Source organism: Crocodylus siamensis, chromosome 1, assembly GCF_052110815.1.
Source record: "Crocodylus siamensis isolate JL-2025a chromosome 1, ASM5211081v1, whole genome shotgun sequence".
In the NCBI taxonomy this organism is placed as follows: domain Eukaryota; kingdom Metazoa; phylum Chordata; order Crocodylia; family Crocodylidae; genus Crocodylus; species Crocodylus siamensis.
In genome coordinates, this window is record NC_143395.1 from 73,637,126 (window position 1) to 73,709,214 (window position 72,089).

A 72,089-nucleotide genomic window follows, 5' to 3' on the forward strand; every position below is an offset into this window, starting at 1 on the left:
GACTCCTTTTGAGCTCAGAGAATCATCTCCTTGAGGAACAACCATCCGTCTTGGATTCCCATCTCATTGAAGCTCCAAGACCACAATGCCTTGCCTACTAATTTTCTTAGTTCATTGAAGTTGGCCCTTCTGAAATCAAGGACTTTTGTTTTACTGTTTGCTTTCACCACTCTGTGCTGGATGGTAAATTCCAGCAGGTGATGATCACTGTCACTCAGGTGGTCAAGTACCCGCAGACCCCTCACTACGTTGTTGCCTGTGGCAAGGACCAAGTCCAGCAAGGCATTTCCCCTGGTGGGACTATGCACCTCCTGGATTAGGTGGAGGTCCTGTATGCTGGCTAGGAACCTATGTGAGCAGTCAGACCTGGCTGACTGCTCCTTCCAGCAGATGTCTGGGTAGTTTAGGTCACCCAAGACAACCACATGCCTTAACTTTACAGCCTCTGTGAGCTGATCTGAGAAATCCAGGTCCAGCTCATCCCCATGGTGAGGCAGTCTGTAGTAGATGCCCACTATCAAGTCCCTTTTCCCATGACCCCTTTGCATTCTTACCCAGAGCACCTCAGTTTGCCTCTCCTCTGATCCTGCTCACTGAGGATGTGTATTGCTCTTTGAAGTATACACCCCTCCCTTTTCCCCCTGCTCTCTCATCTGTACTGTCTGTAGCCCTTGAGGTCCACTGCCCAGTCATGGGGAGAATCCCACCAGGTTTCCATGAGCCCCATTAGGTCTGTTTTTTTGCTAGCTAGCAGGAGGGTAAGTTCTTCCTGCTTTTTCCCCATTCTTCAAGCATTTCTGTAGAGGCATTTGAGTCCTCCTGTAGGTGCATGCACCACTCCCTTGTTCCTAAGTCTGCCCTGGCCCCTGTCACTTACCTGGGTACTACCTGCACATGTCCCCTGGTTTGACAGTGAAGTGTTCTCATGTTCCTTTGCATCCCCATTTCCCAGTTAACCTAGTTTAAAGCTCATCATATGAGATCAACCAGCCTGGATGAAAAAACATGCTTACCTTTCAGGGAGAGATGAAGCCCATCCCGCCCAAGCATGTCCTCTGTATAGTAATGTGAGTCATGGTCCAAGAACCCAAGGCCTACCTGATAATACCAGCTCTGAAGCCACTGGTTGACCTCACTGATGCATGCCTCATGGTGCCATCCACATCTGCTTACTGGAAAAATAGAAGAGAAAACAAACCGTGCCCCCATCTCCTTCAGCTTGGCCCTTAGAGCCTTATAGTCTCTCATGATGTGGTCCGGGCTGCCCCTGGCCACATCATTCATTCCCACATGGATGAGGCATTGATCAGAGGGTTGGATGAGGTCTGGGTTCCCCAGTGTGGTATGGCATAGGGTAGCCCTAACTCTGGGGTGTAATAGCCACGTATAACCATGCATGGGAATGGCAGACATATGCCCAGCTCTGAGGTGTAACAGCTGCATATAACAATGTGTGGGGAGGGCTGAGATATACCCCAGAGCTGGGTGCAATGGCCACATATAACTGTTTAGCGCAGCCCACACCATACACTGCCAGTGCCCTTCACTCCTGATCTGCAGCCACCTAACCTCCCAGGAGCAGCATTCAGTGGAACCCAGAGGTATCAAAGCCCTGAGCTGCAGGCAGCAGCTCAGGTTCTTTTCATTCCCCTTTGGTATGTAGCTGGGCAACATAGTGTGCAGACAGCATATGGAGGATCTTGGTGGTACTAGGGCATGGAGTTGCAGCCAAGAGTCCAGATGTTGATAGATCAGTAGTACAGCTTTTTGCCTGCCATGTTAGAGACCTGGGTTTGATTCCTGACCAGGGCACTAGGGGGTTGAGATGCTGGCAAAAGGGAGTCCCCATTGGGGAGTGGGTTCCCTCCACTTCCCAGGGTCCCTTTGCCTCCCACATACAAGTTATATTCCACCCTGTTCTTTCCCTTTTAAACCCATGTATGGTTAAGTTCCAATTGGTCTCAGCTCTACTCTGTAGGGGATAGGAGGAGAGCTGCTCCCCCATAAGTGGATACCCCTCCCATAGTGCACTAACACCTGCTAAATCCCTTCAAATGGAGAGGGGGTATCTCATCTGAGTACCACCTGAGTTACATTTACCACCCAGGTTACCCCTACCCTCCCAGCCCTGCCAGTCCTCCTCACTCCTGTCCTGACCTGTCCCCCAAGCCCTGCCAAACCAAAAACCCAAACCCCAAGCCAACAAAAAGTAATTTTAATGAGCCTTAGTCTTGAATTGCCTGACCTGTAACAATTCGATCTGTGCCACAAAGTACATGTGAACACAGGGATTATTTTTCATTAATCTAAACCTCAAATTAAATCACCAGTAAATTTTTTCAAAATTATCCCCTGGAGTCCTGTTGAAGTATTACAGTAGACATTCAATGGATTTTCATGGATTACTGAGTGAACCAAGCGGCACCTGGTGGTGTAATAGTTGCAAAACAGGGAAAATAACATTTTTGGGCATAAGTCAGATCCTCATTGAAAAGTTAAACTGATAAAATATCCCTTATGGAAGAAATTCAGGAGCTAAAAATAAAACATGTCAGAGGTGTTTTAAATTACCATGATAAAAAAAATCTAGAATGATAAAATCAGCTGACAACATGGATATATAGACACTATTTAGCTAGCTTAGTGGTAATTTTTGTCATGTGGACACAGGAAAAATGTTATGTGGTAACAAGAGAGGTGTAATGTGGACAAGTGCCCTATTAGGTCAGCATAGAAGTAGGCACAGGCTAAAACAGCTCAAGTACAAGGTTGAACAACCACTTGATTTGTGCCAGTGGATAATAGGCCGTTAACACTTTTCAGCTATACAAAATGATAACAAGATCTGAACTTTCTCTTTCCTCAGCTGCATTCCTAGGCCACCCAAAATAACACCCTTCCTGCCCATCCCCTACTGTACAACTTCGTGGTTCTCCTATGTTACAAGGATCCCCAGCTGCTGCCTTAAAGCAAGTTCTGCTGAAGTGGTACAATGGGTACTTTGAGTAGCTGAGGATCTAGCACTCAATGACAACTGAAATGCTTTTTAACCTCAAAGAAATGTGGAAATCTAGTAGTTGAGGATGATCAACATCTTGCAGAAGACACTCCACCTTGGTGCCTTATTCTTTAAAGGTTTATGGCAATACTCTGTTCTTAGAATTCTGCACAAAACTTCCATTAACTTAAATTTTTGGCATATTTATTTACTTGAATGCCTATTTGGGTCTTAAAACCTTAACATTTTTTTTCCATTACCTACTTCAAAATATGTTTCTCTTTATCCTCACTGTAGGTTCACCTTTTTATTATAATGTAGCACATTATAATAAAATTTGTCACCTTTGCTCTCTGAATACTGTAAATTTTACTATGTGGATTTCTTGCTTTTAGAATTAGAATGTATGTGTCTCATTCAAGAAAGTCAGCTTTACCACACATATTTTAAACACTTCAATCCAGATGTAAAAAAGCAATGTCATTTTAGTAATTTAGTCATTTTTGTTCTGAGACACACACTAAGATCCCTTTTCTATTATTTATGTTATAGAAAAAATATTCTTATGAGCAGGAATGGGAATTATGAACGTTTTAATATATCAACAATTTAGAATAGAAAAGATAATTGATATTCTAGTCAAAGCAAGAGCTATCATACAAAGTCACCTTTCTTCTACTCCTTAATGTCAGAATTTTCATGAAATTAAGCATTTGAAAAAGTTATTGACAAACTAAAAACTCCAAATGGTATTTACATGAACTGCTATTTGTAAGAAAAACAACATGCTGACATTAACAATATTTATTTCCAAATACACATCTCATATGCAGTCTTTTTATACTCTAACAAAATTAAGCTGAAGTTGCATGCATTAGATTGTTCTAAATCAAGGTGGATTTTAACTGAAGATATAAATCAAGGAATGTTTTTACTGTTGATTTTAAAGTTCTTCTTTAACATCTTTAATATAAAGTGCACTGTGGAACAACTGGTAATGTGTATGTATATCATTTATATCTATATATCTACATCTATATCTTAGAGGCTGAATCCAACCCAAAACACTAAATGCTATTGAACTCAAAACTCTAAATCACGGATCAGACCCACAGGAACTGTGTTTTCTTCCATGACCATTATTTCAACTTTTTGACCTTTACATACATACTTGCATAGCCACATCACTGTAATTTTTGGCACATAAGCACAATTTGGATTCCATTTTAACCTATAGTAGACTATAACTACCCACAGAGGCATATAATTATCAGAAGCAAAACAGAGGAGTTGGGATCTTCCATTTTTAGTCAACTATCCTAGCAATTGGACACTTGTTTATAGAGTAGAAGACCCAAGTTCTAGACCACTCTTTATCCAAAGAGACTTTGAATCTGTATCTTTTACTTCCTAGAAAAGTGCTGTAAGCCAGAGGCAGCAACCTATGGCCTGTAGGCCATATCTAACAGGCTCAGAACTAATGGTGTTCAGTGGTTGGGGAGCTCTGCTCACACTGTGCTGCAGCTGGGTAGTAGGATTACTATTACCTTTTAAAAACCCACTGGATTACTATATAAACCAAATTCAACATTTAATATATATTTTAATGAATGCTCTATCATTTATCTCTTGGGTGACTCTCAGCAGTCTCCTGGAGATTTATATCTAACTAGCCAATTGCCCATCAAATATGATGGGGGTGGGTAGCTGGGGATGGCCTGCATCTGGCCCTGCTCCCCCGCCCTTTGGGGCTGGGCCTGCTCCCTATCTCTCCCCCTGCTGCTTTGGGGCTCAGGCCAGGCTGCCTCCCTCTCCGTCTCACCCCACCATCCACTCCATTGCCACTGACTGCAGGGCTGTGGGGGCATGGCCAGCAGCACTGGCCTTGCCCCCTGTCCTCTCCATTTTTGTGGCTTGCAGGGGGCAAAGGGGTCAGAGCCATCACTACTGGCCCTGTCTCTTCTCCGTCTGCTCCATTGACGCTGCTTATACGTTCAGGGGGGCAGAACCACTGGCCTGTCCTCTCTGTCACCTGCCAGGGTGGGGGGTTTGGACAGAGGCCCAGGCCCAGGTTCGGTCCCCCCACCCTCATCCCCACTGCTTTGGAGCCAGGGCCTCTCCCCCACACCTACCCAGAGGGCCGGTGGGGACAGAGCCCAGCATCCGGCCCTGTGCTCCTGCTTCCATTGTCTGGCCCTGCCTGCCTCCAATTCGGGCTTTACCTGATCCCCACTCCCTATCACTTTGGGCCTGACCCCATTCCCCCCAACAGATTGGGTCTGGGGCTTCTCTCCCCTTGCTGCAGTGGCCCTGAACCTATTCCCCCCTCTTATGCTGCTGCCACCTCTTCCACAAAGCAGGGTGGGGTGCTCCCCCTTTTTTCCCACTGTGCCGTGGGGCCAGACCTGTTCCCCCTCCCCACTGCCATTGCCCCCCCATACCCTCTGTTTTGGGACCAGGCCAGGCCCAGTGTGCCCCCCTGCCCTCCCTGCTGCCACTGCTACCCCCCCATTCCATCTGCTTTGTTGCCACCACCTCCAGGGAGCAGGGCAGGGGCGATGAGGCCAGCTGTGCCCTGTGCCCCTGTCAGGCAGTCACCATGTACAGATATGTAACCCTATGTTCTGCTGACATTCACTGGCTCCTCGGGGTGACTGTGCCCCTAAGGTTGAGCTGAGTGAGATCTTGTGCCGTTTCTTTTCCTGCCTGCCACAACTTTGATGATATAGGAGATTCATAAAAGGGAGGTGGTGACTACCTGTCTCATGTCCAGATCAATTGCAGGGGCTGCCACAACACCCGGGGTCCAACCAGAATAGAAGAAAGGACAAGCTCAGAGCCAAGATTTCTACTTTCTTTCTTTCTTTCATTTCATTCATTTATTTATTTATTTTGAAGTCCTGTGATCTTTGTCCTTTTCTTCTTCTGGGCATCTTCAAGGTCTGGTTCCTGTTGCCGGGGGACGTTACCCCAGTAGTCTTCAGCGGTCTACCTACCCTGCCCTGGTCTCCTTCCAGACACTTTGAATCCAGACCTCAGTGGGGTTAGTTGCTGGCACATGCTGCTTAATGAGAAGGGGGTTCCCTCTGGAACAATCAGCTGGGAAGGGGCACGATCCTCGCTGCTCAGGGTTTTCTGCCCACCTTGTCTCAGTCATGGAGCCCCTCTGGAGACCTGCTCCTCCTTGCCTCTCAGGCGGATGCCTGGCCCCGATCTGGGCTCTCCAACTGGTGGGGAGACATCAAAGGAAAAAAAAAAGAAGAACAAAAAATGCCATGGTAAGTGATTCCGGCAGATCCACCACCTTCGCTGCTCCCAGGGTCTTTCCCCAATCCACCTTCCGGCACCTGGCCTCTTCCACTCTCCTCTTCACTCCCGCAGCAAGTGTGCCACTGCCTCTTCGGCAGGGCTTACCCGAACTCCTCTTTCTTCACTCCACATCTCCAGCTCCCAGGCTTCTCTCCTCTCCTTCTTCACCCCCATTCTATGGCCCTGGCCTCCAGATATTGCCCACGTTGTGGATTGGCCCCAATCCACTTCACCTGTCAGGGAGGTAAAGCCGGGCGGTGCGGATTGGGAGCTCTTGCCATAGGGTGGACATCATAGCATGAGGTGGTCCATGTCCTTGTCGGGGACACGCCCTCGGTGAGTGCCCTCCAGGCTGTCACAGTCCCTACCATCATGGTGGCACTCTGCCTCGCTGCTACCTCCTGTTTGAATGCTGTTTTCATGCTCTGATTGTTTTTTTCCCATCAGCCAATCAGAGCATGAATAAAACGTTATGGACAGACAGACAGACTATGGCTTGATAATATTAGAATTCCTGAAGACTGCAGTGCAATCATGGAGGGTTGGCAACCCTAGCCTGCACTAGGCCACAGGTAGGTAGTGGATCTCTGGCAGAAGCAAGGGCTTTGTCTGTACTGTGCTGTAGCTAGGTGGCAAGGAGAAGCAGCAGAAGGGGCCAGATCCTAGTGCTGGCCCACCTCAGACCTAAGTAGGATCATTCCAGGCTGCTGCTGGAAAACATTGCCAACCTCTGCTCTAAGCATTAGGCCACTGGCTTGGCATTGACTAAAAGAATCTTCAGCTCTCGTACTGATACTGACAAGACTGAGCATCTTGGAAGGAAATATACACTGGGCCAGAAAGTAAAGACTGAACCAAAAGAAGGGTGGCTTACTAACATGGATGTGGGTCCCCAGTGGGACAGAAATTATTCCCCCACCATGTGTCTTTTTTAGCCAACAAACATATTAGCTAATGATGCAGAAAAGCCATTGGGGTTAAGAGGTGGGAGGCCCCTCTTTCTCCTCCAGCATTACACACTCACTAGTTGAGGTTTTCTGGAAAGAAAATGTTTATGCTTACCTGGCATTACTCACAAGCTAGATGATCCTATTTCATCTGGGTACCTACCTGCCCAGAGTGTAAGTCTTTTGGGCATGCACAGAAGTTAAGTGCAGACTGAGCATAGGTCTTTTGTCTAATTCAAAATCTTATTGCTAGTGAAGGCACTTACCATTTACAGACTGAAGCTATATTAGTTACAACAAAGCTTCAGCGAATGATCAGTTGGGTTTATTGTGTGGTCCTTTTCAGCTAGGCCAAAGAGCAGGAACAAAACCTGAATTCCTGGCTGTTCTGAGCCTTGTTATTATCTTTATAAATAATCAGTATATCAGGAACACTACAGGAATCTGATCATTTTCCCAGAGAACAATCAAGGGATTAGTGGATTTTAGACAGAGATTGAATCTGCATGGAAAATTGTCCATGCTGAGTTCTATTAGGAGGTGCTGCTGCGCACAATTTTTACTAATCATAAGGCAAAATTACAACAGGCTGAAGAAAAAAGGAACCTGTAAACAAAATAATAAAAGTCATTTTAATTATTAAACTTCAGTATTATAAATTATATGCCATTCATCACTGCCATGATGAAGTATAAAAAGTGCAGAAAAATCCATATGCTCTATCCACTCTAATTTAATTTTGCATAATAAACTGCTATCATGTAAAATTAAAAAAAATGAATAATCACCATATTACTACCCATTTTCACCAGAAGAAGCTAAATTTTAATACAGGCAGCTGTTACAGTTAACCTATGGTTTATATTGACTGAAACGCAATAAAAATTCACATGATATTAGAGACACAATCCTTGTTATCAGCGACTAATGATACTAAATGATGAATTGCTACCTGTTTAACAGAACAATCAGAGACTGGTGTTTGCATTATAATTTTCAGAACATTTTGTATGCTTGCTATTGTTCTTCTGATTAGTCGATAATAATGTGGCACTATTTGACAGATACGGGAAATGGTAAGTCAGATGCTACAGGTAATGCTATCTAAATGTTTCCTATATATAAGTTATGATTGCTTTTCATTCTTTCCCAAAGTCTATAAAGTGACAATGTCATGTTACCAAAAAAAGTGTTTATACTTAATAAGTGTATTCTATAGAAATGAGAAAGAGAGAAAAAAGAAAGGCAGACCCACTATTTGTTTCTAAAGCTTTTAGAGGTGTGTGTGTGTATGCGTGCGTATGCACCTGTGGGTGTATGAAGACATTACATTCAGACTGACCTCAGTAGGGTTAGGTCAATCTATGCTTTATTGTGCTGAACTGTACATAAATTTGGTGAGTTTATATTGGCCAAAAAATGTCCTGCTCAGTCCTAGTCTATTTGAGGAGGTTCATTATGTAGGTCAGGCTAACTTGTGCCTTATCTTGTGAATATGTACACAAGTGGGGTCCCAATCTATCATGAACCGTGAGCCTTAAAGTAAGCCATGTGTTCATAGATCAGGTTCTGGGAATATTTGCCTATGCCCTATATAACAATTCTGTAATTTAGACTAATATTCAGTTTTATATTTGTCTAAAGTAGAAAAGCTTATTGCATTAAACTCTAATAATTATTCCTGAATGGCTGATCCTTCATGAAGCAACACTGGAGAAACTACTGATCCATCTTAAAGGTTCAGACACCATCTAATTTACACATACAAAGAGTCAAGTTAGTAGACCAAAAAACATTCACTATTGTAAAATGGGAATGATAAACATTTAAAATTGCAAAACTGTTAGCGCATATCATAGTCTGATATCCTTATTCATGTTGAATAGTTCTTTACCAATGGGAGAAATACTTAGTTCAGATCTATTCTTTTTCAGGTTGCTGTGTGCAGGAATTACGTGCTGTGTGTTTTTTGTTTGAGCATAGTGCATTCTGCCTCTGCCTGACTACAGATTAACATAGCTAACTACCCTCATTCTAACCAAAAATACCTCTATTCCTTAAATTTGATGTATAGGCACCTTCCTGGCCCACGAGTTTAAATCATCATAGCATTGTCCTTTGGCCTAAGTTAACAAATATTCAGCCTTGTGCAAGGTTATATCTGTTAGGAATAAAATTGAGCATAAGAGTCTGGTATTTCTTTGGTGAAATTCTGCTTATTTACAAAGAATGTACACAAAGTTTGACATCCCTGACTACAGTAGGAATCAAAGAGTAGTTCCCTTGTTCTCAGTTTACACCTTGGCTGTCCAGTTAGTCCCATGCCCCGGGGAATCTCTGTCCTTACTCGTCTCTATACACCATAGTTTTTCTAGCTTTATGGTTCCTTTTTTGCATCTAATACTCATACATATACCCAATCAGCACCCCAGACTTTGTAGTTGCGATTAGTCTGAAAGACATTCTTCCTACTCTTCCTGAGTTATTTCTCACTCACACTTTCCTAAGTAGCCCAGATCCCTGAATGGTGACTTCTACTGTTGCAGCTATCTGACTCCATAAAGGAGCTTGGTTGTTCTGTTTAGTCTGATGAAGAGTAGCTTATAGGTCCATCAACTTTAATAAGTTCCATAACTGCCCAAGTTGAAAATGACACACTTTTGGGTGGCCATTAATGCTTTTAAGTTGAACAATATTTAACTTTCAAAATCCCCTGGAAGCCACACTTATGCTCTAGCTTTGTGTTTGCTTTCTGTTATTATTACCTCCTATTTCTGGAAAATTCAGGTATACTATCATTTTGTAAGGAAAAAAGATCATTTAATTCACACAAAAAAATGTCCAGTAGAACCTGATCAGTAAGTGACCTCTATTCATTTAACCCTTCTGGCGGGAAGAGCATGACCTAGAATGATGCAGATCCTGCTATTGTAGTCGACTTCTAAAGGGGGTTGTGACGATGGGGTACACTGAAACAGACTTCAGGACAGGGAGAATGGGGCCTTGGTTTCCCATGTTTCCTAGAGTTCTGTGGTATTTCCAGGCATCTCTCCCTGCTTTGTCATTTCTTAGATTCCACTTCTTTAAATGGAATATACTGAGGAAAAACTTTGAGATGAAATATTAAGTTTCTTATATTACTTTTAAATTCCTATAAGATTTCCCCATGGGAATCAAACTCATAGCCCTTACTTGTGCTATTCATTTGAAATAACTTGAACTAGATTTATATGTACCTTAAAATGTACTCTGCTTGCTCGCAACACTGATGTGTAGATATAATATAGCAATATGCTGCAGGGAGGCACGGTTTAGATTGTGAGTAAAACAAATTATATTATCCTAGAGGCACAGCAAAGAGTGTTTCTTTAATTACTACAGAAGAGAATTATCTAAGAATGATTTAGAGTATGACAGAGCTTTGCTAATGGTGAAGCCGAGAACACAAGGTGGTGCTATTTACGTTAGACATAATGAACACAGGAGCTGACTGTTGTCTTTTTGCTGGACTTCTGATGATCTCATCATCTCCCTTGGCAGCTTTACAAGGATGCTGAATAAACTGGTGAGAGGTGCTGAGCCTTATGGTATTCTGACAGAAAAGGTTCAGGATACCATCAGATGGCAAGTGACATAGTAGAAGGCTGTTGCTTCATTTCTTCGTTATCTTGCTTAGTAAAGGCAGGTTGAATGGTGGGCAATGCCACAAGAATGGGGTTGCCATGTTTCATAGTTTCTAGGGTTGGAAGGGACCTGAGTAGATCATCTAGTCCAACCCCCTGCCATGGCAGGAAATAATACTGGGGTCAAATGAGCAAGATGTTCATCCAACCTCCTCTTAAAAACCCCCACAGTAGGAGCCAGCACTACTTCTCTTGGAAGTTGGTTTCAGATCCTAGCTGCCCTGACCATGAAGTAGCACCTCCTGATATCTAGCCTAAACCTGCCCTCTGCCAGTGCAAAGGGGAATAGTAATTCCCCCAGTACCTGCTGATCCCCCCCTCAGCCTTCTCATTTGGATGCTGAACCTCTTCTCATAGGGCCTGCCCTGCTGTCCCCTGATCATGTGAGTAAGACTTTGCTTCTTGTCAGCTCACTCACCCCAAGTCACCTCAACCAGGACTTGAACGCAGCTCTCCCACATAGTAGGCAGGAACACTACCACACAGCCACCATGTTCCTTTGCTTGATTACACCATTGTGTGCTTCAGAGTAGGTGGAAGAATTACTTTTCCAGTAAGACCACAGAAATGTAAGAAAAGAAAGGGGGTCCTGAGTCATAGAGTTGAGTCCCCTGCATTCACAGAAAAACTTACTTACTGAGAGGCTCCTGAAAATCATCCACTTTGGCCCCTCATATAAACCACAGGCACAAAGCACAGTATGAAAAAAAACCCCAAAAGCTCTCTACTTCATGGCACAGGTAGATGCAGGGGTGAAAAGAGCACTACCAATGACCTGCCATTGCAATTGCAGTAGCAAAGAATTGTTTTAGTTAACTTATAGTGATGTGTGAAGCTTCAGTCCCTCATTCAATTCGGCAGAGATTAAGCCCAATTCGGTGGCTGAATCTCTGAAACCGAACTGAATCAGGAGACCCTTTAATTTCTCTGAATTGAATAGGAACCCTCTGAATTGATTTGGAGAGATTCAGGAAGATTTGACAATTCAGCTGTAGACACAGCTTTAAAAGTTTTTTCTACATACGTCAAGGTACCAGGCAGCTCATGAATGCTGTGATGCTGGGGCGCATGGAACATTCCACAGGAGCACAAAGGGGCTCCCCAGCATGCTCAGCAGCAGACCTGGAAGTGAACCAGAAGCACTTCTGAGTCTGCCCCCCCTCACATCCATCGCAGCTCAGTGACTGATGCCTCTTGGGTCTGGAGGGGCACCCGGGGTCCAGTTGCTGGGTGGGGGGGGGGGGGTACAGCCCCCCCCCCACATGTTCAGCAGTAGACCTGGAAGTGGACTGGAAGTATTTCCGGTTCACTTCCAGGTTCACTGCTGAGCACACAGGGTCCTCCTGCACTCCTGTAGGATGCTCTATCTGTCCCAGCATTACAGCATTCACGAGCCATGCCTGGTATTTGACGGTATGTAGAAAAAAACATTTAAAGCTTTGTCTATTGCTGAATCACTGATAATCCAAATCAGCATCAAATCTTCAGAAGTGAATTCAGCCAAATTGAATCGAGGACAGTGAACCATATCAACGAACTGAATCACGTCCCTGAATTGGGTTGAACCTGAATCCAAATCGAATAGTTCCTCAATCCCATGCAGATTCTGTTACTATCCAAATCACTGCTGGGAGGTGCCTAAATTCTTCACAACTTCTAAATTCCTTGGGCAAGGTCAAATCCTGAAAGCACACATGCAGCGCACTACACAACACAGCCAGAAAAGTGGTCTTCATCTTTTCCCCGCAACAGCCTAACCATAAAATAGTTACTCAGGAAGTCAATGCTAGATTCTAGGGGTACCTAACCTGGCCAAGATTCAAAATCTATCCTTCACTTCCCTGAAGAGTATCCTAACCACCAGGTTTTGGGCTAGTCAAGGGAAGTGGGTGTCTCCCCTTTCTGTTGAAGCTGACCCACTGAACACCCCCAAAAAAACTTTCATGGGCCCAGAAGAGCAGATAAATGGAGACATGATTCTGTATGACATTTCCCAGGGATGGGAGCCTCTTAGGTCCTGGCCCCTTATGCCGGAATTACTGTTTGAGTCTTTTAAAATTCATGTCCGTCTAAATGTAAAATGCATGAATAGTTCTGGAGGTTGAAGATATTCAGGTTAAAACATATATAGTAAAATGCTAATTTGAATATTATATTTGAACCAAGACAAGGTGAGTTTTGTATGGCTTTAATGAGACATCATACTCAACATTGTACTTGAGAAAAAGGAAATCAAGTCATAATCTTCCCTTTGCCTCTAGTTAATAGTTCAAACTATTCAGTTTTATATCAATGTCAAGAATGCTTTTGAGAAGAGAATAAAAAAGACAAATTATAAATCCATTCTTTGTCCATTAAGAGAGGATAGAAAGGAAGCTGAAGAAGTTTCCAGGTTCTCTTGACTTTCAGCAATCTAACTTTGAAAGCTTTGTTCTTTCAAACTTCAGCTAGCTGGTCCCTCTCTTTTAAGCCCTGAAGTTTAGCAGTAGTGTGTGCTTTCTGCTTCTCTTCATTAGCCTCAATTTATGCAGTCAGCTTTTCTTTTACCATTTTGCTGAAATAGTTGTTTTCTTAAATTGCATTGTCAAGCAGTCTTTATGTGCTCCTCTTTCTCAGCTACTTGCTTCAAGGCCTCACCTTCACAAGATAATTGTGCTGTGGCTTCCATTTCTTGTATTTTTTTAACATTAAATAATATTTCCTCTAAAAAGGAGACTTATTTTAAATGAGGACCATTAGTTCAAATGTTTCCTGCAAACTGAAATTTCTTGAGGTTTGATTCTGGATATCAGAAGGAGTCTTAAGTCTCTTCTACAAAATCTTATATATAAAAAAGAAAACCTTCCTAGTACAACACATATAAGCAAACTCTCTCTTTCTTTAGTGAACTTTCAAGGAGTAAATACTATGCTTAAAAAAGATGCATATTTCCCTTTTTCCTGGGAAAAGAGAAAAAATATTTTGCTGAAAAAAAATGGGTCTCCAAATGTCATCATATTCATTTGATATCTGGGCATAATAATCAAAGGGCTGATTATGTATTTGTGAAAGTCCATCGGGCAATTTTCCATTCCACTGTCTATTGCTATCTAACCATGATCAAAAAGTAAATTCCGGGAAAATATATTCCTTTTGTACATCAAGGGATTCAGTTAAACCCTATTAGAGCTGGTGTACTTCTGAACTAACGTTGCAATTTGGCTACTGTTTCTCACTTGTGAGAGGCAAGGATTTTTGTTGGAGATACCTTTTATTGGACTAGGTGCATTCTTGGGATAGATTTAGACAAGCTTTTGAATGAATTTTTCTTCAGGTCTCACTTCCCCTTTTACTTGCCAGGAGACAACTGATTAATATAGCTTATTATTAAGAGATAATTCAGATATTTAATTAAACTCTGAATAACAAACAATTCTGACTAAGCTATCATTGAGAAACTGCATGTTAAAATATTTCCAGGAGGACGTAGTTCATATTTGTTCCAAGTTATATTATGTTGCAATATTACATTATACAGTTAGTGAATTATTATTCTGCAGACAAATGGTAGTGCAGATATCTTTACTTCTCGGTGGGAGAATCCAATGCCATTGATTAGTTTATACCTATTTTAGGCCTCTTCTCCCTAATCTAATTTAAGTGATAAATAAAAAAGAATCTGAACCTTTAATCATTATATTCTTGCTTTCAAGTGAATGCTTATGCTAGTTTGCACCTTTGGGTGTTTCCTTAAACCAGAAGTCACCAACGCTCCCAGTTCACAAGCTCTGATGCTATTCTAGCCAATGTGCATGCTGGGCCCTTCCCCCTCCTGGTTGGAATCTGAACTACAACTGTGTGTCTTGGTCTCTATATTCACGGTTAGCTTCTAAGGTGCTTTCCTGCCCTGCCTATTACGTCAGTGGTGCTCAACCTTTTGGTGTTATAGGGCCGATGAGCAGTACAGGCTGGATCAGGCACTGTGCCATGTCCATTTGGCCCTGTGCTTTCAAATGAAAGCTGAGATATTTCCTATATCGTCTGGTGCCAGGAACTGGGGCTTTAAGAAAAGCACTAAATATCACAAGACTTACAATGAAATCACCAGAGTTGTCACTGCTGTTTAGTCTCTATCTAACCTGAAAGACTAACCCTGGGAAAGTTCACAGGCATAGTCTGTATGTGGGAACTCCCCCATCACTGCCTGTGAATTTTAAGGGGACCATTGCTCATAGTCCTTTCTCTTGTAGCCACAGAGAATAGTTTACCTCCATCATCTTTATATCCTTCAGGTATTGGAAGGCCACTATCAAATCCCTCCTCAATCTTCTGTTCTCCAGACTAAACAGTCCTAGTTCTTTCAGCTTTTCCTAGTAAGTTGTATTTCTCAGATTTCTAATAATTTTGGTTGCTCTCTGCTGGAATCTTTCTAGTTTGTCCACATCTTTCTTGAAGTGCAGGGCCCAAAACTTGACGCAGGACTCCAGGTAAGGCCTCACCTGTGATGAATGGAGTAGGAGAATCACTTCCTTTGCTTTGCAAGTGACATTCCTGTTCGTACAACCCAGTATGCTCTTGGCTTTTTTGCAACAAGATCACATTGTTGGCTCATATTCAGATTATGAACTACTGTGACCTTCAGACCCTTTTTTCTTACAGCACTGCAGCCAAGCCTGTTGTTCCCTAGTCTGTATTTGTGCTTGCACTTGTTCCACCCTAAGTGCAGAACTTTGCCCTTGTCCTTATTGAGTATTAGTTAGTTGATTTTGGACTTTTTCTCCAGTTTGTCCAGGTCATTCTGAAGTCAAGCCCTACCCTCCAGTGTCTGGAATTCAACCCAACTTGATGTCATTTGCAAATTTCCTAAATATACGCTCAAGCTAATCCTCAAAACCATTAATGGCAATATATTAATCAATACAGGGACAGGCCCCAGGGAAATCCCACTTGATACCTCTTCCCAACTGGACCTTGAGCCATTGATAACTACTAGTTCAGCATGATGATCCAACCAGTTATGTATTTACCTTACAGTACTTCTATCTATATTTCCTCAGTTTACTAAAGATAAATCAATGCTGGCTGTTCCTGATCACCTTGTTGTCCTTCAGGTGCTTAGAAATAGAGGTTCTGAGGACCTTCTATATGATCTTTCCTGTTATCAAGGTCGAACTGACTGGTCAGTAATTCCCCAGGTCCTCCTTCTTCCCTTTCTTAAAGATGAGCACTATACTTGCCCTGTCCCTATCATCTGTGGCCTCACATAACAACCATGAGTTTCCATGAGTATGTAAGCTATGGCTATGGCCAGGCAGTGCCCCGATGCACTGAAAATCTTCTACATTTCTTTTATCTCACTGTGCTATCAGGTTCATTAAACAAGACCCATCTATTCATCAGTGCAGCATGTCTCATCAGACAGGGCCTTTGTGTTCCCTGGCTGAAGCCTGCAAAATTGTTTCCATCTTTCTTCCCCTCAGAATTCCAGTTACCATCCTATGTTGACAGCTGCTTGTCACTGGTCCTGACCCTTATTAGTACATGGATGAAGGTGATCGCATAAGTTCTCAGTAATTCTGTCATCATCTGACAGGCTTTGAGAACACCATCTATGACTTTGCTTATTTCTATACCCATTCCTGCCCTCTCACAATAGGTTTCTCTTAAAGTAGACAATGCCAGATTTGTTTTGAAGTACTTAGGTGTTTAACAGTGCAGAGATGTGAGTAGTGGGGTTCTTTAAGAGTGTGCCAAATTCACACTGTAAGGTACCCAGGTTATAGCTGTATTGGTCCAGAGGAGAAAAACAATCAGGACTTGTGGTAGAGGTGATATCTTTTATTAGACCAACTACATTTTTGCAACCCCCCCCCAAAAAAAACACCCCCAAAACAAAACACTTCAAATTTTTTATTTCCAAGCTTTCAGGCACAAACAGCCTTCTTCAGGCATGGGAGAAAAGATTGTAAAAGTTCTTCTAGGTAAAAATGAAAGTTCATATTTCATAGGACAGTTGAAGTTGTGGTAAAATATTCTGTTTGGAAGAGATCATTTTAGATGCAGATTAGGCTCAGAGAAAAGTTGGAATAGTCTATGTCTAAATTGTTTGGTGGTAAGCAGGATGTAGTCATATTTCCTTCTGATTATGGTGCTTCATATTTCACAGAGTAGTAAAAAGATGTAGTGCTCTTCTGGGCAGGCATTTCTGATGTGGTAAGGTGTCTCTGAGCTCTGTGGTGAGGTGCTGTGATGATGCAAATTCCCTCAAACAAAGACAGGAGCATGGTTTCAGGTGGTCAAATTTGCTTCCTCATAAAATTATGAAGATTTCATTTTTAAAACAGCTAAAATTTGGTATCTTCAATAAAGCTTGCAATTAAAGAATTTTTTTTTTGCAAAAGTCTGCTTAGTCCAATAAAAGATATCACCTCTACCCCAAGTCCTGATTTCTTTTTCCTCTAGACCAATATGGCTAGAATCTGGATACCTGACACATGGAAGATATCAAATGTTAGCTGATTTTTTAAATGAAATCTTCATAATGGAACAAGTGGCATTTAAACAGCTTTCACATCGGACACTGCTTAGAAATTGGCACCAAAGGAGAAAAAGGGCAAGAAATCCTGTGTTCTGCCGATTTTGCCATTAATAGATTTTAAGGTAGAAGGCTTGTGATTAGCTGCTTTGACCTCCTGCCTAGCACAAGCCAGAAAAGGTCACCCAGTATGCAGTATTTAACTGTACTGAGCCCAATCCCTTGTGAACCAAGACCACTCAGGAGTTCTGACTGCTGGGCCCTGTGCTCTGTCTACAAGGCTACCCTCTCTTCTGCAGTATGGACAAAATGCCCAATGGAAAAGAAATGTGTAATTGCTGAGCATCCCACCCCTGAGTCTGTCTCTGAGTGTGGCACAGGGTCAGAGAGCCTGTCTAAAGAGGCACCAGCTTCAGAGAATATATTCAAGCCAGGGAAATCTGTGGCTAGGATGGAGCTGTTTTTAGGCTCTCCCAGCCTGCAGTAATAGTACTACTGTACTATATTTCCTCAGGTCAGTTTCATCCTGATGCAGAAGAGGAAGTATTTTAGATCTCAGTTTTAATTTGTAAGACAGAAAACACATTTCCTGCCCTCCTGAGTTTGTGATTGCTCATGCCTGCCCTACCCACGTTTCAAAACCCCTTTCAAAGAGAAGACAGATGCTGATGCTTATTCTCTGGGGACACTGGCAGGGGCAGGGGCTGGTGTGAATGGGGGCACATGGTAGGTTGTGGGATGTTCAGAGCCCAGGAGGCTTATCCAGGGGTGTGGGGGGAGGAGGAGGACTCCCACCACTGTGCATACCTTGGGAGAGGCCTGGGGGGCACATGTCCCCCAGATTTGTCTGCAGGGCAGAGGCGGGCTGCTGCTGTAGGCTGGGCTCTATGCCCCACTGCTGCTGCCTAAGGTTTGGCAGCCTAGGGTGGTTGGATGGTCCACAAGCAGTGGTGTGCAGGGCAGCAGTTAGGGGATAAAAAAACCTGACATTGGGGGGTGGGGGCTAGGAAAAGAGCACCCCTGGTGCTGGGGCCAGTGGCTGTGCTTTCCAAACTACAGGGCTGTGCTGGGAACTGTACAGAAGTTCAGTTACATCAGTCTTGTCAGGCCTGATCCGAATTAGACAGGCTTGGAAACAGAGTTAACTTCGATCAGGTTGGCCATTTTTAGATCAATCCAAACTTCCTGAACTTCTGTACAGTTCACAATTAGATCCCTAGTTAGGTCAATCTAAGTGTAAGGTCCACACCCGGGTGAACTACGTTAGATTGGGTGGCCATTTTAACCCATTCTATCCTCCCTCTAACCTCCCCGAACATCTGTATCTAGCCTGTCTGCCTGGCAGAGCCCTCCTGGTTAACATGTGGTAACATGTATGCCCTCAGCAGCAGTGCCCAGCTCACTACCCACACAACCCCAACAAAAGACAAGATACCCAAACCTGACCATAAAGCCTAAACCAAGTAGACACACAGTCCTAAAGCTACAAGGCTTCACCCTCCTCTCTCTCTGCTGTGTTCAGCAGTAGAGAAGCAACAACAGCCAGAAAAGTGCAGAACACAATTTATTATCAAACATATATACACACGGGAGCTCACTCTTACATGGAGTGGGGCCTCAGGCACCCAAAACAAAGTAATGAAATTATATGGGGCAGGGTACACCCATGGTTCTACTCCTTTTGCAATGTCCTTCCCCAAGGGCTTTTAGAAATGGCCTTTGTGACCCAAGTGGCCACATCTTGGACCTTCTGAGGGGAAGTGCAGGGGCTGGATTTTTGACTTACAGCCCTGCAGGTGGGCAACATCTATCCATTCGGCACTCCTTGGGGTAGCAGACTCCATAATGATATGCAGTTCTGCCCTGGACCTGGGAAGTAGCCCCAACCTCAAGGAGGTGCCTGGATGAAGCCACCTCAGTGCAAAGAGGAGTTCATAGATTTCATAGACATTAGGGCTGGAAGGGCCTCAGGAAGATCATTGAGTCCAGCCCCCCGCCCAAAGGGCAGGAAGTCAGCTGGGGTCATAGGATCCCAGCAAGATAAGCATCCAATTTACTCTTGAAGGTGTTCAATGTAGGTGTTTGAAACACCTCCAATGGCAGGCTGTTCCAGATCTTGAGGGCTCGGACAGTAAAGTAATTCTTCCTTATGTCCAGCCTGAAACGGTCTTGTAGTAGTTTATGACAGTTCGACCTCGTCATTCCTTGGGGCGCTCTGGTGAACAAACGTTCCCCCAGATACTGGTGGTCACCCTGATAAACTTATAGGTGGCCATCAGATCACCCCTGAGCCTGAGCTTTTCCAGGCTAAAGAGCCTCATAGCTCTCAGCCTGTCGTCATAAGGTTTGTCTTCCTGACCTCTGATCATGCGCGTGGCTCTTCTCTGGACTCTCTCAAGCTTCTCCACATCCTTTTTGAATTGTGGAGCCCAAAACTGGATACAGGACTCCACTTGCAGCCTCACCAAGGCCGAGTACAAGGGGAGAATGATGTCCTGGGATTTGCTTGAGAAGTATCTATGGATGAAAGCTAGCATTTTTGTCACTTTACTAGCTGCAGCATTGCATTGCAGGGTCATTTTCATCTTGTGGTCAATGATAACCCCCAAGTCTCTTTCTTCCATAATGCTAGCCAGCATAGCACTGCCAAGCCTATAAGGATGCTGCAGGTTTTTCCTCCCAAGGTAGAGAACCCTGCATTTTTCAGTGTTAAATACCATCAAGTTCTCATCTGCCCATTTGCTGAGCCTGTCCAGGTCAGCCTGGATCATTTGCCTGTCTTCTGGTGTGGATGCTTTGCCTCAGAGTTTGGTGTCATCAGTGAACTTGGCCAGTCCACTCCTGACTCCAATGTCCACATCATTAATGAAGATGTTGAACAATATGGGTCCAAGGACAGAGCCTTGGGGGACCCCACTGGTCACAGGACACCATGATGATGGACTTCCATCAATTACTACCTTTGGGTCCAACCAAGGAGCCAATTTCCCAGCCAGTGGATCATGGTGGACCCAAGGCCACAATTGGCCAGTTTCACCAAAAGGTGATCATGGGATACCAGATCAAAGGCTTTTTTGAAGTCAAGGTATATGACTTTAATCTCTTCTCCCTTGTCCAGGTGATAGGTCACCTGATTGTAGAACGAAATGAGATTTGTCAAGCAAGACCTACCCACAACAAACCCATACTGGCTATGCCTTAGGATGTTGGTGTCAGCAAGTCCATTAAGGATGACTTCTTTAATAAACATTTCTAAGATCTTCCCCGAGATGGAAGTCAGGCTGATGGGCATATAGTTACCTGGATCCACTTTCCTCCCTTTCTTGAAGAGAGGCACCACATTGGCCTTCTTCCAGTCTTCGGGCACTACACCAGAGCATCAGAAGTTTTCAAAGATCTGTGCCAGAGACTGGGCTATTATGCTCTCCAGCTCCTTGAGTACTCTGGGGTGTAGATTGTCTGGGCCAGCTGACTTGAAGGTATCCAGCTTCCCAAGGTGTTTCTCCATGAGGTCAGCATTAATGAAGGGCAGGGGATCTCCCTCACCCGGACCTCCCCATCCCATAGCGGGCATGGGTATTCCATGGGACTGATAAAAGACCAACGCAAAATACCTATTTAATAGGTTGGCTTTTTCCTGGGTATCAGTTGTCAGTTGTCCCATCTGGTTCAGCAGGGGTCCAATATTGCCCTTGCTTTTCCTCCAACTCCCTATATATCTGAAAAAGGACATTTTATTGTCCTTGATGCTCAAAGTTATTTGGAGTTCAGTTGCAGCCTTGGCTTTCCTGGTTTGCTCCCTGCAGGACCAGACCAGTGCAGAATAATCCTCCTTGGAGGTGACTCCCATCCTCCATCCTTTGTAGGCCTCTCTTTTTAGCCTCAGGAGGTCTCCTAGATCCCGGGAGAGCCAAGGGGGCTGTTGTGTCCTCTTGCTGCCTTTCCTCCAAGATGGAATCGAATTAGCTTGTGCATTGAGGATCACTCCCTTGAGGAGCAACCACTCTTCTTGAACTCCCCTCTCTCTGGGGTCGTGGATAGTCACCATAGGATGCAGGAATGGAAGAGAACCCCTGGGGCTGGCTGAGGAGAACCTGGTAGGGCTGAGGAAATCAGTGCACTGGTTCTTACCTTGGCCACCTGCAGGTTTGGGTCCTCCAGGTGAAACAGGAGCATTGCCAAACTCTGTCTCACCTGGCTCCTATAATAGACTTGCTGTCTTCTCTTTATGCAGCTTGCCAGGGTGCCAAAGACGGTGAAAGCCATTGATTGAAGACTGTCATCATCCTATGGACAAGAAACCCCAGTGTGGTCACAAACCTTTCTCTCATGGGTCTGGAACAGCTCCTGAGAACAGTCTTTGGTTTCCAGCCTGCCAGGTCGTCTGCCAGGGAGGTGGGCTCTTACAGCTCCTGCTCCAGGTGGGCTGCCTGGGAACCAGGGCACTCAGCAGAGCTCAGAGAGCAGCAGCAAGACTCATTTCTTGAACGTGCAGTCACTAGGGGCTCTGATTCTGAATTCCAGCAAAACCAAATCCCCCAGTCCCAGGGCTTCCTTGTCTCTGCACAGCTCTTCTTCCAATTCAGGAGAATCAACATGGCAGAGAACAGCCCCAGAACCTCACAGAGCCCCATGACACCAGTTGTAGCTTCACTCAGTCTCCTGAGAGTCCCTCCTTGTCTACAATGGCCCATCTGTCATCCTGTTCTCTTCACTTGCTTTCCTCTTTCCACTGAACTTAAGATCATAGAGTTTGGACTGGAACAAGGGGCAGCAAGTGCATTTCTCACCTTTGTAATGGCCCTGAATGAAGAGCATTGGAAAGGGGGTTGGAAGTGCTGCTTCCTCACATGGTTGATGAAGGGCCTGATGTGTGCGACTGCTTCCCAAACTGGGGACCTCGCATCTGTCTGTAGATGGTTCAAGACATTGGCCAGTGCATGCATGTCCTCCCACATGATCTGAGCACTGGTAGGCACAACCAATGCCTGGAACAAGGTCTCCAGGATGGTGTTCTGGGTTTTCTTTTTCAGTTGTACAAACAGAAGACATGACATACTGATCAGTGCTTATGCTCTTCACCTCCAGGCTTTCCCATTCACAGAGCATGTAGGGCTTCATTTGACCAAGCCCCCATGGCTACATTCCTGCATGCCTGTGAGACACATCCTATGTCCCTGCTTGGGGTGAAAGTGGACACTGTGATGTGTGCAGACACCAACTAGTCCACACACCATCAGCCATTCCCCCGCCCATGTACACACACCTACAATCTAATTGCATGTGCCTCCTGGTACCTATTTCTGCCTGACAACCCATGTGCTCACACAAACACCCCAACAAATATCAATATACGGGGGTGGTTTTAAGAAGCTAGTTTTGGCCTTTTGCCTGTGTGATTGCTCAGCTCAGGACCAACAAGCACCATCACCTTCAGAACCCCTGTGAGAATCCCTGGCACCATGAGCAAGATGATTGTAACTGTTATTTTTCCAGGTGAGCCCAGCTCTGCTGGAATTGCACAATGGAGTTCACACTCGTCATTTCTAACTACACCTCCCCATTCTGCACATGGCCAGGCCTGTGGGGCAGTAGGTCCAGGTGCCCATAGCCAGTTCCATCCAGAACAGGGAGAGTGGGAAGGCTGCAGTATCTCTGGCATCCATTCTTTCCAGAGCCCTATTCCCAGCCCTGTGGAGAGGAGCAGGATGGAAGGAGCATTTCACATAGCCTCTACCAAGGCTGGGAAATGCCTGAGGACACACAACCATCTCTAGTTCCTTCCTTGCTTTGGACCCCTGTGTGGTGTGGCACTGGGGGAAGTGTCCATCCATTCCTCATGCCTAAGCATGGTGTTCCAGCCCAGCCACAGCCAGGAGCCTCAGACTTCTTGTTGCCCTCTCCTGCTGTATTTGCCCAAGTCTATGTTTCCAAACCTTCCAGGGCTGAAAGCTCTTATCAATAACCTAGGTCACTGAATCCCCATCTTGCCTTCCTGTGCTCTTTATCATGGATGCAGCTGATCTGTTCTTCTCCATTTCTGGCTAGTAAGGGAAATTGAACTTGCTTCATGTCCAGGGATCTGCTGTTCACTCCACATGAAAGCAGTGTTTGAAAAGCATAAAGCAAATGCAGAAAGCCTCCTCAGCTTCAATTTTACCTCATCCAGAATGGCATCCCTAATGATTGTAATGAACCAATGTCTTGCTGCTGTGGCACAGGTGGGGCTGGCAGAGAGCATACCATCCATTATGTTCACAAAGTCACGGGCCTGGTTGGGTGGAAAGTATTTTCCAATGACCTGGAGATAAATAGAAAGAAGGGAAACTGCACTGAATGCCAAAGTTCAAGAGTGATATTAAAGAGTTGTGCTGCTCAGAAGCTTCTGCCCTACGGTGAGTTGGTGCATGTGCAAGAGGTGAATGGTGTGCTTGAATATTCCACCAGTCTTCACTGGAGAGAGCATTGTTTGACAACACAACATGAACAGCCGAGCTGCACCCCAGGATAAGTTAAAACAGGCACACAAGGAGACTAAGTCCTGGTGGAGGCTCTCACTTGGATGCTGTACTGACAAAGGTTTGTTCTGTGCAGGGACAGAAGTATCTGCAACATTTTCTAATCTTGCTTTGACTTATTCTCTCTACCATGGACATGGGTAAACAGCAACAGATACTGGATGAACAATAAGTGTCCTGGATGCCTCCCCCATGCAATCCAAAGAAAAAGATAAACCATGTGTGATGAGCAAAGGACTGGACAACAAAGGACACCCAGCTCCAAGAGTCTCCACACCAGCTTCTTGAGCCACTGACCTTGCCATGTGGGAGGATGCTATAAACAGAGCCTCAGGGCTTTGAGCTCCTCATGGAGACCTCTCAGCTCATCATCCACTGCATCCATGGTCATGGACTGATCTAGAATGAAAACAAGGAGAAAAAAATGCTGTAATGATGTCTGAAACAGAATCTTGGCTTCATGGAGGAAGCATGTGCAATGTCATGGGCAGTGTGGTCCAAGGGTTATGTTGGGGGTCTGAGTGACTTCAGTGGGGTCAGAGGTGCAGTGGGATCAGAGCTGCTACAAGCATCTCCCCATTCTCACTAAGGGGGCTTCTTTTCACACTTTCTAAAAGAGAGCCAGGCCCTTCACACCATGTAACCCTTCCCTCCTACAAGGAGATCTTCCAAGGGCCACTTGTAGCCCTTTTGAGGTGTCACTAGACTAGCAGCGAATGGACAGAGGAGAGGAGTAGGTATTACCAGAGGGAGAAAATGGGCAGAGCCACTTGCACCTACTCAGACTGCCCTCACCTTGTAGGTGGAGAAGGTAGGCAAGGCACTCAGTGGCCTACAGGTGGGAGGTGGCCAGGGAGGTGCAGATGTAGAGTGTCAGCAGCCCCAGCAGGGACCCAAATTGCTCAAAAGGCTCTTGCAGCTTCAGAAAAAAGAAAGAAAGAAATGATTGACATGTGCCTGGGTTTGGCTAGAGTGAGATTCAAGTTTATGATCCTGGGAAGGTGAAAAGAGGAATTCATCCCTGTGGGACCCTGTCTGCTAGGGAAGCTTTATGCATCTCAGGGTGAGGCTGCCATGAGGATATCAAGGCAAGAGAGAGTTAGACCAGTTTTACTCTGCAATAGACTGTCTCCTGATAGGTGACAAGCAGCTGGGACTGGCCTGCAAGGCCCTATCTCTCTCCCACTCCTTGTTGGAGAAGAACCATGGCTCAAGAAGCTGTCAGAAGAGTAAACTACTGTCAGAGGAACCTTGACAGCTCAGAGGAAACATTTCAAAAGTAGACATCACCATCACCACTGAAATCCCTCCAAGCAATCTGATTCTTTTATCATCTGGATACATCCCAGGTGGACTTTTAGTTCCCCTGAAGCCAGAGAAGCTGTTGAGTGACCCTGGCACAAGATGGTGCAGTTACTAGGGATGTCAGTAGGATGCAAGGGAATTACCATCCATTGTCACAAAACCCAGAACCATTCTAGGGAGGCCAGGGGTGATGCCAGAAGACAGCAGGTGATGCCAGAAGACAGCTGTTTAGGTGTACCTGTATTTAGAAAGATTCCTGAGCCATCTCATTCTTCTTCCTCAGTTGCTGCACAGTTGGAAGAGGCAAAAGGCATTTGAGGCAGTCATCAAGGATGTTTCTGTTTTCATCCAGATTCAGTGAGGATTTCACTTTGCCGGCAGAGAGAGGAAGAAAAGCCCTCAGTTAGACTGACTGCCAGCCTTAAGGAAAAGTGGGTCTAGTGCTAAGATATGATCTGAACTTAGAACCTGAAATCCAACCCCCCTGGACATGGCAGCTGAGAAGCTCCTTGCACTTCCCACCACTCCTAGTTGTCTCATAATCACCACCATCAGGTCTTTCAAGTCCAAATCTCCAAGCGGACCAAACACATTCAAGCCCCTTTGACCCCAGCTGCAGGGAGAGCAGCCTGTGGCCTGAGCCCTGCAGGTGTCTCTTAGCTCCCGATCTGACACAAAGAACAACAGAGAGTTAAGGAAGGAGCTCATCTCTGACCAGGACATCCTAGTGCCAAGGGGCAGGGCAGGAATCACCTACCTCAGGTGCTTAATGGCAAGCAAGGCCCTGAGGCAAACAGGAGAAGCCAGGGAATCCATTGGTTCCTCTTTCACAAAGTCCCAAAAGGCAGAAACAGAGACATGACACAGGAAATGGATGTGGAAAGCAGAGAGCCTCCTCCTGACAAACCCACAAGGCTGCCCTCCCAGATGGGCTGTAAATAGAGCCAGGGATGTGCTGGTCACTGCCCCAGGATCCTTCTCAGGTCAATGGCATCAGTGCAGAGGGCAGAGCTGTATCCCAGTCATTCACCAGGCACAGCCGGGCCCTCCAAGAGCAGCCCACGATGCAGCATTGCCTAGAAAGCTTTGAGTGGTGCCATCTTTCTGGTTCCCAAGCAGACCTCTCATAAGGATCTAATAATTCCATCATAGCCAAGGGACAAAATAGCCACTCCCAGGGAAACCAGTCCCATTAGGTTCCTACCAGGTCCTTTGCCGTTTGGTCCCCAGGGTTCCTGCCCGCTCACCAGCATGTCCCCCAAGAGGCTCCTCTTTGTAAGTGAATTGGAAGTTCTGGGAGTCATCAGCATCCTGGATAGCACAGCTGATCTCAGTGGCTGACTAGATCACAGTCAGCTTTAAGTCTGGATCCTGAATTCCCTGGGGGAACAACATAGAGATGGGTATGAGGAGCAAAGAACCAAGGTCCAGAATGTAAAGATTAGGAGTGAAACACAGCCTCATTTGCATGCCTCAGAGACATTTGGGAGTGGGAGGCAAACATCTGGAAGTGGGAGGCAAACAGGCCCCAGAAAGCCCTGAGCCCACACCCATCTCAAACAAGGTGCATGGCAGCAGCAGGGACTGCCACCTGGGGAAGGTCATTTTGCCTCCTGCAGTTAGGGTCTGGGAAGAGCACAAGCAGAGGTGGGGTCATTGAACATTTACCTTATTGATGATATTGATGCCAAGCAGGCTGTGTGGAGAGTGGAGCAGTCTAAGGTCATGAATGTGTGCCCCCCTCCAGCACCAGACAGGTTGTCAGGAGCCTCTATCCCAGTACTCTCCATACGTAGGTCCCTACCATTGCACATCATCCCAGAAGGATTAATGTGGATGCTCATTACAAGCATGAGTTCAGGGGCAGGTTCAGAAAGTCAGAGCCTCTCTAGGCACCCAGGTGCAAAGGAGACATCAGTCCCATGGCAAGCCTGTTCTTGACATGGCACAGTCCCAGGCTCTTATCTGACAGCCAGTCATTTAGTACTTTAGGACCCTCCTGGTGATGTCATACTCCACACGGAGGAGCAGCTGCATTTGAGGGGCATGGACAGCAATTTGGCAGTAGGCCAGTATCAAGGCCCTGTGGGTCCTGGTTCTTCTCCCTTGGTGATAGTTCTGCATGGGGTGACACAACATTCACATCATGGCTTCCCATGCCTTCTGCCCCACAAGTAGGAATCACTGCTGACCAAGCAGTTGCCCCAGCAGTGATACCAGCTCTCCCTCCCAGTCACAGGAGACCCACAGCTCTCACAGCACCATCATTAGTGCTTTGTTTCAGGTGCATCCAGGCCTTATCATCATCTGTCCTGCAGCCTGTGTGACTCAGGTAGAGAGAGATGCAGTGCTACACTGAGCCATGGATGTTGGGGGAGAGTTTGTGACTGACAGGAACTGGGGCAGCAGATGCACTGTGCCAAGGGCCTCGGCATGCGTTTGGCCCTAAGGAGACCCTGGGCACAATGCATCAGGAAGGCTGATGCAGGTCTCCGCATGTGAAGGAGGTGGCTCTTCCAACTGTGTTTTGTGCAGAAGCTGAAGCTGATGCTGGAGCTCTCAGTAGGTGTTTGGGGCACAGTGAACAACCTGCTGGATAGGGCCTGGACCTAAATAGCTGTGAGTGCTGAGGTGCTCAGCTTAGCTATGGTGGTGGCTCTGCTGGTCTGGGTGAGCCCTAGAGCAGAACCTTAGGGCCCATTTTCCAGAAAACATGCAGGTGCCTTTAAACTCTCCAGCACCTGCCCAGGGAGGTTGGTGTGCATGTGGATTATGCTCCTGGAGCTGGTACTTTCAGGCTGGGCAATAGGGCTCATGTTTTCTCTCCAAAAGCTAACTGAAAGACATGAGAAATACACAATCTTTTTCTCTGGGTGAACAACTGAAGTAGTTGTCTCAGTAACTGAAAGGGGCTGGTTGACTGCTGACGCATTAACCTAGGACACAAAAAATGTGAGTAGTAGAAACTGTGCTCCCCTCTGTATTATTGGAGACCTGACATGAAGCATGTCCCCTGGGAGAGGGCATTACCAGGGAGAGTAGCCACTGCCAAGCTATTCTTCTTAAAGGTTTATAGAGGGAGGAAGTGTGAGAAACCCCCCAGATCAATTACCTGCAGGCACCTGACTATCCCAGACACCTTGACTTTACTCATGGCAGCACCAAGGTCCTCCTGTGTGCTCAGGGTGAGGTCCAGGTGGCCCTTGGTTGAGGTTCCCAAGATGGTCACAACTTGCTGGAACCCAAGAAATGCATTGGTGAGTGAGTAGGACCTTCTGGCTGACAGACCCGAGAGTCCTCCCTATCTCCCCTGATACTAGAACTGCCCATCCAAGGTAGAACAAGTGAGGGGGCTCTCTGAGGGAAAGGACAAGGGAAGGGCATGAAGCAAACCAGCCTCAGACACAGAGCAACAGAGAATTAAGGACAAGGGAGGGCCTGGCCATGCCTGGGGAGAACACAGTCCTCACCTCTCCCTGAGTCCCCTGGGTTTCTGTTGTCATGTAACCTGTGCCCTTCAGAGATTTCTGGAGCTTGGATTTCACATGGGCAAGAGGCCAATGTGGTACCAAGTGCCTTCTATAGAGAATTCCGAAAGAAGGAGACCAACATCACCAAAGAGGTGGGAACACAGCAGCCTGCTTTTCAGGAGAAGAACAGACTAGAAACACACCCATCCCTAGGAAGGACCAACAGTCTAGCCCCAGCATCCACGCACCCAACTGGCCCCATTCTCTGCAGGGAAATGGCAGCCAAAGGCTGAGAAAGAGCACCTCTGAGCAGCTCCCTTTGGGTCAGTGAAGAGAGTAGAGAACCAAATACAATGCCGTTCATCAAGAAAATAGAATGGAAAAGTACGAACTCTGGAGAGAAACTCTCTGCATCCTTCCTGCCACAGCACTATGAAACAGCTGCAGAAACCCAGCCATTGCCAAGGGTATGCACCTCCTCTGGGAAGGAGCAGGCATAACTGGCCATCTCTTGCTGTAGCTCCATGCTCAGCTGACTGCTCCAGGTATGGTCATCAGTGGTCTTCAGTGTCATGTTCAGGAACTGAGGGCACAAGTGAAGGGAAGCGAAGGGTTGGGTGCATGGGCTGCATCCCTGTCCTCCTCCTCTTCTGTGCCCTTTCTAGCACCCAAGTCTCACAGGGAGAGGACTCCTTTGGAGAACTCTACAGATGGACACCCTAGGATCTTCATGCTTCTTGCTCTCCCCACCTCATCTCTGCCCAAGGATCCTTCACAAACCTTGATACCAGTGGACAGAGATTTGGAGGAGATTGTGCCAAGAAACCTGCCCGCTGGAAAGAGATTGTGCAGAGAGTGGAAGATGTATCAAGTCAGGAAGGTGCCATGGGCTCTACAACTGGCATCTCCAACTTCCAGGGACTTCAGCGCTTTGTTGTGTTGGGCTTGCATTGTGATAGGACCTAGGAATTGCAGAAGCCCTCTAGCAAGGCCTCATCTCCTTCAATTTTTTGAGCTCAAAGACTGTAGGGAAAGGCTGGATGATCCCAAATGGACAACCCTGGATGTTGATCCAAACTCAAAAAGACTGGCAAACCTTCCAGTTTGGACTCTTTCTGGGTTATTGACTTTCATCACCTCATCACCTGAGGCATGAGGGTTCCCTCCCTTCCCAGACAGCCCTACCCAGTTTGGCTGTCTGCAACAACAGCTCTGAGAGCCATCCTGTACCTTCAGCAGCAGGTACTTCCAGATTGCATTATCCTGGGAGGTCTCAGGATTTCCTGGAAGTGGAAGGCAAACAAGAAGGATGTCACTGCCGTAGGCACTGAAGAAGAGTCCCAGCTGCCTCCCTGGACATCAATTCTTTGGAAGCTCCTGCATCTGCACCCGGTCACCTCCTGGTCATAGGCCTTGCACTCTAGTATATATCATTCTAGCATGTCTGGAAGTTGTGCACAACCAGTCCCTGCAGAACTGGTCATAAGGGGATTGGATGGCGCTCAGCACCTCACAGATGTGCTCAGCACAGCACAGTACAGGACTGGGCTTCACAGAAGGGCAAAGTGCACAGTTTTCCTCTGGCAACAGAAACCCCCCAAGCGTGCAGGGAACTGCAGGAGAGTGGTTCCTCTGGTGGAGCCCTTTATGGGCAAGCCCTACCCTGGGTCCCATCAGCCTCAATGTTGTCAAGCCCCTGGATTTGCCCCCATGACAAAGAGTAGAGGCTCTCAAGCATGCGATGCTGCAGAAGGGGAATGGTACAATGAGGGGCTCCAGGAGGCTGCAACCTTCCCCCTTCCATTCCATTCTGCAGAGATCATTGCGCACCTTCCTTGCTTGTTACCTTCAACGGTCAGGAGCAGGATGGGAATCTTGATCTTCCACTGCTCTCCAACAGCAGGATGGATTTTGCAGTGCAGAGCTCACAGTCCCCGCAGGGCAAAATGTGTGTGCATGCTGTCACCCAAGGTGACCACCTGACAGTGAGAAGCCAAGGCTCATTAGAAGATGTACATAGTCTAGTTCAGAGTCTGGTCTCACTGGCATCCTGGGGAAAATCCAGAGTAGCTTCAATGACATCATGAGAATTTCCTTAGATCTATACCAGTGGAAATGGTCTAACCCTGGTTCTAATGACAGCCTGGCTGCCCTGATGCACCCCATGCTCCTGCTGAAGCCAATGGCAGGTTTCAACCTGCTAGAACAACAGCACCAAGTCTCCAATTTCAATTTATCTTACCATTTGGCTGCTAGACAAGCTGGACTGCTTAAAAATATAGGCCATTAAGTCCCAGCCCAGTCATCCAGGCCCTGCACATTGAGCAGTGTCCTGCTGAAATGGAGGACAGCCTTCTTCACCTGGACTGGAGTAAGGACAGCCCTTATGCCCAAATGGTGGCAGGGACTAGCCATGGCATAAACCCTCCCTCAAACCTTGGAAAGATTGACAAGGAGGGTGAAGGGTCCCCAGGCCTTCAATTTTATTTCTAGGGTTAATAAAAAGGCAAGAGAACAATGTGTCCTTGCTAGTCAGTAGTCCTGTATTGGCATCTGAGGGAAAGCAGATCCCCTCCCCACTGGCAATTTGCTTACATTTCTCTAGATCCCGACTCTCCCCAGCTTTGGAAGCAGAAGGGCAGACTCTCTGCACTGACTTCCCTGAAGCCACTGACAGGGGGGAAAGGTTTTCTCTACAATTGAACCAAGAATCTTGGGTGGGAATTTTGTGTCAGGTCCATGTACCATCCCCAGCACAGCCAGAACTCACAAATCACCTCACCTGAATACTCTGATCACCAAGCATGCACCTCATGGCCTTGACTAGCTCACATTTTTTCTTGCTCATCTCCGGCACTGTAAGGAGAAGGAGGGCACAATATTGCAGTGTTCTGGGAGCTCATCCTCCATAGCAAGATGCACCCAGATTGCAGAAGAACAGCTTGTGGCAACCTGCACAACCTCCCATCTCTACTTTGGAACTCAGGAAAGTATCTGGGGCCATAACAAAGGTCTTATTAAACCTCTTCATTTCAGAGTACTGCCAGGAAAGGTGTCAGAGCAGGATTTGGCCTAAGCATTCCTGTGTCATCCAGCAGGACTCAGGGTGCTACTGGCCCTCTGTAACAGCAGCAGAGGACAGAGGTCTGGCTCTAGCTCTATACAGCAAGGGCTATAAGAAGAACAGCTAGAGCAGAACAGGTTATTCAACCTGGACAGTCCTAACTCAGTTCCTGAAGGGTCAGCCAAGATGGCAGTCAACATGTTTGCTCTGGTCATACTTACAGTCAGCAGCAATGATGCCACTAAAGATTAAGAGGGATGCCACACAGCTTGCCTCCTTGTTGGTCTTGAGGGAAATAAATTGATCTGGGGAGAGACAGATGCAGGGGGAAAGAGCACAACCTCAGTGACCTCAGCACTCCTCATTCTCATCCCCCCTTCCATGTTTTGACACAGTGCAGGGAAGGTTGAAGGAAACCCCCATGTCACCTGGAGTCTCCTCTCCTTACCGAGCAAAGGGAGACAGTAGAGCACCTTGACCTGGTTCTCTCATCTCAGCAGTTGTGCAATATCACACACCTGTGAGAAGAAGGGAAGAGATTCTCCAGAGTCCCATCTGGGTACAAATGAAAGTGTGGAATGGATCCTGAACTCTCACTGTCAATGAGTTGAACCACAGTATTTCTGAGTCCCAGGAGACATCACTGCAATCACAGCAAGAGCCAAGAAATCAAAGGTCCAGACCATAAACAAGATGGATCCTGATTTCCAAGTCTCTTTAGCATCACAGCTGCTCTTGGCTGGACTCACACTACAGGGTTGATTGTTCTGGTCCTGACTCGCTATGACAAAGGGATATGCATGGACCTCCCCATCAGCTGAGCTGGACTGAGGGGAGACAAGGAAGCCATCACCTGTTTTATTCTTCTTGGGCATGTCTCTCCTGGGTGAGACAGGCAGCACTCTGTCTTTGTTTGCACCTGGACAGCCCTCTGAGGCAGCACAGGTTTACCCAAGGGGAGAATCCCACTTCATCTCTGTGCTCCCTTTTCCTGTGTCCTTGGGGCTGTCTGGGGCTGTCTGGCTAATGGGACGTGGACCTGCTGGGCCTCAGGATCAGTGGTACAGGACTGACCTTCCCTTACCTGAGTGTGCAGGGCAAAACAGATGCTCTTGAGTTTCCCATTGGGGAGAGGGACCTGAAAATCATAGGCCACCTCCAAGATCTGGCTCAGACTCTGCAACAGAAGGTGAAAGTCAAAGGGATGGTTAGAGAGGAGAACCATGGAGTGAGCAAGAGCAGAAAATTACTGAGTGTGAAAAAATACCTCAGTGACCCATGCCTAGTTCTTTACTGCTTTGGCACTGGAAGTTTCCATGTCTGCAGCTCTGACCACACCACACTGCACTGTTTGAGCCCTGCCAGTACCCTGAACACACCCCACCCAGATTACCACTCTCTGGAGATTTATATTCCTTCCAAAGGATGCCAGGAGGAGAGTGGGTCCTACAGCCCATGGGTGTTGTAGGCCCCAAAAGTAACCACAGAGTCAGGACCAGCCAGCATCTGCGCACACTGCCCCAGGGACACAGGACAAGGGAGCACAGAGATGAAGTGGGATTTTCCCCTTGGGTAAACCTGTGCTGCCTCAGGGGGCTGCCCAGGTGCAAACAAAGACAGAATGCCACCTGTCTCTGGAGAGGAGAGACATGCTCCACAGGCACTGGGGTGGTAACCATTCATTTCTATAAACCATAGCAGTCAGCCCTAAATCTCCATGTTTTAAAATGCCAGGCCCTGACCATAATCCCTGCACTCCACAAGAGACAACCTCCAGTCCTCCATACCCCATGGAGCTTTAAGAGGCCAAGCTCAGAGAGAGCAGAACAAAACTCAGCTGGAAGGTGCAGTCCGGTAGTTCATTTCTTTTGTCTCCCCTTATCAGACTTCCCAGAAAACAGAAGTGGCATTCCCAACACAGCCATGATCTACAAACTTGGCTGCTGTGAGTTCAGCTCCCAATGGTAGGCAAGGTCGATCCGTTAAGGAGTCCTGAACTGCATCAGGAAAGCCCCAAGAGAGCTATGGAGTTCCTAGGGTAAGTCATACGTGCACATGCATGTGCCAGTCAGTGTGCACACCCATGCATACAGACAAAGGCCAATGCTGGTTTCCCAGGTGGCATCTTACCCTGGTGACATGAAGATTGTTGACCCCTCCCCTATATTGCTGCAGGAGACAGGCAAGCCTCTCAAAGGAGCTGCCCCCTATCCTAGTGCTCACTGGCGCTTATCAGCACACACAACTGCACACTGCCTGTTACTGTTGCCTGTCACTCCAGTGTACTGGGGAGGTGGGAGTGACTGACACGTTTCCTTCAGAGACAGGGTCACAGGAGGAGTAACAAGGAACTGCTGAGTGATCATGAGCAGCAAATTTAGCAGGAGTTTGGCAGACAAGATCCTGCCAAAAACCATTGTGTGATTGGTTCTGTTACTGAATGAAGAAAGGTGGTGAAATACTTGTGAACCAGGTTCCCCTATCCCAGTGGAGCCATACTTGGATGACAGCATATCAGGTGGAGAAAGCGTGTTGCCCAGCATCTAGACAGAGATTCAGCACCCTTGGCTGTATTCCTCATTCTTTTCATGACTTAGTGTGGGACAGTGGGCAAGTCACTTCACCTCCTGAACCACAAGGATGAGGCTTTCTAGGCTCACAAGGCTGCTGGGAAACTATATTTCATATCTCAGTGCTGTGAGATACTTGGAGGAAGATGCTAAAGAGGCTCACAGCATTATCCACAGGGTGAGGGCTTGCTTAAATGTGGCTTATACCATATCTACCCTCCATTAGGGAGGGGGAGATGATGCGCATGTGAGCGTGCCCTGATATCACAGTGACATCACAATATAACAAGGGCAAGTTGTATTGTGACCTTTAATAGGAGAGGAGGAATGAAAAAGACATAGCAGATGGGCAAGTACCAGTTTTAGTTGGGGTTCCACCCTGCACAGCCTTGGAAGGAAATGCTTAAAGCAGCTGTGTGATATAGAGCCACCACCCTACCTCCTCCTGTTGGAGTCTCTCCAGCAGAAGGCTCACAGTAATGTCAGGCTCCATGTCTGCCTAGCCAAACACTGGGCCAGGACTGCCCTGAGCTTAGTTCATGAGGTATCTTTCTGCAGAGGCATCACTGGTGGAAAAACCTGGGATGGAGGGAAAGAATTCCGTAGATTTCCTTGTGAGAAATCACATTGGTCTCACTCATTACCACCCTGTTGTAGCCAAACCCTCTGGCATGGGCACAAAGAAAAGGTTTCCTAGCACAGCAACAATGGGAGTGCTCTCTATGCCACCCTCCTGGGCTGAGGAAGCTGGTACTGCCAAAGAGGCACTTTCCTTAGTGCAATTTAGTTCTGCCAGAAAGCACTTCTTTGTCAGGATGGAGATGATGCTCTGGTGTCGGTCCGCATCAGAAGGTAAGAATCTATAATCATCAGTCCTGTGCACAATGGCCACAGCTGTACCAGCCAGAGGGGTGAGATTGGACCTGGTCAGGGAGAAGAAGATGTGTCTTCTCCTTTCTCCTGCTGTTATGCTAGAAGATTTGCTTGCAAAATAGCCCACCCAGGTGGAAGGGGAGGTTACTATGATGTTTGTTTTCAGGAAAATAAGGGAAAGTCATGCAGACAATAACAATTATTTTCTCCTTGGCAATTAGTTGGAGAATTGGGATCATGCACCCAAAATGATGGTTTAGAACCAAAGTTTTTTGAAAGCTAGGCTCCCTATATACGTGCCAACAGGTGAGGAGGGGCTGTTTAAATTAGAGTGGTTCCCCAACAGCCACTGATTAAAATGGCTCACCATCACATGTTTTAAACACCCCACATTTTAAAATGGCCACTGGATCTCTTTAACTAAAGCTTATTCAATGAGATTTAAAGCACCCCCACAGCTATTTTAAAATGTGGGGGGAGGGAGGGCGCTCATTACACATGACAGTGAGTCAATGCTGGAGCATTTTAATTAGAATGTGGAGCAGACTTGATTCATTGAGCCTGCTCCAATGAGTTTTAATTAGAATGCAAACCAGCATGTCTATAGGCTGCCCTAATGCTTAAGCTTAGGTAATGGTCACCTCACACCACCCACCTGGTTGCAAGGGGAACAAGGTCAATAATACCTTGGGGATGGAAGGAGGCCTTTTCCAGAACATCTAACACAATCTCTGATGATCAGAAGCATGTCAGTGTTCAGAGGCTGAGACTTGATCCTGACCTGGACTCAATCACCCAAGCTACAGTCCAGGCCACCAAGTAACACTGTGCAGAACTGAAAATCTGGCTCTAGAAAAGCTAATTTTAGCTAAGCCACCTATTCCTTGTGCTTCCAAGAATGGGTGTGGGACAAGAGATTAGGCATGGAGAACATCATGGGGATCTTACCTTTGCCAGGTAGTTTCAGGTTGATGACTTCTATCGTTCAAAGTTGGCTTAAACAAGCTCTCCTTCTCTCATGTACTGAGCAGATCCTATCGTGAATGTGTTCGGAACCACTCCAGCCACCAGGTCCAGGACCCAGGAAAGAGATGAGCCAACAGCTTTTGTGATGTAAGCACCACTATGACACTTAGGTGACCCTGTCCTACCTCATAGGTGGCTGCTGACCAGTGAGGGGCTGTATATCATGTAAGCTTTCACAGGGATGCATAAAGATCCAGATATAAGTATCCCCAGAGGAGGCTAAATTTGTTTTGATGTAGAATATCTTAGTTCTTCAGATCACCTGGGAGTTTTTTGTCTTCTCCAGGTATGTGGTACCTTCCAACACTGATTATTTGAATCTGCCCGTGGCTGAATTTGTAAGAAATAAAAACAGGTAGGAACCAGAAGAAGTTTCCTCTCACTTGCTAGCTGCTTTGGACCCCTTTGTTTTTTCATCTTGTCATCCAAAAGGGCTTGTTGAAGCCCTCAGATGTTACAAAACTAGGTTACAGCCATCTTGTCCATCCAGCCCACTAAATGCACCCTGCCCACATGAGTTCTGGGCCTGTCTACATGGAGGCCCCACCCACCCCTCCATCCAGTGCTCCTAGTGGTAGGTGCAGGGCAGACAGCTGCCATGAAATCTACTCGAGAGGTCAATGATCCAGGACTTTAAAATTTGGTCCAGTGGGAATCTCACACAAATGTCTCATGCGGTAGAAAATCTGTATATAAAGGTACTTTTGTTTCTTTCCCACATCACTGCCATATCCCCTAAACATTAGTTATTCAACTCATACACAACCCCTGTAAAACTGACTATGTTCACTATTCTCAATTAGCAGATGAAGATAGTGAGGCAAAGATGGAGTAAGTGGCAGGTCTAGAAGACGTGCTAGTGTAGGGAACTGAACTGAGACCTCCTGAGTCCCTTTTCAGAGACCTCTGATGTGTCAAACTCTCACTGCAGAGGGTTTGCTCTTGCTTTTCCTGCAATGCCTGTAATTCATGGAGGGGGAGGGAGCATTTCCCGATGATACTAGAATGGTTGCATGTACTTGCTAAATGAATAGGTGTGATTAAGTACAGCATGTGCCCCCATACACTGGAGGACATGCAGGACAAAGTAGAATAAATAAGTGACTGGAGGAATTGTATAAGATGGTGGAGCTGTTATATTTTTTATGTGAATACAGCTTCTGACTTAATCAGGCTCTTTGCTTCCTTCAAAACACACAAAACAAAACGCCCTTTGCACAGGGCTACCTGCATGAGCACTTTTCTCTGAACTTAGCAACAGCAAGTTCTGTAATCTTAGGTCTGATATGTCTCAATTCCATATCAGGGAAATCATGCCAATTAAAATACTGCCTGCTACTGGCAGATCAGGCATACAGCATGTGCAGCAGTTTCCCTTGATAATTGCATGCTTCTGGCTTGAACTTCAGAAACAGACATCACCCTTTCACTTCTGCTGCAGGTGCTAAGTCCCTCTGAAAACTAGGGCATAATCTTAACTCCTATAAAGAAATGAGGTCTCATCCCTGTTCAATTTCCTTTTAGCTCATGCTCTCTCCTCAGATTTAAAGAAGGAAGGAAGTCTGGTTTGGTGTCTGGGGCTATGATTCTCCACTAGAGAAACTGGATTAAGCTTCTCCATTCACTTCACAGACCTCTAGGGACAGGTGTCAGTCCCACCTTGGGACTGGTGTGAAACAATAGTCTGGAGTGCCAATCTCATTCCAAGCCTTGTTGTTGCGGTCATCTCTAGTCATAAAAAACATGAGGTACAGTAATATGCAATGATGAAAGGTTTTGCATGCAGTTAACCAGCTCCCACATAATCTGATCTGCCCTTTGGATCTCCCAGTCCTTGGAAGGAGGTGAGCATTAAAGGCCTTCATTAGTACTGTGCTGTCCTTCCCTCCTTGTGAACAGGGGGTGGTGCAAGGCAGTTATGAACTCCCACCAAAGGCAATACATCCTACACATGTGCTACCAGCATTCCATTCTTATTTCCTTATTTCCTTTATTGGAAAAGAATGGCAACAAGTTCCTTTGACCTGGAAATAAGTAAAAGTGCAAGGTCTCACCATCAGCCACTTGGCCTATTGCCTGCCCTCTGACCTTATGTAGTTCAGTGAAGCTTTGACTTTGCTCTGAGGAATGGCCAGGCTCCAGACCTACCCAGCATAGGAACTGGAGCCACTGACAGCAAACTGTGTCTGCAGAAGAGAGACAGGAGATGAAGCACTTAAAATATCACTCAGACCAAGGCAGCAGGTTTCCCAGGTGTGTAGAGGTGCCCTCCATTGGGCTGGCTGGGCAAATGCAAACATGCAGTTGTCCATCAATACACAGCAGCACTGAACTGCTCTGCTTAGTGAAACGAATTTCATCTCCAACACATGTATTTTTATACAAACCAAAATAAAGCAGTCTTTCCTGGCCAAGTGTAGAGGGGCCGTACCCAATGATCTTGTAAGGCCCCTTCCAGCACCTAACATCTATGAATCTATGAAAAAAAGAACAAAAATAAAAACAACGTATATTTTTGGCCTTGATTTTTCTTCTCTGTTCTGACACAGGGTGACCATGAGTTTCTCCTGATCCCATGAAAGTGAAGGCAGCAAAATTTCTGTAAAGGAGGCAAATTTCAACCCTTACTTTTGCCACCAAGGATGGGGAATAACTTCACTACCCCAGGTAAGCAACTGGTGTTTGATCAGCTTGGGTCCCAAACCACATGTGACTGAAACCTGCCACAGTGCCAGCATGTGCTGGTTGTTTCAGACTTTGCTTTTTCTGATACACCAGTGTTTTTATTGAGAGATAATTAACACACAATCCATATCTCACCATAAATTCCTATGGGATGGCAAGGCACCTGCAGTGTTGGCTGCAGGGGAGATGTGTGAGATCATCACCATGCACCCTGCCCACATTTGAGTTTGCCCTATTTTCCCTGCAGTAAAATCACAGTGCCTTATGGTGACAGGGTTTCTGCAGCAGGATGGTGAATGGCTGTTAGCTACCTGCAGTGAAAGCACATCCTTTTTTGCAATTGGAGCTGTAGCACCTGATACGACAGACATTAGTACAAGCTACCCTGTCTGGATAGTGATGCACAAAGAGGCACAGGGTGACAAATGCTTGTCCTTTAATTCCTCCCAATGATGCCATCAGTTTCTTGACATATAATGCACCTGCTGATAGCCCTGGAATTTAACCTTTTGGTAGTTCTTTTCCTCCATGGTCCTATGCTTTCCCCATGTCTCAGCTTCAAAAGTCTCCCTTAGCATGGTGACTGGAGGTGCCGTTCCTCCTGCTGAGTGTGTGGCCAGAAAGTCTGTCTCACTGGCAGTCACTTGAAATGTCCTCCTCCTCTGTAAACTGTAAAGTCTGAAGGCCAATGTCCTGGGGAGGGAGGTCACTGAAGTCCTCAGAGTCTCATCCTTTCAAGCAAGCTATGTGCTCAGGGAAGGGAAGCCTCTCCAGGTCAGGGTAAAGGTGAGGAGATGTGGGTCCTCAGAAGAAGGGTTAAAATGAAGACCCTCCATCTGCACAGTCACCTGAAGGAAGGCCTCTTGTTGGCACCTGTCCACATCCACATTACGCTGCTCGTATCCTTCTGTTGGATATCTGGAGTCTCCCAAGGAAGAGCTGTCCAAAAGGGAGGTTTTCTTGCTGTTGTGGAACCCCAATGTGTCCTCCTCAGTCTCCCTCCAGATGAAATGAGAGAAACTACACTATTAAGGTTGGGTACAGACCCTCTGTTCAGCTGAGAGACTCCTGATTCAGAGCTGGACTCCAACCTTTCCTGACTCATGCTGGACACTCAACAGTTTGGGTCTCTCTTTGGGAACAAAGGCATTTCAATACAGGGTGTGAAACTGTTGTTGTCCTTCTCCTCCTCCAACAAGGAAAGGAGAGAAGCTGCTGGTGATACATTCTTTCTTGCTAAGGGATTGTTCCTCCTCTTCTGTGATTCCAGCTCTAGCATGGGTATAAGGAGCTCCTCCACAAAGAATTCTTCCTCATTAGGCTTCTTCTCAAGAACCAACGGCAAAGGCCTTAGATAGGAAAAAAAATCTAGTGGGGAATGAGATTTGCAGGTTAGATGGATGTTTTTTTTCTTCAACTGATGTTTTTAAAGCCAAGGCAAATAGTGTATTCCATGCTAGAATCCACCCATAGAGAATGACTCTGATCATGGACCTATCAGTAATGGAGCCTCAGCAGGCTACGGTGGGGTTATGCTAATTTACATATATACAGAGTGCCCAGTGCAAGGAGACTCCTTTCTGAGGAAAGCGTCCCACTGTTTCAGCAATGCAAATGGCAAGGAGTATACTGGAGCATCCTATCTGACTGGCTCACCCATTCTAAGTGCTGAGCATCTTCGCCTCCCTGCTCCTCTTTGCTATTAGGAAGACTTGCAGGGGCTTAGCAGCAGGATGGGCCCCCATCATCCCCAGTCTTTTCATACCAAAACTTGAGGTCTCTTCACGCTTTTAGCAACTTCTTTGCACAAACAGTTGATGGAGAAAGCATTTGCAGGAAGTAGAAAGAGGAGAAGGAACAAGGGGACAACAATGGCAAGAAGGAGTTTCTGGTCCACTCCTGCAAGACAGAATGCCACAGAACAGTTTGGTCACTGTAGATAGATGTTATAAATGATCATCCTTAGCTCTTACATGGACTTTCCCTCCAGGGTCCCAGACAATAGCAGTATCACTTCCTTTGGCAAAAACACAGAGAAGTGAAGGGACTCATTGAAGATTACCCAGTAGGACAGTGGCAGAGCCAAGGTGTCCTTACTCCTAAACCAGTACACTACACAGCACTGGTCAAAGAGTGGGATCCTTCTTTACAGGAAATTTTCATTTTTCCTGAGAATTCTGGTTGCCAAAAATGTTCAGCCTCAAACCAGATTATTTTAGTTAAGATATTTCTTTCACCCCAGAGAATTCAACTTTTTGGATGCTTATATTTCTAATGAAAAATTCAAATGTTTCAAGGAAAGCAGAAACCTTCTTAGGGGGAAGGGAGTGGAAACAGGACCTCTGTTTCAGAGAGAACTAAATTTTCTGGTGAAAACCAGTTTAGATGGAAATTTTTCAACCAGCCATAATCCCACCAAGTGGCCAACTGTGCCTCTGAAAGCCTTGCTCCTGAGCCATACCGTTGGGATTCAAGGGCACACACACATAGTTTCATAGTTTCATAGTAGCTAGAGTCGGAAGGGACCTAGGTAGATCATCTAGTCCGACCCCCTGCCTTGGCAGGAAAGAGCACCGGGGTCAGATGACCCCGGCAAGGTGCTCATCTAACTTCCTTTTAAAAATCCCCAGGCTAGGAGCCTGCACCACTTCCCCTGGAAGCCGGTTCCAGGCCCTAGCCGCCCTGACTGTGAAGTAGCGCCTCCTAATATCTAATCTAAACTTACCCTCCGCCAGCTTGTGACTGTTATTCCTGGTCACTCCACACTGGCCTGGAGAACTCGCTGTGCGTCAGGTCAATGACTTTAAGCATGTCTGAGAGCTCAGGCAGTAATTGCTTCTGAATGCTGTGGTGTCCATCTCTACGTCTTCCCACTTCCTCTCGCCCTTGTACTGCATTTGCTCCAAAACAAGGAAAGAAGAGGGTTGGGAACAACTGGGGATCTGTGAACGAGTCCGGTTATGGCATTGTCTATTCTCATCCGGTTACCCACCTCCGGCCAGAAGTGTGCCGTTTCCAGAGCGGCGTACACCAGAACTGCCTGCCACGACTTGGATGGTTCCTATGTTCAGTGATTCTTTCTAGCGTGCGCCGGGCCAGAAACGAGACTTTCCTGTCACCTCAGAGGGGTGGTCCTTGAGGGCTCCTTCCTCCCCTACACCCTTGCCCGGGCCTCCGTGACAGTTCTCAGTTAGTCTCTCAACCCCCCCCCCCCCCCGCTTTTCCTTAGGGCAAGAGTGCAGGCCAACGCCTGAGATACACGAGTCCCAAAAATCACCCTGTCCAGGGTTACACTCAGTTCCATTCGCGGGCACCAAATCCTGGCTTCCTATGGTCCACCAGCCTGCATAGAATTCCTCAAAGTCTGTATCCTGGGAACTCCTTTCATTCCCCTGAGAGTCCTCCCCTCTCTGGGCAAACCCTTCCCTTGCATGGGTATGCTGGGGTTGCCACTAGCTGCCCTAAAGGCTAAGCTGACTGCCGTGACAATCCCACCATGGTAGGGTGGCTCCAGCCACCACAGCCTCCACCACCAACTTCAGGGCCTACAGCCCCCATCGTCTCACCCCTTCCGGGGCCTTACCCTTGCCCCAGAACATACGGGATGGCCGTGTGTCGGTGCATCTCCCCCACGCTGAGCTTCTGCCAGCGGTCTGCTCCTGCGCCAGCACTTCTGGTCCGCTGCTCCTTGGTTCTGGGATGGCCTTTAAGCCCGCCGGCTTTTCTTCGCACCTGAAACAGGTGAGTAAGTGCCCTGCCTCCCAGGGCTGCTGGCAGGCAGTTGCAGCAGCGCCTTCTGCCCCGCGGGTCTCGAAGCTTGTCCACCTCGCCTCCCGGGGTCATGGGCGGATGGTAGCTGTGGAGTCTTCCGCCCCACGGGTCTCGGGGCTTGCCTGCCCCGCCGCACTTGCATAGGATCCCTGCTCAGATTTGGGAGGTACGTTAAGATATGCTGCAGTCATGTGTGAATATGGATCCTGTTTCTCAACCCACAGCCTCCACTCAGCTCTGCAGTGCTGTAAAGGACAGAAGTAGCACTATATGTAGCAGAGGGCTTAGAATATAACTCTCACATTTGTCTATCCTAAGGGATGAGGTAGGTAAACAGAAGCAGCCAGTGCACTAGTACTGTATAATAATAATAATAACAACAATAGCAAGAATAATGATATAGTACTAGTATGTATCAGCATTATTATGTTTATATTAGTGTACATAGTATTAAATATAATATAATGTAATGTTATATGATTATGCTATATTGAGATATTATATATTAATAATATATACTAATATAAATACAGTGATACTGAAAGATATAGTTATATTAACAAGTATAATTTTACATTAACACATAATTATATTAACAAATATCCCTGAGAGGTCTGGCCTTGGCTTTCAAACCAGAGAGGAAGTGGGAGAGTGCATATTGGTAAGCTGAGTTCATTTCCTACCTCTGTCACAGACAACCTGAGTGGCCCTGAAAATCTCTTGGTCTATCTACATCCTGGCTCCTTCTGCTTGCAAGATAAGGTTAATAATACTTTCCTACCACCCAGAGGTGGTGGGAGGAGCTGGACATTTAAGGACAAGTAGATGCTCAGGCCCTGTGCTGTTGAGGGTCCTATAACTACCTGAGATAAAAGAAAAGAGACCAGCCTCTTCCCTGCAGAGCTTTGCAGTCCAAGACCAAGACTAGTGATTGTAGGTGCATCCATTTTGGGGGGATGTCTGACTTGATTCATCTTAAGGAGCCCTGAGTTTCAGAGGGAGGGTCCTCTGCCCTTCCTCCTGGTCATAGCCTTGATGGAGCCCCACCCTGAGACCCCCAAATCATTAGTTCCTTTTGATAATCTTGGCCTAAATTCTTTGGATCTGATCTGCTTCCCTTGGTGGACAATGGGAAGGCTACCATTATGGTGTCTGGGGTTGGGCAATCCTGAATTCACTGACCCCTTCCAGTGTGGGCCAAAGAATCAGGAGGCAGAGAAAAGCATGTGCAAGATGGGATGCCTCTTTGAGGAGTTACGGAAAGAGGGGAGGGACCTACAGTGATGATCAAAGGAAAAGGCTGGACATGCTGGGTATAAAGGGGAGATAAGGAAAAGATGTACTGTGCTTGGTGGCTGAAAACAGATGGCTTAGTGCTCCACTTTGGTGCTAGTGAATCTCTGTCTGGTGGAATTATTTAGTCATAAAAACCTAGATTCAAAGCCCACTGTAGCCAGTAGAAACACTCCCTCTGACTTCTGCAGTCTTTGCATCAGACACCAAAACAGTGGAAAGCAGGCCCCAAGGTGACTGACATGAGGGTGGAGAAAAAGGGGTGGGGGGAAACACTGGCAATGTGTAGGGGTGCATGTGGGTGTTCATGCACCCCCTGAGCATGGTGGTGCACCCCCTATGAAAAGGTGCCATTGACACTGCCGGCGGCACCTGCGGGTAGTTGCAGCTCGCCTCCTCCATGTCACACTGACACTTCTGGAGGCATCTGTGGGTGGCTTACAATCACCATTGGCTGCTGCCACCACTGCTGGTGGCATCTACAGATGATTGCCAACCACTAGTCAGCACTCACTACCCCACTCCCCGCCAACAGCGTTGTGGCTGCCTACAGGAGATCTATGCTTACTGCTGCCATGCTCCTACATGCTGGAGCTCACCATGCCCGCCCCCCCCAGCTTCTGGGGACATGCGGTGTTCATAGATTCATAGATGTAGGGTTGGAAGGGACCTAAGTAGATAATCAAGTCTGAACCCTTGCCCTGGGCAGGAGAGAATACTGGGCTTATATGACCCCAGCTAGGTAATTGTCAAGCCTCCTCTTAAAGATCCCCAAAGTAGGAGCCAACACCTCTTCCCTTGGAAGTTGGTTCCAGATCCTAGCTTCCCTGACTGTTCTAATGTCTAGCCTGAACCTACTCTCTAACAACTTATGGCCATTATTCCTTGTTACTCTGGGAGGTGCACGGGTGAACAAGGTCTCTCCCATTTCCCGCTGGTCCCCCCTGGTAAGTTTGTAGATTGCTACCAGGTCCCCTCTCAGCCTTCTCTTGTGGAGGCTGAACAGGTTCAGGCCCCAGAGCCTCTCCTCATAGGGTCTGCCCTGCTGTCTCCGGATCATGTGAGTGGCCCTCCCTCTGGACCCTCTCGATGCTGGCCACATCTTTCCTAAAGTGTGGTGCCCAGAACTGAGTGCAGTACTCCAATTGTGGCCTGACCAGTGTTGCATAGAGGGGGAGGATTACCTCCTTGGCCCTGCTTGTGATGCAACTCTGGATACATGACAAGGTGTGGTTAACCTTGCTGACTGCATCCTCACATTGGCGGCCCATGTTCATTTTGGAATCGATAATGACTCCAAGATCTCTTCCTGCCAACGTGCTTTCAAGAAGGGAGTTCCCCAGCCTTTATGGGGAGGAAGGCAAAGTTGGAAGCTGAAGGGAGCAGTAAGGAGAGATAGGGTACTAACTGTAGAGATGATGGGAGGTGGAGGTGAGAGACAAAGGGTTAGTGAAAAAGACCAAAGCAATTGTAGTTGCAGTGATGAGAAAGCTGACTGAGCTTCCTTCTTCCTTCCCCCCCCACCCCCATCCTCCTCCACCATTCAGCTAGAGACACTCTTCTAGCAGGGTATTTTCTTTGTGAAGCTGGTTGTGAAGCTATAAATGGACCTCAGAAACAGAACTCCCACCCCTACACTCTCCCCAGACAGCTAGATAGATCTCTGGGTACTTTCTGTCCAGTTCTGCCTCTCTCCGTGCATTTACCTTTCATATTTCATTGTATACACCACATCTGGTGGGGACTCTTCCCCAGGGAGCCACATCAAAATGATATCAAAATCCTTTGACAGCAGCATCACATTCTGAGGTCAGGGCAATTGCATTTGATCTGGGAAAAGGGAAAAACTATTTGAATGCACCAGCTTTGATCCTCGGCACTGCTTCCCAAGGTCCTCTTATGTTAGAAGACAGCATCCCCGGAGAATAAGCATTGGTATCTGTGTTCTCTAGGAAAGGGGTTTTTAAACATGGGTAGGGCAGGTATAAGCAGTCACAAGCTCAGGTGGGCAGGAGATGGGTTTTCTGTCTTACAAATAAAGAACTGAGGTCTAAAAATGCTTCCTCTTCTGCATTAGAATTAAACTGTGACCTGAGGAAATGGGTTTGGAGAGAGAGTTGTGGAGGGAGAGAGTGAGAGAGAAAGAGGAACTCCAAAATAGTGAGCAGCACTGGGGTTAGTGCACACGTGGCATGTGGGAGAGGCAGAGGCAAGTCCCAGGTGAGGGCTCTTACCAGTGGGTACCACCTATGCTAGGAGAACACACTCACTCTCTCTCTGCTTTTGAACACAAATTCTATCTTGGATCTCAGAAACCTTCATTGTGAACATTTTACCAAATTTGCCCTTTTCTGTGAAACGTTTCAGTTTGGACAAATCAGTATCATCCAATGGAAAACTACTTTATCATAAAGTTTCCAAGCTGTGGGAAGCCATATTGCTGATTGGCTTGGCCACCCTCTCATACCTGTCCTGTTTAACAGTTTGCAATTTGAGCAAACCACAAAGAAGCCTTCTGAAATAGGAGCAGTCACCATGAAGCATGTGCATGTCTGGAAGTAGCTGGGGAGTTTGACAATTCTGGATCATATCCATTTTCTTTTTTGGCACTGGACATCTCCCTCTTGCTGACTGTGCTCCCGTGAGAAGATACTCATTTTCAGCCAAGTTACATATCTTTGCTTTCAGCCTTCAGCATTTTTAATCATGTGATTTCTCATTCAGAGTTTTAGCACACACTGTAATTTCATACCACAAGCAGGCTGAAAGAGGTGTGCCTTGCAACACTTCCTCTATTAGCCTCAGTCATGGCTGGACATTGCATAAGTGGAAAACTCTCATTTTAAGAGGCTTCTGGTCTCTTTTTGATATGAAAACAATGTTTTGCCTGCCCTTTGGATCTAATCCCACTTGCCAATGCTAACTTTAAAGTTCCAGTGTGGAAAATGAGAATGAACCTGGGAGAGCATATAGGTCAATAATTCTCAACCAGGATGATGCCTTGAGATCCTTTCAAGGGTATCACAGTATACCATGCAACATTACCACAGTTAGGAGTGCGGACATGATTCACAAGATAAACCTAGAAGCTGTAGTGTTAAAAACATGCAAACCTGCTGTGGCTTTTCTGCATTCTTTGAACAAAAGAATTGCCCTGCTATTTTTCTGTAATCAAAAACTGAGTGAAACTAGGAACTGGCATTTTCACAGGGGTGCCTCAAACTGTTAAGGGGCACCTCAAGTTTGTTGGTGTGTCTCAAATCTGAAAATGTTGAGAATCACTGATCTAAATTATCAGCTATTTATATTAACAGACAAGAATCCTTATAGTAATCTCATCTCATGTCTGACAGTTCAAAGGCCCATGCTGCCATCTTTTTTTATTAACAAGGACTATGGATGAGGCCCAACAGCTGGCTCAAAAGTCAGTGGTATCTTCCTGACACATCCTCAATGACCTGCAATACCTCTTTCCTCTCTATAGGTGAGAAGGGTTGGTGTCCCCCTGTCTGAGCCTTGTGCTGGATTGATGCCCATAACCCCTCTCTTTGTTGGATCAGATAAATGATTCCTGCCTTAGATTACCATGCTGCTGCTCTTTTGAATGTGCAGCATGATGCTGAAACACATCCAGGAGGAATTCTAGGCACTGACTTTCACCTCTGGCATTCCAGACTGGGACTGTTGCAACAGGATTCCTCCATCAGTCCAGATGCTTTACAATTATTAATAGTGTGCATAGGAGAGCATCATCTGTGACAGCACAACATTGTCTAGCTGCTTCACCACAGCCATCCCTTGCACAGACAATTCTCCCTAGGCCATGGGCCAGCTTGGGCCTTACACATCACTGACTCTTTCAATCCCTATATCTTTTTCTCACTTGAATTTGATTTTGCTTTTGCATTTCCCCACTCCTCTGTCCTTCAGGCTCAGGCATGGACTGTCATGGTGCTTCCAACTCCAACATAAATCAGGCCGCACGCTGCCCAAGTTAAAATCCAAAGAGTTACCTAGACTTTCCCCATCTTAGGAAGCAGTCTGGGGACAGCACAAGTACAGAGGAAGGGCTGAGTCAGTTCTTATTTGATACATTCTGGTTTGGGAAGGCAACCTCCAACCCACGGAAAATGTGGGAGCTGGGGTGTTCAGTGCTGTACAGAAATAGGCCCTAGAAAATAATCCTGTCCAACATAATGGGAAAAAACCCAGTCTGTGATGCCAACCTGCTTCCCCCACACTCCTGTCTGCATTTCCCCCAAGACATATCCACCTGCATGCTCTCCACATGAACCTGCTTGTATTGCCCCATGTGCCACCCAGTAAACTCCAGCCTACAGAGACTCCACTGGCTCAGACAATTGTTTCAAACCTAGCTTTTAAAGTCAGATCCCTCTACACACTAGAATCTCAGAGCAAGGAATACAGATTTGTTCACTGGTGCCCCATGAGCAGGACATGTGGTGTTTTCAGGAGACAAACATTTTCTATTTATGTCCTTCAGCAAGATACTTTTTAGAGCAGTGGTTATCTACCTTTTTCATTTGCAGACCCCTAAAAATTTCAAATGGAGGTGCAGACTCCTTTCAATTGTAAATGTAGGTATTCACATACTTTTGATTGATTATAGTCATCTTTCATGGACCCCTTATACATAGTCTGGGGACCTGCAGGGGTCTGTGGACCACAGATTGAAAACCACTGTTTTAGAGACAAGCTTTTGATTTGACATATATCTGCACAACAGCCTATGTTTCACTTTATGGGAATTGTTCCTGTTTCAATTGCCAAGTCCTCATCTGGGGAAACTTTCAGCGCCCTGGCAAAGATAAAGGAAAGCAAAACCTGGCTTGTATTCCACCTTTCATACTAAAATCAAGCCAGCAGAGTGCAGAGAAATGAGAGCACTAAGAATTTCTGTACCATACCTTGGAGCCACCGTAAGGAACACCAGGCTATCAGAACACTAATTCTCCAGGCAGACATATTGAAGTAGAGACTTGGGGACTTCCTGCTTGTCACGTGCTGCATTTTTACAATTCACTTTCATTATCATATTTTTGACCTTAAGCAACATTACACATCAGCCACCCAGAAGACAGTGTGAGCAATAACTTGCCACTTTAAAAGGGATAAACACTAGGCCTGTGCAAAGCAGGTAGTATTTGCTTTGGATACAGATTCGGCCGATTTGGGGGACAGTGATTTGATTTGGTGATTTGAACCACTGTCCCGAATTGATTTGGCTGAATCTGATTCAGAGATTTGGCCACCACTGAATCAGCTAAATATCCAAAACAGACAGGCCCCATCCCCCACCTGCTCTCCCAGCCCCATCAATGGCTGCCACACCTGGCCCCAGCCCCCCGGCTCTTTAAAAAAAAGCCCCGACTCACCAGTTTCTGCCAGGTGGGGTGGCAATCCCCATTGCAATCCTTGCTGGCCCCCACTGTCCCATGCTGAATGGAGGACTCTGCCACAAGCCCCCAGAAACCCTAAGGCCTCTGCAGCAGCCAGTGCATGTGGGGCTTTGTTGTTTTTTTTAAAAGAAATAGGAGCTGGGGCATGCAGGGCATCTGGGGGGCGGCTGGGAGAGTGGGTGGGGGATAGGGGCTTGTGGCAGAGCCCCCCATGCAGTGTGAAGCAGTAGGGGGCAGTGGAGAGTGCCCTCCCACCTGGCAGCAGCTGATGAGTGGGGACTTTTTTTGTTTTAAGAGCTGGGGCTGGATGGGGCAGCCATGGGTCTGGAAGAGTGGTTGGGGGGCACTCAGGGGGACTAGGGAAGCAGGCAGGGGATGGGGCCTAGCAGGGGTCCCCCCCATAGTCCCCTTCCCCCTACTCCAGACCCCCCTCCACCGCCCCCTACTTACCAGCCTGGAGTCTGGGTCCAGATCCCTGCGGCAGCGAGTAGGGAATGCCCAAATCTCTGAAGCTCTCAGAATCTTTTCTTAATTTATTTGGAGAGCTTTGAATCAATTCGAACCTTTTTATTGGTCTCCTGATTCAATTCAGATTGAGAGAGTTGGCCACCGAATCGGGCCAAGTCTCCTCCAAATCGAATCAGCACCCAAAGCTTCACACAGTCCTAATAATTAGAATATCCATGACAAAACAAAATTATAAATAAAGCAAACTGTAGTGTAACTCTTTCCAGATGTCCTATTTTCTCTATGATGAGAATCTCAAGAGTTCTGAGGATGAATCAGAATATACCCTCTCTGGTGTGGTTCTGAATCAAGAACAATAGTTTCTGCTACTTTTGTATATACAAAGTGTGATTAGATAATTGCAGGATGTTTAGAGTGTTTTTCCCTGGAGAAATCATTGAAAAATGAAAAATGCCTTTCCATACTGAGTAGTAAGTCCCATTCAGTAGTGATTATATTGGTGTTTGCTATCAGTAGCATAGTAGACTAAACTGCTGTTGTTATACATAATATGAATATTTTCTTCCTATCTAGTCTCATTCTTTTGCAGTATAAGTTCTGCTTGGCTGCAATTTAACAGAAGGTATAGGGAATATGTTCCTGTAACAAGTGTAAGTCTTAAACATATGCAACTTGCTTAGTGACCTCCTTCTATGTTAAAAACTTGGAGGAAGATGTGAAGAACCCTTTTAATTATTTTAATTCCAATTACTCTAATATTTATTTGAATTCTACTAATGCTTCTATTTATTTTAATCACCTCAATGTATTCTTTCTTTCTGATGACCACAGATAGTCATTTGGGAAAATGTTAGGCCAGATTTTTAACTGGTGTGAATCCATTTAGTTCCATCAAAGTCAAAAACTTTTTTTTCATTTATAATAGGTGAGGATCTGGCCCTTGGATAAGAGTTTGTAACATTTGCACAAGATACGGAATACCTGATTCAACAAATAGTATGTAGAAAAGGTGACTATGTTGTAGCAAGGTGGTATTCAACCTATGTAATATTTGACAAAAATCTCTTTTGACATAAATTCCATGCTCTGTGCTGCCAGTGAACAATCTTTCTTTATCCCCTTTTATACTTGTGGGAATAGGGACAGTATCTAATTTTGTGCCGAGAATATTAGTAATAAATACTTAATATCTGCACAACATTTTTCACATCTCTAACTTGGATGACATGGAATTTGGAGTCTATATGTATGCCCCTTGCAGGTATAAATGAAGGATTCCCATTTGCTTTGCATACAGCATTTCAATGACATATTATCATATAATTGTCACTGGGCAGCAGTACTATCAGTCCTGCATCTTACTCACCCAAAAACCTGTAGGGGAAAACAGTAACTTTGTTTAGCATACAGGCATTTTGCCAGAAGATAAAACATCTCACAAATCATCACATTGCAACATCTGTGCACCAGAATATAGTAGAATTGATTGTCTTCAATTTGAAGCTATACCACATAGTACAGAATCCTGGCTTCCTGGGATTTTAAGACATATTGAGTCATATTATTACTTCCCTAGCAAAACTCTTTTCAACCCTATTGCTATGCTTTTTATTTATGACAACTTATTGATCAAAGCAAGGAATGTTTTCAGACGAGCAGAGTCATCCAAAGAGCCAAAAAAAAGGGTTGTGTATCTTTCACTTGCAGCATACAGGCTTCCCCTTGATTCCATGATAGAGGGCGTTTTTTATTTAAAATACAGCTTCTACGTCTGGTATCATCATTGCAACTACCATCTTCACTAAGCAGTCCCTGGCAGCAAAAAAATTGCTTTAGTCCAAATTGCATATTTTCCTCAAATACGCACAGCTGAGAACGTTTAAGACTAGCTAAAGCACTCAGGGATATTGGGCTCATACAAATCTGCTGTTTTGTCCATATTATTACTCAATCAGGCATTTTCCTGACCATGACTGGGCAGCCCAAGATAACCATACTAAGTTTGTGTCCAGTTTTGCCGTGAAAAAACCCTTATGAGATGCTTACCTGGCACTGCTATGGAAGAAGCCTATTCTAGAAAGCAGATGGAACTCTACCAAGCTTATTATCACATACATCATATAATGGGCAATATTTGCTATTGAAAAAAGGAAGACTTTTTTCTTTACTGTATGCACACTGGAAGAGGGTGTTTCCCATTTTCATAGGCTGACAAAAAGTCAGTGGCTGGGGAAGAAACAAAACAAAACAAAACAAAACAATACCCCTATCCAAAAAACCATACATTTAAATCAACCTGTTCAACTATACCTTGTTTGAAAAAAACCCTGAATCTAAGTTAAACCCTGATCCTATCTGTGGATCAGGTCCTGTAGATGAGATCTGGTCCTATAGACCAGATCTAAGTTAAACCCTGCATCCTATCTATAGATTTTTCTCCTACTTATTGTTGATAATTCGTACATAATAAAGAATTTCTATGCTTGCCAGTGGGAAAAAGGTCATTGTTTTTCAAATCAATGTGCCCCCTTGAAATCAGACAAAGGTCAAGACTTGAAAATTGAACAAAACATCTGTTCTGAAACAATTATTCCAAGATAGCTAATTTGTTATAAGCTTTTACTTGGATTTATTCTGAAATAAGTGTGCAATGCCCTGATTTATCTTAACGTGCTTTAGAAATTCATTTACTTTCCGCAGCACTGCCTCCTTCCCCTCTTCTTTCTGCCTTCATTCTGCCTTTTGTATTCAATGTTTTCTCTTTTATACACTGCTTTGTGCATAGCCTTTCATAACATCCTATGAAGTGAGCTTCAGCCCACAAAAGCATGTGAGATAGATAGATAGATAGATAGATAGATAGATAGATAGATCGATAGATAGATAGATAGATAGACAGACAGACAGATAGATAGATAGATACTTTGGTTGGTTTATAAGGTGCAAATATACCATGCCTTTCACATGATTGTATTGAGGCAGAATATGGACTTATAAGACAAATTTGACTCTTACATGTAGGTTGACCCTTAACAAGACACTAATGTTCATCTGTGGAAAAATATAGTCTAGTTCAGGGGTGCTCAAACACCATGATCCAGGCCATGGAATTGTGTCATCAGACCCACTGGGCTCCCCATCGGTCTGAAAAATTAGCATCAGGGAAGCAGTTATTGCTCTTCTGCTGCTGACTTTCTGGATCTGTGGGGAGCCCAGCAGGCTATATAGCATGGCCCTGCATGCTACATAGGTTACATGGGGCTGGGGTGCCACAGGGACTGATTCAGGCACACAGGGCTGAGTAGAGACAGTGTGGAGTATAATCCAGGCATGCAAGGCCCAATCCCAGGTGCTAACCTGCAAGAGATCTGCCCTGAAGACCAGTCCTGCATTGTTCATCTGGTCCATAGGGCCTTTGAGCACTACTGGTCTAGTGTATTTGAATCCTGTTCAGGTCAGAGTCATATGCAATGTAGTGACCTGAGTGAGGAAATTCCTGGTTCACGGTAGCTTTTATGGTTTGCCTATATCAGCAAGATCTCAAAACCATGTATTGCCCTGGCATTTTCTAACACAGACCAGCCCTTTGTATATATACAAAGTCATAACTATCTGCTTATTTTAATAGCAAGCATAAGTCTTCATTTTTTAGCTTTGTTAGTAGACCACAACCAATATATCTCTGTGACAAAGAGTAATACTTTCTCACAAATCATGCTCACAAGAACTGTGGCTAAATAACTTCAACACCAACACCAGCTTCTTCCCCTCAGAATGGCATTTGCCCTGCAGGGCCTGGACTGCTCTTAACCATCTCAGAAAAAGACTTGGATGGTTTAAGGCAAGCATGGTTGGGGCCTTTCCAATGATGCTAGCTGCAGCTGTGGTGCTCAAACTCAGGTGACTGGCTCTATTATCTATGAATGCCCATACAGCCCTCCTTTGGTCCCCAAGGTCTTATTGACATTGACCATTCTACCTCTTGCTGGCTTTCTGGCCCTCATGCTTCCAGCATATGAGTGTGGTGACACTAGCTTCTTCATCATCACAAATCATCATCTAACACATGTTCCAAAACAGGGCAACATTCTGACAAACTGCCTTAAAAGTTGTTTCAAACGGTTTATGAGGATATGTTCTGAAGATAGCAGAAGGCCAAAGATGGCCTGAAGATTGTTTATGTGTGGTGATATGCAAGAAGAAATTAATTCAGCACGATGATCTCAGAATGAATTTGCAACAATGGAAGTTATTATTATTATTACTATTATTATTATTATGAGTTTGGCAAATTGAACGGAAAATTACTAAGAGACAATAAATATGGGACCCAACAATGCAATTTTTATCAATAAAGGAAGTGTTAAATCATCTTTAGGTAAATGCTTTCAAATCTGTTAAATACTGATTAGAACAATGAGAACTGGGGAAAGGCTCTGTAAAATATATAAGCATCCACTTAATTAATTTAAAATTTTTTTTGTTGCACTAACAGTCAACAAACAAAGCTCAATAAAATATTAGTGGCTTAAAAATCTGTGTGTGTGTGTGTGTGTGTATTCCAATATAATAAAAGGCTTAGTCTGTCTGTCAGTGTATCTGTCTGTGTGTCTGTCTGTCCATAACATTTTTGTCCAACTGCGCATGCACCATTGAGAGAGTGGGCAGTGATTGGCTGCATGAGCTGGGGTTGTGCAGGCCCAAGTTTTAGCTGCTGCCGGCTAGTTTGTGGCAGCAGCAAACATACCCCAGCAGCCTGAGTAGCAGGGCTTCCCCACACCTCCCTGCCTGAGGGCGAAGGGGGGGTGACAGTGGCAGTGCCCCCCCACCTCCCATCCCCAGTGCTCCCCAGAACAGCTAGCAGGAAGCAGGAGATGGTGGGGAGGGAGGAAGTCTGCGCAGGCCTGGGTCAGCATGGGGTGGGAGAAGGCAAAATGGGGGTCATGGTGATGGCAGTTGTCAGGGCTGGGCAGCAGGGAAGGAAGGAAGGGAGGGAAGAGGGGAGGGGGGTCATGCTAATGGTGCCTCTCCTGCTGCCTGGCCCTGACAGCAACCATCAGGGAGGGGAGCAGGGAGCGAAGGGGAGAGGAGTGGAGGGGAGGGGAAGGGACCTGCTGTGAGGTGAAGGAGGACAGGGGGAAGGATCCCCATGCTGGAGGCTGGAGGAGGAAGTGCTGGTGGCGGCAGAGGGCGTCTTTACATGGCTGACCCCAAAGAGTGAGCAGAGGGCGAGTGGGGGCCATGAAAACACTCCCTGAAATCTGAATGGAGTCTCTCTCTTTGTTTTGCAATAGATACATATATCCACACATGCATATCATGGGGGACCTGAACTTTCCAGACATCTGCTGGGAAGAGCAGTCAGCCAGGTCTGACCGCTCACGTAAGTTCCTAGCCAGAATGTAGGACCTCCATCTAACCCAGGAGGTGCACAGCCCCACCAGGGGAGATGTCTTGTTGGACCTGGTGCTGGCCACGGGTGATGACCTGGTGAGGGGGCTGAGGGTGCTTGACCACCTGGGCAACAGTGATCATCGCCTGCTGGAATTCACCATCCAGCACAAGGTGGCAAAGGCCTACAGCAAGGCAGCAGCCCTCGATTTCAGGACAGCGGACTTCAATGAGCTAAGGAGAATAGTTGGGGAAGCACTGAGGTCCCAGAGAGGAGGGGAGCCAGTGCCCAGGAATAGTGGTCACTCCTTCAGGAGATGATCCTCCAAGCTTGTGATTTGTATATACAGCAATCAATCCATACTCCATCAAGGCCAACATGAATCAAAGGGAGCAGGAAGGCACATAAGTCCCCATGGCTCACCAAAAGCATCCGGAAATGTCTCCTAGCTAAAAGGGAGGTGTACACCCGATGGAAGGGAGGAGCCATCACCAAGGAGGATTATAGTGCAGTTGCTCGAGGATGCAGGGGGGCAGTCAGGAAGGCCAAGGTGGAGATGGAACTGGGACTAGCTTCCTGGGTCAAGGACAACAAGAAGTCCTTTTTTAAATATATCGGGGACAAAAAGAAGGTTCCAGGTAATGTGGGGCCCCTGCAGGACATGCTAGGAAATTTGGTTATCACACCAGATGACAAAGCCAACATATTTAATGATTTCTTTGCCGCCATTTTCCTGAGCAGGGACCAGAACAGTCACCCTTACTTTGGGCCCCCCTTAGACTCCAAGGGGAGGTGCACCTAGGCCAAGGGTTAGTGAGGAACTAGTTATGGAACTTTTGGAAGGACTGGATGTATTCAAATCAGCTGGTCCGGATGATCTCCACCCTAGAGTACTGAGGGAATTGGCTGAGGTCATTGTGGGACCCCTCGCACACTTTTCAAGCACTCGTGGTGCTCTGGTGTGGTGCCAGAGGACTGGAAGAGGGCCAATGTGGTTCCCATCTTCAAAAAGGGGAAGAAGGAGGACGAGGGAAACTATAGGCCAGTTAGTCTTACCTCAATCCTGGGCAAGCTTTTTGAGAGAATTATTCTGGCGCATATACACGAGGGGCCAGCAGGGGAGATTATGCTCAGGGGCAACCAACATGGGTTCATTAGCAGCAGGTCCTATCAGACCAACCTGGCAGCCTTCTATGACCAGATCACCAAATCCTTAGATGCAGGGGTAGCAGTGGACATAGTCTTCCTGGACTTTAGGAAGGCCTTCGACACTGTCTCTCACCCCATTCTCATTAAGAAACTGGGGGGCTGTGGTGTTGACACCCACACAGTCAAATGGGTCACTAACTGGCTGGAGGGCCGCACCCAAAGAGTGGTGGTGGAGGGGTCATTTTCGACCTGGAGGGATGGGGGCAGTGGGGTCCCCCAGGGCTCGGTCCTCAGGCCCGCACTGTTCAACTTCTTCATCAGTGACTTGGATGGGGGGGTAAAAAACACCCTGTTCAAATTTGCTGATGACACTAAGATGTGGGGAGATGTGGGCATGGTAGAAGGGAGGAATAGGCTGCAATCAGACCTAGACAGGTTACAGGGGTGGGCAGATGAGAATAGGATGGGATTCAACACCGATAAGTTCAAAGTGATGCACCTGGGGAGAAACAATCGGCACCATACCTACAGGTTGGGGAACTCCCTTCTCATCAGTGCAGAGGCAGAAAAGGATCTTGGAATCATCACTGATTCCAAGATGAACATGAGCCGGCAGTGTGGGGAGGCAGTCAGGAAGGCCAACCGCACCTTGTCATGCATCCACAGATGCATCTCAAGCAGGCCCAAGGAGGTGATACTCCCCCTCTATGCGGCACTGGCCAGGCCGCAGGATTATTGTGTCCAGTTCTGTGCGCCACACTTCAAGAGGGATGTGGACAACATGGAGAGGGTCCAGAGGAGGGCCACTCGCATGATCAGGGTGCAGCAGGGCAGACCATATGAGGAGAGGCTATGAGACCCGAACCTGTTCAGCCTCCACAAGAGAAGGCTGAGGGGGGATCTAGTGGCCTGTTAGAAACTAGTCAGAGGGAACCAGCCGGCATTGGGGAAGTCCCTGTTCCCCCGTGCACTACCAGGAGTGACCAGGAATAATAGTCACAAGCTGGCAGAGGATAGATTTAAGCTAGATATCAGGAGGCGCTACTTCACTGTCAGGGCAGCTAAGATCTGGAACCAACTTCCAAGAGAAATAGTGCTGGCTCTTACCCTGGGGGTCTTTAAGGGGAAGCTAGATGTACATCTTGCTGGGGTCAGTACTCTTTCCTGCCATGGCAGGGGGTCGGACTCGATGATCTGCTCAGGTCCCTTCCAACCCTAGAAACTATGAAACTATGAATTAGGGAATGGAGTCAAATATTCACAACTGACTTGTTTGGCATCATAAAACTAATGGCGCAAATGATGGAATTTTTTCTGAGAACGTGTTCAGAATTTGATAAAATGTTATCTCATTGTTACATGTTAGAAGTCTGGAATAAAATGCTGAAGTTAGCTAATTATCTTAATGTTTTAGTCTAAAGAGAAATATGTTCAATACAGCACCTGCAAAATGCTTTTATATAATCTTGTGTCTCAACATTAGTGGTAGGTTTCAGATTATATTTGTAGCAGAATTCATTGGTTTAGATTCCAATAAAGGATGATATTGTGATGGCAGAAAGTGACTGTAATTTTCCTTTCTTTTGGTAGGAAGAGAATATGTTTGGAAGGTACAAGTGCAGTCTAAAAGCATGAAAAGAAAAGGGTGGGTTAAGGTAACCTCACAGTATATTGAATCAGTATATCTCCTTAGCTGTCCCTCTTGCCATGACCTCTCTGGAAATCCTGTATGTAAAATGAGACTCACGCATCTCCATTCTAATCTGTGGGTCCTCAGGGAGTCACCAATATTATCAGGACAGACTCCATCAATCCTGTTATCTAACTCTGTCAGTGTTTTTTGGGGGTTAGGTATTACTGGTCATGGCAGGCTCTCATTTTAGGTGGTCTGTGCACAACCTGTCAGGATACCATCTGTGCTGCTGTGCCCCTAACAATCTCATAGTTACAAAAATAAACTGCAGAATAGTGACAAAAACCTTGGACAGGTTTACTGTCTACCAACAAGCTTAGGCACTAACATCCATGACCATCTGGTCCATGGTGCTACCTGGGTCATTTGCACACATGGTATAGGCATGAACATAATCCCAAACACAGTCCAAAGTATTAAGGGTTTCCAGTCCCTTTTTGCCCACTGATCAAAACAACTTCATATTTCAGCATATACATCCTAATTCTCATCAATTAGTAAAAAATCATCCACATCCTACTTTCCATCAATTAGTGCACCCTTCCCATCAGATATGGATACTTGTTTCCTAGGTCACTCTGATCTTTGTTTTTCTATTTTGATTTTGATAGTTTGATAAACATTCTGATGTCTATCTGTTGGACTTTGATGCACCTCTAAATAAACAAGATCCTTTTTTTTTACTTCTGTACAGACCATATATAGTATGCCTAGTTTTGTATTTATAGGTGCCTACTTCAGCTCATGCTGTTGTCAGGGCCTCTGTGTGATTTGTATATACAGCAATCAATCCATACTCCATCAAGGCCTACACTATCTGCAGAAACTGAAGGAAGCCTTGTGAAAGTGATGCTCTGCTGCCATTCTATGGCAGATCTCAACAAAAAAGAGACTCTCCATAATACCAGCTTTGAAAATATGGCCATATCTCATTCAACAGCAATGGAGAGTTCCAACAGCAAATCACATAGTTTTATTTGATTGTTTTGGTTTTATAAGTAAATAGTTAAAAAGATCACTAGACAATGCTATGGGTGCTCTGAACTATACTAAAATGTAAAATATACACATTTAATCACAGCAGAAATAAAATAATCCATTCTACAGGAACCTAGTCAGTCAGACATCTACAAAACTCCTTTCTACCCTTCATCATCGGAAAGGCTTTGGCTTCCATGACCACAGCCCACTCTTTGGTGAGAGAGGCAGCAAGCTGCTGGAAAGAGATGGCCTCCACCTCTCCCCCTGGGTAGGAGAGGCTCTTCTCAGCCAGATTGGCTGACCTGCTCCACCAGGCTTTAAACTAAGCCCTCTGGAGGATGGGGGGACTACCGCCACTGCTGGCCCACTGAGCAACCCTTGCAAAGCCAGCGGGCCAAGGCACTTAAGGGAGCCCACCCTTGCCCCAGCCCTGGTACAATCTGTAGGCAAGGCAAGACCCCCCAAGGGGACACTTGCCTGCCTGTACACAGATGCCAGGAGCTTGGGGAATAAGCAGGAGGATCTCGTCCTCCTGCTTAGTGCAAATATTTATGATATCATTGGGATAACGGAGACCTGGTGGGACTCCACCCATGACTGGACCTCGGTTATAGATGTCTATACCCTGTACAGGAGGGATTGTGTAGATAAAAGGGGCGGGGTGTAGCTCTCTATGTTAAGGAAAGCTACATATCCCTGCAAGCTGATATGGGCAACCAGGTGGACAACTAGAGACACTCTGGGTTAAAATTCATGGGGAACACGGCACAAGGGACACAATGGTGGGAGTCTACTACAAACTTCCCACCCAAAGTCCTGAGCTTGACCAGGAGCTCGCCCGGGAACTGGCTGAGGCTGCATGCTCCAGGACCATGGTTGTAATGGGTGACTTCAGTTACCCAGACATCTCATGGGAAGGCCACTCAGCAAAATCCAAGTGGTCGCTAAGCTTCCTCTCATGCATGGATGACCTCTACCTGATTCAAGAAGTCTATGGGCCAACAAGAGGCAAAGCGCTGCTTGACCTGGTACTGGCTACAGGGTATGACCTAATTGGCAACCTAGTGATTTGGGTGACAGCGACCACGAGCTGATCACCTTCACCATCTGCTGTAAAGCTGGCAAGTCAGTCAGCAACACAGAAGTCCTTGACTTCAGAAAAGCTGACTTTGACAAGCTCAGGTGGCTTGTTAGTCAGGCCCTAAGGGACCATGACCCCAGGGAGAGGGGAGTTGACAACTAACAACTGATACCCAGGAAAAAGCCAACCTATTAAATTGGCACTTTGCATCAGTCTTTCATCAGTCCCATGGGATGCCCATGCCTGTTATGGGACAGGGAGGTCTGGGTGGGGGAGATCCCCTGCCCTCCATAAATGCTGACCTCATGAAGCAACTTCTTGAGAAGCTGGATACCTTGAAGTCAGCTGGCCCTGACAATCTACACCCCAGGATACTTAAGGAGCTGGTGAGCATCACTGAAAACTCCTGGCGGTCTGGTGTAGTGCCAAAAGACTGGAAGAAGGCCAATGTGGTGCCTACCTTCAAGAAAGGGAGGAAAGTGGATCCGGCTAACTATAGGCCCATCAGCCTGACTTCTATCCTGGGGAAGATCTTAGAAAAGTTTGTTAAAGAGGCCATCCCTAATGGACTGACCAATGCCAATATCCTAAGGGATAGCCAGCATGGGGTTGTTTTCTTGACTTCAAAGAAGCCTTCAAGCTGCTTTCCCATGATCACCTCTTGGTGAAACCGGCCAATTGTGGCCTTTGGTCCACCATGAGCTGCTGGGTGGGACCTTGGCTCTGTGGTCGGACCCAGAGGGTTGTAATTGATGGCAGTCACTCAGCATGGTGTCCTGTGACCAGTGGGGTCCCTCAAGGCTCTGTCCTTGGACCCATATTGTTCAACACCTTCATTAATGATGTGGACATTGGAGTCAGGAGTGGACTGGCCAATTCACCGATGACACCAAACTTTGGGGCAAAGCATCCAAGCAAGAAGACAGGCGGGTGATCCAGGCTCATCTGGACAGGCTCAGCAAATGGGTGGATGAGAACCTGATGGTGTTTAACACCAAAAAATGCAAGGTTCTCCACCTTGGGAAGAAAAACCTGTAGCATCCTTATAGGTTCAGCAGTGCTACGCTGGCTAGCACTACTGAAGAAAGAGACTTGGGGGTCATCATTGACCACAAGATGAACATGAGCCTGCAATGTGATGCTGTGGCTACTAAAGCGACCAAAATGCTGGCGTGCATCCATAGATGCTTCTCAAGCAAATCCCGGGACATCATTCTCCCCTTGTACTCGGCCTTGGTGAGGCCGTAGCTGGAGTACTGCATCCAATTTTGGGCTCCACAATTCAAAAAGGATGTGGAGAAGTTTGAGAGAGTCCAGAGAAGAGCCACGTGCATGATCAGAGGTCAGGAAAACAGACCTTATGACGACAGGCTGAGAGCTATGAGGCTCTTTAGCTTGGAAAAGCGCAGGCTTAGGGGTGATCTGATGGCCACCTATAAGTTTATCAAGGGTGACCACCAGGATCTGGGGGAATGTCTGTTCACCAGAGTGCCCCAAGGGATGACGAGGTCGAATGGTCACAAACTCCTGCAAGACCGTTTCAGGCTGGACATAAGGAAGAATTTCTTTACTGTCTGAGCCCCCAAGGTCTGGAACAGTCTGCCAGCGGAGGTGGTTCAAGCACCTACATTGAACACCTTCAAGAGTAAATTGGATGCTTATCTTGCTGGGATCCTATGACCCCAGCTGACTTCCTGCCCTTTGGGCAGGGGGCTGGACTCGATGATCTCCCGAGGTCCCTTCCAGCCCTAATGTCTATGAAATCTATGAAATCATTTAGAACTCCTATTCTCAGACTTCTCAAGAAATCCTGTCAAATACAAGAATTTTTTCACATACTTGTAAGGTTATCATATTTATACTATTTCAAATATATGGGGGGGGAGTGCTTATCTTGCTTTGTTGTACTATGTAATCCTACCATATGATACTTTAAAAGAAACATTACTGAATTCACTGTTCATTTTCCAGAAGTGTAACTGCAAACCAGCATAGAATCATAGGGTTGGAAGGGTCATCTAGTACAGCTCCTTAAGCAGATGTAGACGATGTTGCTTCTAAACTATACCAGACAGATGCCTATTTGTCTGCTGTTTGATTACAAGTTTCCCTCGCCAACCACAGGGGTTAGGTTATGGAAAGTCCCCTTAGTTGACAAAACCGCAGTTGGTAAAACTAAATGCTTATGGGAAAAATGGGGTTAGGGACTTGAATACTGTACAGTATAGTGTATAAAAATCATTTTTACTTACCTTTAATACATGGGGTGGTCAACCTGGCATAGGCATACCCCTAGGGGTACTTAGGTTCATAGGGGGTACATGCCGGCGGGTGAGGATGGAGCATGCCCAGGGTGTGGAGGCAGCATCTCCCCTGGTGCATTCACCTCTTACCCAGGGGAAGGGGTCGGGGAGTGGGAATGGGAGAGGAGGGGAGGGACATGCCCGCCGGCCCTGCACAGCACACCATGGTGCTTCCCCACCCTCACCCATCTGAATGGCAGGGTAGGGGTGTTTTGTGCCCACATCTGGCAGTGCATGATTGGCTGGCCAGCAGCCCACAGATGGGGCCCTGGCCAGGCCAAGTCGTGAGACAATCTGAGATGGGCAGCCCTGGCAGCCGCCTGCCTGCACCCCTGGACAAGCTGCTGGGCTTGGATGACCTGGCCCTGTTGGGGCTGCTGTTCCCTGCCACCCTGCTTCCCTCCCCTGCCACCCTGCTTCCCTCCCCTGTGACCCAGCATGGCAAGAAGCAGAGAAGCTGTGCAGGGATCTCTTTGCCCACCACTGCTCACTGATCATTGCCCTGGTGATGTGCCTCCTGCATGCGGGGCTGCACTGAGGGAGCAGCATGGGGCTGTACCCCTCAAACCAGCAGTAGGCACAGGATGTGCATCACTGGGGCAGCATGGGGTGAGCAGCAGTAGGTGAGGGAATCTCCATGAGGTTTCTCTGCTCCCCTGCCCCACTGGGTTGTGGGGAAGGAAAGCAAGGCAGAAGGAAACAATGGTGAGTGGACCTACTGTTCCCTGCCACCACAGGTAAGGCAGCTCCCTGCCACTGTGCGCACCTCTGGCTTGGCTGGGACCCACTTCCAGTTGGGGGAGCAGGGGCTGTGCAGGGGAGGAGGGGAAGAGAGGCATGAGCAGGACCAGGGAGTTGGTGGGCTGATGTGTAGCCATGGAAAAGTTTGGTTACTCAAAACTGTATACTGTGGTAGCCAAAAAAGGATACAGAATATTAACTGTGATACTCAAAACTGTGGTTGGCAAAAACATGGTTTGCAAGGGCAACCTGTATACATGAGTAAAGTTGAACAGTATGATTAAGACACAAGTTATTTTTCTTGTATTAGTTACTGGTTGAATAAGTTAGTTTCTATAGTTCCATACTTTGGACTATAAAACCTTTCTTTGCCCTGAGATCATTACTGCCATTATAACCAGAAATGAATAAACAATATAGGTGTATGGGGAAGGGGGATTATTTGTTTGTGTGTGATGCAGTTAATTGGTATGTACATAAAAATTAGTGCCCATCATGTTAGCCAATCTGATTTATGGAATTATCTCTCACTATTCCATTCTGCTTATACTAATTAATACATCCCTGTAATTATGGCTTGAATAATAACACTAAATAAAAAAAAAATCCTGTTTCAATTATAAACCACAGACTGTAGCTAAATAGACATGGTAAGTTTACCATAAAAATTGAAAATACATCTTATTAACATCTCTCCCAGCCTATGAAAAGTGAAACATGACACCCATATTAATCAAGCAGAATGGCAGAATGCAAAGAATAAGAGGACATGTTACTGAGAGATGATTTTTACCTTGTTCAGTATTCTGTAATTCTTACCGTGCCCTTGCTTTAAATGCTCATTTTGTTAGAGCTGCAGTACAAATTATTGGATTTGAAGCTTTGGCTTATCAGTCTTCATAGTAGCTCCAGCAGTGGCCAAGGCAGACAATTTTCCACACTCAGACTTGTCTCTTGGTTCTTTTTTTAACCCAAAGTGCAGAACTTACAAGCTACTATACATGACCTGTCTTCCTTTTAACAGTTAGGTCTGACTATCCCATAGTAAGCTTTTGACAGGAAGGGTCTAGTTTACAGCAAAGACTTGAAAAAAATGTTTTACTCCAAAGAGGATTTACCCCCATGGTGCCATGATGACCAATGGGGCAAAAACAGATAAAAGGGCAAACGCAGGCAAAAGGCATTCTATCCTCAGATAATTTGTAGAACAAAGATCTATTGGAGCAGGGAAGCTTTCCTCATTCTGAACCCCTTGTACCCTAAACCAGCTGCTCCCAATTTTTTTCTTATTGCGTACCCCTTTCCAGATTTATCAGCTGCCCACACACACCTAGCAGCATACATTTTATATTTCAGCCCCTTAAATGCCAATTATTATTACAACGAAAATTACATTTCCCATTACACAATTTATCTTGTGTACCCTCCAAAGATATCTTGCATACTCCCAGGGGTACATGTGCCACAATTTGGGAACCCCTACCCTAAACTATTCTGGGAGAATATGAGAGCTGTCTGTGGAAAATATGATAGAACCGCATTCTTACACATCAGAACTTAAGAAGTGTTATGCATGGTCAGACCAGTGTTTCAACTAGCCCAGTATCCTCTCTCTGACAGTGGCAGAAGTAGGTGCTAGAAGGAGAGCATTAAACCAGATAGATCTAGAATGATCTATCCATTACCCACCCTAGTATCTACCCTTATAGGTTTAGAGATGCTAATGGAAACATCTCCAATCATTCTTTCCAATAGCTATTAATGTATCTATCATCCATTAATCTATCCAATCCCTTTTTTGAACCTGTATATGCTATCTGCCTCCACCACCTCCCATAGCAACTAATTCCACAAGTTAACAAAAAGTTGTGTAAAAAAATGCTTTCTCTTGTTAGGTTTAAACCTGTCACCTACTAATATCAATGGGTACCCCCTGGTTCTAGTATTCTGGGATCCAGTGAATCATAGTCCCCTGTTCCTTGGTCTACACATTTTCTGACTAGACCTCTGTCATATCCATCCCCCATATTCTCCTTTCCAAACTGAAGAGTCCTAGCCTTTCTGTCTCTCTTAGTATGGCACTGCCATATATAGTCCCATCAATACTACAATGCTTTATAAATTACAGTTTCATAGATTCATATATTCATAGACATTAGGGGCTGGAAAGGACTTCATGAGATCATCAGGTCCAGTTCCCCCACCACAGGTGGGAAGTCAGCTGGGATCAAGTGACCCCAGGAAGAAATAAATCCAGCTGTTTTTTGAAGGAGTCCAGAGTAGGTGCTTGCACCACCTCTGGGGGGAGTTTGTTCCAGACCATGGATACATGCACTGTAAAGAACTTTTTTCTTATGTCTAGTGTAATCGGCCTTCTGAAGTTTATGGCCATTAGACCTTATTATACCTTGGGGAGCTCTGGTGAACAGGTGTTCTCCCAGGTCCTGATGTACCCCTCTTATGAAGTTGTAGGCTGCCACTAAGTCCCCCCGAGCCTTCTCTTCTCCAGACTGAAGAGTCCCAAGTCCCTCAGCCTCGTCTCATATGGCCTTCCCTCCAGGCCTTGGATTATATGAGTGGCTCTTCTTTGGATTCTCTCAAGCTTCTTCACATCCTTCCTGAAGTGGTGGTGGCCAATACCGGACACAGTACTCCAGCTGAGATCTCACCAGGGCTGAGTAAAGCAGGAGGATGACTTCCCTTGTTTTGCTTGAGATGCATTGGTATGTGTACACCAGAGTTTCATTAGCTTTGCCTACCACAGCATCACATTGGTGGCTCATATTCATCTTGTGGTCAATCAAGATCCCCAAGTCCCTTTAGGTCATGGTGCTAGTGAGTATAGTGCCGAGTCTGTAAGTATGCTGAGGGTTTTTCCTACTGAGGTGCAGCACCTTGCACTTCCTTCCAAAGAAGGCCATCCAGTTTTGGTTGGCCCACCTTGAGAGTGTGTCTAAGTTGGCCTGTATTCCCAGCCTGTCCTGTGGTGTGATGGCCCTCCCCCATAATTTGGTATCATCCATGAATGTGGCCAGTTCGCAACTGACTCCTGAATATAGTTCATTGATGAAAATGTTAAAGAGTACTGGCCCAAGTACCAAGCCCTGAGGAACTTCACTGGTAACCCTGTGCCACTTTGAGTTGCTCCCTTCAAGTAGTACTCTTTGGGTCCAACCCCATAGTCAGTTGCTTAGCCATCAGACCATATGATGATCAAGGCAACAGTTCCCCAGTTTAACCATGAGAACATCATAGGGAACTAGGTCAAAGGCCTTCTTGAAGTCCAGATATATGACATCCATATCAGCTCCCTTGTCCAGGGCACATGTTACCTGGTCATAGAAGGAGATGAGGTTGGTCAGGCAAGACCTGCCAGTCACAAAGCCATGTTGGCTGGCATTCAGCAGCTTGCTTTCCATTAGTCTGTTGTTGATGGATCCCTTGACACTTTTCTCCAGGATTGTTCCAGGGATGGAAGTCAGACTGATTGATCTATAGATCTCTGGGTCATCCCTCTGTTTCTTGTAGATAGGGACCGTGTTGGCTCTTTTCCAGTCATCTAGGACCTCATCTGAGTGCCACAGTTTTTCAAATATCCCTGCCAAGGGGGATGCAATGATATCTGTTAGCTCCTTCAAGACCCTCAGGTGCATTGCATGTGGGCTTGGAGACTTGTGAATGTCCAGTTTCTCAAGGTGTTCCCTCACCTGATTCACATCAATTTTGGGCCCAAATTGGTTAGTGCCATTTCTGGCAGTGTGATTCTCATGGGAGGGTGAAAAACTGATGAAAAAAAGTCATTTAGGAGATTGGTCTTTTCTTGATCATCTGATGTCAGTTTCCCCATTTGGATCTCTCAGGGGCCCAATATAATCTTTGTTCTTTTTTCTACTTCCCACATATCTGAAGAAGGACTTTTTGTTGTTCTTGATCCCTGTAGCTAACCTAAGTTTTGTTTGTGCCTTGGCTTTTCTGAACCACTCTCTGCACGAGAAGGGATGTTTTTGTCCTGTGCTTCAAGTATTATGTTTTTGAGCGATGACCTTTCCTCATGTAGTCCCCTTTTTCTAGTGGAGGTCTCATAACCTCTGATTGCCTGACTGACCAATTCTCTCAGTTTGCAGAAGTCGGCCTTCCGAAAGTTAAGGATTTCTGTTTTACTGAGGGGTTTTCCTGCTCTTCCGTGAACTAAGAAGGTAAGCAATTCATGGTTGCTGTCACCAAGCTTCCCCTTGATCTGCAGATTGCTCACCAGATCCTCCCCATTGGCCAAGACCAGATTCAGCAATACCTCTCCCCTAATTGGCCCATAGACCTGCTGGATTAGGTAGAGGTCATCGATGCACATGAGAAAGCTACGTGACCTGTCATATTTGGCAAGGCACTCATCCCAAGAGATGTCAGGGAAGTTGAAGTCCCCCATGATGATCAAGAAATTATCCTTATCCAAGATGCCTACTATTCTACAATAGAGTGGCATTATGGTATTAATCTATTTACACTGTAATTACATGTTAATATGTTATGATTTTGCAATGATATTAATGTAATTCATGAGAAAAATCAAAATATTATAAAATTGTTTTGTACCAAAAATGTGTTTTGAAATGTCACAGTTTGATGTCATCAGAACTTTTTTTTTTTTTGGATTTGCTCTAAAATTAAACTAAAGCTAAATAATTAGCAAGAGAGTGGACTGTTGGGAAGAGATGGCTTCCACCTCACCTGAAAAGAGAAGAAGCTCTTCTCAGCCATAATGGCTGACCTTGACAGGGCTTTAAACTGAGACTGCTGGAGGACAGGCAGTCTACTAACAGTTCTAGTCCAGGTCATGTCAGCCACACTACCAACAACTTAGACAGCCAAAGGGATCCCACTCTGGCAACAGCCTGAGGAATGGTGCCTCTTAAACCCTAAGGGAAAATTTGGGCTTCACAGACTTAACTGCCTGTACACAAACACCAGGAGTTTGGGAAACAAACTGTTACTTCAGTGTAACTATTCTGGTTTGAAACATCTGAAAGTATGTCTTATAGATCATGATAATGCCCCTCTGATGGTAAAAATATGACTGCCACTTTTTCTGGCTGATTGGAGGCACAGTTTATGGGAGGGGGGATAAGATTCCAAAACCATTCCTCCTCTGTTCAGCTGGGAAGAGCTGTAGCAGCACTGTACAGTGGCCATCATAGAGGACATTCTGATTTTCTGGCACTCTGTCCTCTGTCCTCTATTGATACAAAACCCAACACCTTTATGTCCTCTATTTTTCTCTTCAAGAGAAAAATAGAGGACATAAAGGCATCCAGTTTCATATCAATAGGGGACAGAGGACAAGCTGTCTGTCCACTATCATGGCCACCCAAGCAGCAGTCATGGGCAGGTTTCTCCTGTCTGCTGAGAATCTCCAGATGTTCATTGACAGCCTGGAAGCAAGCACAGGGAAGGGGATCTCACTTTCCACCACTGCTGCCCCAGCTGAAGCAGGGAAGAAATGGTTATGGAGCTCTTACCCTTCACAGTCAGCCAGGGGCAGTGAGGACAGAGGGAGCAGCAGGTGGGAGTGGGGACAGGGAGGTTCTGCTGAGGACACAAGGGAATATAGGGAAGAGATTCTTTACCCACTTCGAGGACTTCTGATCCCTCAGCAAAGTTTGAAAGGGGCGCATGACCACACCACTGAATATGCTCTGGATATACCTCTATGAGATGCTTGGGGGTGCTATGTGGCTTCCTGCTTGTGACCACAGGGAACTGTTTGCTCTGGGGACAGTCCCTCAGATCACCACAGCTACCAAGATCCTACTTTGAGAGCCATACTGTCAATTTGGCTCTAGCTCTTCCAGGCTAGAGACCCTGCTCTCCTGGGTGCCAGACTCATTTGGCATGAGGGGGAGGAGTGGGGGGATCGATGGCATGATGATATGGGTACTCTAGCACCCCAGGTGGCATTTTTGCAGCAGTGAAATTCCTAACAGGTGAGGGTTCTTCTTACAACCCTGAGAAGTGTATGGCAGGATTCTTCTGTCCGGCGACAACTATGAACTAGTTCCCAATCAGTAATATTTTTGGAATGGTGAAGTGTTATGCCTGTCTAAATTCTTAGATGCCTAAATTAATTCTAGAAATAGAAGTGCATCCAGGGTTTGGAAGCAGGTGAAAGAGTTTTAAGGATCTGTATTTTGAACCTAGGAATCTAATGGCCTTGTTACACCTTACACTGTAAGCCACACACATTAATAGGTGTTAGTGCTAGCTTGAGATGGGAGCAATTATACTTCAGGCCAGCAGGGGCTTGGAAGATTGAAAGGTCAGACTCTCCCTCCCCAAGACCTTTCCCATTGCCTTCTGCAGCTCCCACATTCTCAGTGCATGCCTCCCCCTGCCTCCAACCACCCTCAGGGTATTACTTACTTGTGGTTTCCTGCACTTATCCCCAGGGAGCAGCCAGAGAAGCATTAACCCACCTGCCCAGCCACCACTGCTGCCGGACTGCTGTTCTTCTACTTCAGAGGGCGTGTCTACACAAAATACTATGGCGACATAGCATTGGTGGGCACAAACCATGATGCTGTTGCTACTGCACAGCAGCAATGAGCTACTGTGCAGTAGGTTGGTGCTACTGTGCAGTAGGGTCAGAAATGACCCATGCACTGCTAGGACTGTGCAAACCATGCAGTAACAACTGCACAGTTGGGTGCATGTGTAGATGCACCAGAGAGTAGCAGGAACAGCAGTAGCCAAGCAGGCAGTTTTACCCTTCCCTGCCTGCTTCCCTAGGACAGACAGTGTGGGCAGTGATGGGGAGGAAGGGGCAGTGAGCAGGATCTTGGGTGCAAGGGTAGGTGGGGGGACAGTGGGCCTGATAGCCAGCAGAAGGGGGGAGGTGGAATGTTTATACTAGGCTACTAAGCTACTAAGGTGTAGCTTAGAGAACTTACACCATAGGGCCTTGTTACACCTTGTACTGTTCGCTGCACAAATGTTGATTGGTGCTGGTGCTAGCTTGGAGTTTGGAGGAGTCACAGTCACACTTTTAGTTTAGAAACCATCTCTGAATGTCCCTTACCTGCACAGCTGTGATTTGCCACTAGGGGCTTGGTAAGCAGGGACAGCAGTAGCTGTGAATTGCCACTAATGTAACAGGAGCTAGGTAGTATGTTCCACAGATAATCCTGTCCTAGAGTGGCATAATTTTGAGCCACAGAACAAGTGCTTAAAACCACGTTAAGATGTTAATCTGCAGAAAATGCAGGGTTAAGAGTTCCAGGAGCTATCCAAAATTATCATGTAACAAGGCCCTAAAACTGGTATTAGTCACCTAAACTCTGCCTAAACTCTTTTTAGGTTCTTGCTCTAATTGATGGAGAGCCTTATTACATATTAATTTTGGGCAGCTCCTGGAGCTCTTAACCCTTGGATTGTAACACATTAACACGTTCAAGTGGCTTAAAGCACTTGCAATGTGGCTCAAAGTTATGCCACTCCAGGGCAAGATTATCTCTTGATCTACATAACACAGCTCCTGTTCCATCAAGGGGTGACTACTCCTCACAGATGTGCTGCTCAAAATGAAGGTATGGCTAACTACAAGCTATTTCTGAGCCAATCAACATTGTGTGGCTCACAGTAGTACAAATCAATGGTAGAGCTATAAGCATGAAGGAAAAACACCAGAATGCCTTTTACCTAAAAATGGCCAAAGGTTGTGAGAAATTTGAGGGAATAGCTGTGATTATAATTATTTCACTTTGCTAGAGCTGTGTATTATTTTTGTGCTAACTAAAGGAAAGAGTATTTGTGTTTCAGAACTTTGTGTTGCTTTTCAACTGACGTATATCACAGAAAAGGTGAAGTCTACACCCAGAATGCCAACAAGTTTGGATCTCTGGGAAAGGGTCTACTTAAGTTACTAGGGTTCTCAGTGGAACAAGGGCAGCCTTGCCCAGCAAAATGGACAAGCTTGCCCATTGGGGTGTACTCCCTTGAAAGTATACTAGAAAAAACATGCCCCCAAAAGTATGCCAGACTACCTGGAGCCGGAAAGGGTGACTCAAATTCTCTGAGACCCAGGGAAATATAAAGCATGCAGATCTAATTGGACCTAATCACAGCAGTCTACTAAATGTCCAGCATGAGGAACTTACAGTGCTGTGACATCTTCATACAAAAAATTAGCGCTACAATAAATACAAAATCTGAATTTAATTGAATAAATCAGCATTGCATTTTGATTTAGTTCACATTTTGTATTTTCTGATATCTTAGAAAAAAAACCAGCTTTTATCTTGCTTCTATTTATGATGTTTATTCTATGCTATTCTGCTGGCATTTCCAGTTTTACTATGGGAATATTATGTATTTTTGTCTTGCTACTTGTGGCTACATGAATTGAAACATTTGTCCCTAACATACTAGCAGAGATGCTATATACAGCTCTGCAAATGAAAACTAGATTGATTTCCTCTTCTGGACAGATAAAAGGCACTTATCTAGTAACTGCCTGTGACCTAGTAATAGCATTTGAGTATTCTATGAGTGTCAACATCATGTTGAATTTTTTCAGCTTTCAAGAAACTCTCATCTCCTTTCAAGTCAGGTCTGCTGTTCAATGGTTTGAGAAATCATCAACTTCTCAGCTTATTTGCTTTAGATAACTGGTTATAATTTCATTTTTAATTAATCAAATAATCATTACTTCAACCAAATTAAATTATTTTCTCTGAAGGAAAAGCAATTATTTAATTAGAATTTTATAATGATTGAGCAAAGTTGCCCTACAGCATATGTACATGTACAGTATCCTGTAAAAAAAATTGTTCTCCAGTCCTTGTA

The 72,089-nt window shown here is 46.0% G+C and overlaps 2 long non-coding RNA genes across 2 annotated transcripts; both read right to left on the reverse strand.

The window, feature by feature from the left end:
- Positions 1–16,827: 16,827 nt before the first annotated feature.
- Positions 16,828–36,510, reverse strand: LOC149872933 (uncharacterized). The gene is made up of 15 exons (XR_016440849.1): positions 36,200–36,510; positions 34,818–34,957; positions 32,893–32,985; positions 32,257–32,326; positions 32,030–32,113; positions 31,527–31,600; positions 30,591–30,723; positions 29,975–30,027; positions 29,137–29,327; positions 28,387–28,509; positions 26,479–26,654; positions 25,513–25,643; positions 24,765–24,888; positions 24,267–24,368; positions 16,828–23,752 (listed from the first exon to the last, which is right to left on the reverse strand). It is a non-coding gene; the product is annotated as an uncharacterized LOC149872933 (long non-coding RNA).
- Positions 36,511–36,617: 107 nt separating this feature from the next.
- LOC149872934 (uncharacterized) lies at positions 36,618–42,225 on the reverse strand. Its single transcript, XR_016439822.1, has 3 exons — positions 41,688–42,225; positions 39,274–40,861; positions 36,618–38,753 (listed from the first exon to the last, which is right to left on the reverse strand). It is a non-coding gene; the product is annotated as an uncharacterized LOC149872934 (long non-coding RNA).
- Positions 42,226–72,089: the final 29,864 nt, after the last annotated feature.